The following is a 72,089-nucleotide window of genomic DNA, read 5'->3' on the forward strand; positions in this document are numbered from 1 at the left end:
AGACCGTAGGATCCTACGCAGTGCCGTAGGGGACCGCACCGCCACTTCCCAGCAAATTAGGGACACTGTTGCTCCTGGGGTATCGGCGAGGACCATTCACAACCGTCTCCATGAAGCTGGGCTACGGTCCCGCACACCGTTAGGCCGTCTTCCGCTCACGCCCCAACATCGTGCAGCCCGCCTCCAGTGGTGTCGCGACAGGCGTGAATGGAGAGACGAATGGAGACGTGTCGTCTTCAGCGATGAGAGTCGCTTCTGCCTTGGTGCCAATGATGGTCGTATGCGTGTTTGGCGCCGTGCAGGTGAGCGCCACAATCAGGACTGCATACGACCGAGGCACACAGGGCCAACACCCGGGATCATGGTGTGGGGAGCAATCTCCTACACTGGCCGTACACCACTGGTGATCGTCGATGGGACACTGAATAGTGCACGGTACATCCAAACCGTCATCGAACCCATCGTTCTACCACCGGCAAGGGAACTTGCTGTTCCAACAGGACAATGCACGTCCGCATGTATCCCGTGCCACCCAACGTGCTCTAGAAGGTGTAAGTCAACTACCCTGGCCAGCAATATCTCCGGATCTGTCCCCCATTGAGCATGTTTGGGACTGGATGAAGCGTCGTCTCACGCGGTCTGCACGTCCAGCACGAACGCTGGTCCAACTGAGGCACCAGGTGGAAATGGCATGGCAAGCCGTTCCACAGACTACATCCAGCATCTCTACGATCGTCTCCATGGGAGAATAGCAGCCTGCATTGCTGCGAAAGGTGGATATACACTGTACTAGTGCCGACATTGTGCATGCTCTGTTGCCTGTGTCTATGTGCCTGTGGTTCTGTCAGTGTGATCATGTGATGTATCTGACCCCCGGAATGTGTCAATAAAGTTTCCCCTTCCTGGGACAATGAATTCACGGTGTTCTTATTTCAATTTCCAGGAGTGTATTTCGGAAATTAGGAAACTTCATTCATTCAAGTATACTTTTAAAATAGACTCAAATACTCAGTACTTTTTTAAACAAACATGTGTTAAATTTGTGCTTCAATTTGCTCTTGTTGCGTCTCATATACGTCAAATCACAACCCCAGTACTAGGATTCATCCCTGCAAATGGCGGCGATCAGCTGCTTCAACTGGGGGACAGTTGCCTCGCTTCCCCGCTACGGCGTGGTAGAGGCTTGGGTGAACCAGGCCGCTGCTATGGGGGCCCAAACGCACCAACGTTCTCTGAACAGTCGTTGAGGAGACGCCGTTGGTAGCCCCCTGGTTCATCTGGGCAGCTGCTCGACAGTTGCACATCTGTTCGCGTGTACACATCCCCACAGCCGTCGTTCACCCCTGTGTCTGTGGCCCACGTTACACAGCATTTTGCTATGCACGGTATACTTTAACGACGGGGACAAACGAACTGTTCACAGACTTGGCCGTTTCGGAAATGCTTCCACTACTGACCCGCAAGCCAATGATCGTGCCCTTTTGGGCGTAAGTTAAAACACTCCGCGTGCGCATTACGAAAATGACTGCACTGTTTTGCGCGTCCCCCCGACACGCTTTATATTCCCTCTACTGTTACTACAGCCACCTGCCGTCTGTGAGTGATTTTTACATGATGACGTCGAACATAGGCGGTCGTCACGTGAGTGGTACTGGACGGCATATAAGCTTATTTTTATCAAAGCGTGTATACATTTTTTGATCATTTTGTATGTCCATTCTTGTGACTGGAGGTCTGGAGACTTTGGTCGTTCACTTATGTAGGAAAATAAAACAGCTACAGCCGTCCTTATGATGTCATTTATTGTAAGGCTACCAGTTTCGGTGCTTCAGTACACCATCTATAGGCCTTACCTTATACTTAAGGGGTTAACACCATCCATATACACGATGCATCAGTGGCCAACATCCTTAACTGGTTTTCGCAGACTACCTGTAACCGCGACGTTCTCTCTCCAACAATCCACTATCACCCGACTGGGTTTCTCCCGTCAGTTGATAGCTGATGGTACAAGACTGTGCTTAAACTGACACACAATATTTTTAGCGCAACGCAATCTGACTATCAAAGATCCCTGCAAAAGAATGGCCCTGAGTAACATTAAACTATACCTTTCAGAAATCACTTACCTCACAAAAATCTTCGTTACTCGAACTACTGCAACACAGCGAGCGCCACTACTGCCAGCTAAATAAAAGATTCAAACTACGGAAGGCACTAACTAGTGATAGGCATAGCTAGCAAATAAAAGATTTTTGTAGAGAACAAACAATGTATTTACCTTAATAGTCATAATATATATAGCTTGGAAATCCACTACTTCTGTGTGCAATTTTTTTTTACTAATGAGACTTTGTGAAAAAAAACTGTGACTACTATTATGATGAATGACCAGGACTGTCTTTATGGACTGTGAGAAAATTTTAGCTTTTGACCAACATTGTATCAATAAGTGTGTGCATTGGATATCTTTGTCAGTGTAATTATGAAAAAATTTATCAAATCATTATTGGCCACTGGCCAAAACAATTTGTAAAATTTTTTGTGGGGAGCGTGGGGACTATGTAAGTAGGCTGTTTAGGTTCTTATATTGGTAACGCCACGTAGACTGTTTAGGTTCTTATATTGGTAACGCCACGTAGCGCTCTGAAAATCACTGGCTGTGCTGTGTGCAGTCTGTGGCTAGTTAGCATTGTTGTCTGCCATTGTAGTGTTGGGCAGCGGCAGCTGGATGTGAACGGCGCGTGGCGTTGCGCAGTTGGAGGTGAGCCGCCAGCAGTGGTGGATGTGGGGAGAGAGATGGCGGAGTTTTGAAATTTGTCATGAACTGCTATATATATTATGACTATTAAGGTAAATACATTGTTTGTTCTCTATTAATATCTTTCATTTGCTAACTATCCCTATCAGTAGTTAGTGCCTTCCGTAGTTTGAATCTTTTATTTAGCTGGCAGTAGTGGCGCTCGCTGTATTGCAGTAGTTCGAGTAACGAAGATTTTTGTGAGGTAAGTGATTTCTGAAAGGTATAGTTTAATGTTACTCAGGGCCATTCTTTTGCAGGGATCTTTGATAGTCAGATTGCGTTGCGCTAAAAATATTGTGTGTCAGTTTAAGCACAGTCTTGTATAAATTGTTCTAAGGGGACGTTTCAGTGGTTGGAGAGACAACATCGCGGTTACTGGTAGTCGGCGTAAACCAGTCATAGATGTTAGCCACTGATGCATCATGTGTACGGATGGTGTTACCTTCAGCATCAGCTAACGCCTGAAGATGGTGCAATGAAGCACCGAAACAGGTATCCGTACAATAAATGGCGTCTTAAGGACGGCTGTAGCTGTTTCATTTCTTTTTTTATCTACCTCGTATATTTCAGTCCGTGGATATCAAAAATCCAGAATGATTGCCATCTGTTGCAGTAGCAAAACAGCGAAGCCGTAACCTACTAGCATGTGGCGCACTGGTACTTTCACTAAGGTAGTTAGCTCGGTATCTTCCAGCGGTCTCTCTCTAATGGATTGCCTGAGGGGTTGGCGGCCGGGAGGTTACCCGAGGACAACTTCCGGAGGCGGCGAGACTTTCGGCGCGGCCCGGACCGCCCCCAGTCCCAGGAGGCGGAAACTCCGCCGAGAACTGGTCCGGCCTGTCAGCCTCTCCGGCGTCTCACTTGCCGGCCGCCGCTCTGGGAAAACAGTCCACTTCCAGATGATTACTCACACGTGTGACTTTGCTCTGAAAGAGGGTTGCCTTCTTCAGCAAAATTTGCATGCCCTACACCAAAATTTTGTTTGTTTTTTCGAGTGGTGAAAGGAGTCACCAGTCTTCTGAGCAGCTTAACCTGGCCTGCCACGTATTTCTCTTTCGTGCAGAGCCTCACTGAGGTGATACTGCTTCCCTGGCGGAACTACATAACCTGCATCCCCCCGCCACCGTTATACTACCTTCCTGCTATTCTTTCTACACTGATGAAGCATATTTAATAATTTAGTAAGTAGCTTTAATCAAAATGATGCTTTGTTGAATAATATTGCTTAAATGAAATACACAACATGACAAAAAAATGAAGCTCCCAGAAGAGGAGGAAACGAAATACACTCCTGGAAATGGAAAAAAGAACACATTGACACCGGTGTTTCAGACCCACCATACTTGCTCCGGACACTGCGAGAGGGCTGTACAAGCAATGATCACACGCACGGCACGGCGGACGCACCAGGAACCGCGGTGTTGGCCGTCGAATAGCGCTAGCTGCGCAGCATTTGTGCACCGCCGCCGTCAGTGTCAGCCAGTTTGCCGTGGCATACGGAGCTCCATCGCAGTCTTTAACACTGGTAGCATGCCGCGACAGCGTGGACGTGATCCGTATGTGCAGTTGACGGACTTTGAGCGAGGGCGTATAGTGCGCATGCGGGAGGCCGGGTGGACGTACCGCCGAATTGCTCAACACGTGGGGCGTGAGGTCTCCACAGTACATCGATGTTGTCGCCAGTGGTCGGCGGAAGGTGCACGTGCCCGTCGACCTGGGACCGGACCGCAGCGACGCACGGATGCACGCCAAGACCGTAGGATCCTACGCAGTGCCGTAGGGGACCGCACCGCCACTTCCCAGCAAATTAGGGACACTGTTGCTCCTGGGGTATCGGCGAGGACCATTCGCAACCGTCTCCATGAAGCTGGGCTACGGTCCCGCACACCGTTAGGCCGTCTTCCGCTCACGCCCCATCATCGTGTAGCCCGCCTCCAGTGGTGTCGCGACAGGCGTGAATGGAGGGACGAATGGAGACGTGTCGTCTTCAGCGATGAGAGTCGCTTCTGCCTTGGTGCCAATGATGGTCGTATGCGTGTTTGGCGCCGTGCAGGTGAGCGCCACAATCAGGACTGCATACGACCGAGGCACACAGGGCCAACACCCGGCATCATGGTGTGGGGAGCGATCTCCTACACTGGCCGTACACCACTGGTGATCGTCGAGGGGACACTGAATAGTGCACGGTACATCCAAACCGTCATCGAACCCATCGTTCTACCATTCCTAGACCGGCAAGGGAACTTGCTGTTCCAACAGGACAATGCACGTCCGCATGTATCCCGTGCCACCCAACGTGCTCTAGAAGGTGTAAGTCAACTACCCTGGCCAGCAAGATCTCCGGATCTGTCCCCCATTGAGCATGTTTGGGACTGGATGAAGCGTCGTCTCACGCGGTCTGCACGTCCAGCACGAACGCTGGTCCAACTGAGGCGCCAGGTGGAAATGGCATGGCAAGCCGTTCCACAGGACTACATCCAGCATCTCTACGACCGTCTCCATGGGAGAATAGCAGCCTGCATTGCTGCGAAAGGTGGATATACACTGCACTAGTGCCGACATTGTGCATGTTCTGTTGCCTGTGTCTATGTGCCTGTGGTTCTGTCAGTGTGATCATGTGATGTATCTGACCCCAGGAATGTGTCAATAAAGTTTCCCCTTCCTGGGACAATGAATTTACGGTGTTCTTATTTCAATTTCCAGGAGTGTAAAACTTAACAGGTTGAGAGAACATGTGATGTTATTTAAGTGATTACAAAATCGAGTCAGATTTTTTAAAAAAACTTAGCAGCATTAGTTCACTTATGAGTATGACGTTGGACAGCCTCTGACCTGGATGCATACACTGATTCGATAGAGAAGGGCGTCCTGAGGCAAGCTGGCCCACAAACTGTCGTTAACTGGTGCTTGACATCTCGGATCCTGGCATCAGGACGGAGTTGACGTACGAACTGGTCCCACACACGTTCTATCAGGCACAGATCTGGGCAGCTGAATATTGCACGAGTCGACCAATCGGCCAAATGGAGGCCGACAATGAGACCCCTCTCAAATTCTGTCAGGAGCTGATGACGCTGTCTCGTAGGAGAGGCATCATCTATGTGTCCTTCTGATCGATCACTCAACGTCTGACGCTGTTCACGTCCCTTATTATACTCTACCAGGCCTGATAACAATGCTAACTACGAACAACACTAATGCACTGTGGTGTCCGTCTTACGTGCCCCAGAGAATTGCGACTCTATAATCATTTACGTACTCTCCGGAGATGTGTGCGTGCACGAAGTAATACTGACAATGGACGATGTCTTCTTGGTACTCCACTTTTCTTGCCAGGAAGTGTGTACTGATAAGAAATATTGCTCACAAAAGATTACATGTATCGTTGTAGAAAATAAATTACGATCTGTACAAATTTCCTTAAAAAAAGCATTAAAACAAGGTATACATCGTAGGGACATTGTTTATGGATGTAACTGTGCATTTGTTTTAGTATGATGTATAAAAAAGAGGCGTTCTTCATTACATATTGTTAATAGTACGTAAACTTTTACTTAGCAATAAAAGAAAGAGAGCAATAATTAAAAGCTGACAAAATAAATATTTCCAGGAACTGTGATTTTATTATAATTTTACTGTACATCTGAGTGATGCACACCCACTGATTGTGTCAGTGAAGTCAAACTGAGCAGCTATGACACATTCTAAAGCTGACCGTCTGCTTGCACCTGTATTCGACCTTAAGTAGCTTTTTTATTGTCCTGAATACGGTGAAACTGCGTTTACGAGATACTGCAGTCACCAGTATTGTCATTAACATCCTCGAAGTTATTTCTATCTTTGGACAAGCATCTCCGTATACTTTGAAAAAACCTTTAGAATATCCAAATGAGGGAACCGAGCCAATGCTCTTCATCAGTTGTTTTAATTTAAACTTGAAAACAGCTATTCCGTTAAGTAGTTCCACTATGGCCAAACTATATTCGTATATATGCGAGATGAATTTTGCGTTGCAGTTATTGCCATGTTAAATACGTTGAAGCACTGTAGCTCAAACAGTCTCGCTCTAGTCCTCAGTCGAAATAAATCGGCACGCATCGAAAGTCTTCGGTACAACAGCACATTTGCTGGCAGACGCTCGAATTCGCAGCGAAGGATTGCATTGTTGATCATGAGCGTGTTGTGTAGGCGACGGCTGTGAGAGCCAGCGCACTGTTGCCACATAAATCATGTTAGCACTTGATTTCTGTCGGGTAGTGGTCGTTTCTTTATACTACTTGCACCAAATGACGCTGTGACAACAGCGTGTGTTCCTAGATCTGGGTCGAGGGAAAGACTACTTTGCGTACGCAGACGACTGGAACATGACGGTTATATAACTCGCATACTTTTCCCAGTTATTTCTTGAACCGTCATTTTTGTGCTTTAGCGTCCCTTCTGTGCCTGCGCCTTTGGAGGGAGCCTATCAAATCTCTTCATTCAGAGCAGTACATCCATCTAGCACCCTCTATTATTTGTTACAAATATTCCAACCTTTGTGTCCCTCTACAATTTTTTCACCTGTGCAGATCGCTCTAAGGTCCGGTTGAAGTTAGTTGGCAATTGACGGCTACCGTGTTGGACTCCTCCCGCCGGCAATAAAAAAATGACAATAGTACTGGAACTGTCGGCTTACACTTTGTTGGCACTTCAGGAAAGCACGTTGCGCATACCTGTGTAATTTCAGATATTTTGCGAGATTTTTGAACGACTTAACCCTTTCGGGGGCGCTCTTTATATAGCAACTCACCGATGATAAATTTTTTGCTATTCTATTGAATTGCGATCAACTCACTATATTTATTTTTCGATGAAATGAAATGATCGTATGGCATTTATTGGCCGTTGATAATTTTATTTTTGTGATTTATGACTAAAAACTTTCGTGGTACATACTGTATGTGGTGATGGTCTCTACGACTGACTCGTACCGCAAGCTCTTCGTTCTCTTTGCAACATTGTCACTCCATAGCAAGGAATTAAGTTGGACAATTACTCTTTTTCCTTGTCCAGTATGGTTTGTAATACCTTGTGTGTTTCTTCCATTTGTTGTAAAAGCGAAGATCAAGTTTTTAAATGTACAGATATTGCCTGCCAAGTCTCTGATGCACAACATGAACACCAGGGGTCCCAACTCACGTCTGTGGGCCACGGCTACAGTTACTAATAATCTCTCGATGACTCTCCATCCAAGATAACATGCTATGTCCTCCCTACAAAGAAAACTTCTGTACAATCACAGACTTTGACCAACACCTCACAGCACCGTACTGTATTACTGACTCAAACGATTTGTAGAAGGCAATAAATATATCATGTAGCCCATTGCCTTGATACATGGCTTTCAAAATGTCACATGAGAAAAGCCGCGAGTGGAGTTTGCATGACAGTATGTTCGAGGCACGTAATTACGTTTGAATTGAGAATATAATTTAAGTTTGTAATGCAGATGGGTGTCAGTTAGATTGGACGATGGTTTCGTGGAGCACTTCTGCTACCACTATTGTAAAGGGGTTGCTTGAACGGAGTCAGCACCGACTGCACTGGGGGCTCGCAAAACAAGCCATATTAGTTACGCAACTTAAGTTGAAGACAGGCAGAAAAGTAGGCTTCGATTCATCAAGTAGTGGACAGCACATTTTTTTACATTGTGTTGTCAGTAATTGCGACTCGCCACCAAGTTTCCAAGGCTAGTCTATTACACTATTCAAGTGTTTGATGATGAGCATAATTGTTTAGTCGCTACAGCTCTCTCAAACGCACTTATATTGGCAATCGCTACGTTGTGTGCACATTTAGTACAATCCGCGAAAGGAAACCCCTGACGGTCGCCGTAGGCGTGACGAGCGTCATTAGCGCTTCTGTCTCAACCAGTCTCATAACGCGGCGATTTTCTAATGTCACTCTACCAGCACAGAGTTGTACAGCTCTGTAGACGACTTTTGTTTTCGCATGCAGCCCTTTGCACTGAAAACCAGCAACAGTGCTCCAAGGGATCAGGGATATTCTTTCGCCGATTTCTTTTGCCACGTGGGGCGAACTGGGTCTTTCACACTATTTCATTAATAGCATTGGTAAAGAAATTCTATGTTTTGATATAATAACAGCAAAATGTCAAAAAAAATGGCTCTGAGCACTATGGGACTTAACATCTGAGGTCATCAGTCCCCTAGAACTTAGAACTACTTAAACCTAACTAACCTAAAGACATTACACACATCCATGCCTGAGGCAGGATTCGAACCTGCGACGGTAGCGGTCGCGCGGTTCATGACTGAAGCGCCTAGAACCGTTCGGCCACATCGGCCGGCGCAAAATGTCATTATCATAGAACGAAGGCTTTCACGACCGGATGACATAGCTAATCATAAGCCTTTCGGGTTGTGAGGTCATAGTCCAAGAAACGTTTCGTCCGTATTATATATATATATATATATATATATATATATATATATATATATATATATATATATATAGACGACCGGTCAGTCGGCAAGACTAAGCGCTCAGCGGAGGAGCGCCTCTGAGGAGGCTCAGCGCAGTCCTGGACGATACGTCAGGAACAGAAAAATTTCTTGGATTACGACCTCACATAACGAGAGGTAAAATGTCTTTACAATTACCTCCTGAAATCCCGCCACCTAAAGAAAGACAGGAGAGGGAAGAAGGATAGCAAGGAAGACAGAAAGTAAACATTCAGTACAGTATATTCCTTGGCAAGTGCAGTCGGCAATTCAGAGACGCTACGAAGCAGTGCGAAAGGATGCTGGTATTTTCCAAAGACTCTGGCGTTACTCAAGCCTGGTTGCCCTCTCCACGCCATTAACCACAAACTCACGTGTACTTATTACATTACAATCTGAGTAACTGAATTCTGACCATTTGTTAAGGGGGTGTTTGGCTACATTAGTTTACACAAAACTGGATAGCCGCCACATCTTCGCATTTTCTGAAAATATACATTTACGGAACAACAGGATTCGTGAAACATACAAATAACTATATAAGACGAGTCAGAATCGAACAGTGTTGCAGGAGATGCATCTTCTCTGTCCTTGGACTTGTTCTTACAGATGGACGGTCGGTGTCTATACGACGGTGGAAAACCATGAAATATTACTGTATCTCATTGCTACCTATCAGAACCCCTCGGAGAGCATTAAAGATAAACACCAGTCCTAATTTCCCAATTGTAAAGTGACCGTTTCCAAATTACATACAAAAATAACCACTGTTTCAGTATACATATAATTCGAAAACGATGCTTTGCTGATTAACATTGTTCTTATGTGAGAAACATAATATAAATGTGAAATTAATACTGTAACTAATCGAACGAAATGTAGCACACGGTCAGGTTGTACCAGTAAACTTATCAGTATAAAATTACTACAGCAAATTAAATAGAACATATAAATAAGCATGTCAATTGAATCTCCGATATATGTTAGCACTAAAATTCAGGCACTAGATGATTTTTTATAAACAAATTTAGAAATGTAATTGTTACCTGTAACATAATTAGTCAGAAAATGTTATATTAACTCGTAACTAAGTTGAAAATAGGTTCACCTTGTTCAGCACTGTGATTGTAAATTTTTAGCGATGTGTATCTCATATTCAGTTTAACTTTTAATTGTGATTTTACATAAAATTGTAATTTTCATTGTAGGTAATTGTTAACAAAAGTATAAATAGAGGTCACGCAGGCGCCTTGGAGCACTCGTTTTTTGGCTAGGGTTGCGAGCAAATGTATTGGAGGCCCACTCGTTTGTTGATTGTTGTGAACTGTTGTGTCGTTTGATGTCAACTTTGGGTACATCTGATGTAACCGGTACAGTTCACCAGGCTCGGACACCAGAGTCCTGGAAATATATTGGTGTTAAAACTGCACTGTACTTTGGAATTTATTTGGGAGTCTTTCGCAAACCTTTTCATAGGCTGCACAGCGACGAGATGAATCCAGGAATTTTACAAAACCCCGAGAACCAAAAAACTCAATGTTGGTAGAATTGACGTGAAAACAACAGCGCATCGACTGGGCATTTCACTCACAACATTTGCAACGCGGAGGTGGGAAAATATAAACATCTCAAACCATAGTTCGCCATCGAAAAGATTGCTTTTGAAAACCTGTATGTGAATATTGTTGTATTGCGCAGTAGTCGTGTTCTGTTGGGGGTTGGGTTGTTTGGGCGAGGAGACCAAACAGCGAGGTTATCGGTCTCATCGGATTATGGAAGTATGGGGAAGGAATTCGGCCGTGCCCTTTCAAAGGAACCATCCCAGCATTCGCCTGGAGCGATTTAGGGAAATCACGGAAAACCTAAATCAGGATGGCCGGACGCGGGATTGAACCGTCGTCCTCCAGAATGCAAGTCCAGTGTGCTGACAATAGGCGCCACCTCTCGCGGTTGTCATGTTCTGTGTCACATTTCAGCGTTGAGCTTATTACCGTCCTTGCTGAAATACGCCAAGATGCGTGTAGATAAAACGCCTCAAACTAAAAAGTTCCTTAAAGTGGCACTCACTAACGGGAATGGCCAGATGATTCTTTGACTGATGGAGGTATCTCATCACTAAAAATATGAACTGGAAGAGATTTGAAGAACGATACCTAATAACTGACGAAAATCTACACTTTAGTGATCCCGTTTTAAGAAAAAAAATTAAATATGCTTTTCTCCCCTTGCCCTTTTTCTTCGCGGACTGCTACAGCAGAGATGGCAAAGATAAAATTAGACTAATAACACCAACGTAGTTGAAATAAAGAATAACTCCATGGAATAAACACAACACAGCGGCATGGACACAGTCTTTTCTTTTCTTTGGAACGTCGGTAAATGATAATGTTTTAAACCATGATACACGTCACAATGAAATATGCTATCCGTAACAAGCTCTTCCGTGACTAGTAAGTAGAACATTTTCATTTTTATAAATGAAAATACCAATTATGAATCTTTCACAGTACTTCATTCATCTTATTAGAAGGTTATCGCCTTGGAAAGACATCGTCAGCCATTAACTGAATATGGCCCTCGAAGATGATATTTCCTGACGAATATGACACAAATCACAGTCTAATCAACACAGTCACGACACTCCCTGGTGCGAAAGTTGTTGCCGTTTGACAACTGGAGCCACACTAGCGCTCCAAGCGGTGAGAAAGCAGGCAGTCACAAGTATCGTAAGGATGTTTGTTTTTAATTATTTTCTACGTCATTAACGGAATAGCTCTTATATTTTTTTGCGTTTCATGCGTTAGTAAGCTACCAAGAGACGAGTTATCGTGAAATACATGTAAAACAGCCAAATCACACACATTCCATGACATAAGTTACAACTCATTCGTGCAGAAATACTGTCGAATATGTCTGTATTTGCAGCTAACTCCGCTGAAAGTAAGAGAATATTAGCGCATTTCTAGCATGAGAAGCATATATTTCTGTTGGTGTCTATTATTATTATCATAGGCACTTCCCGTGACAGTTAAAAATTTTTTTATGGAGTCCAATGAGTCGCTCTTTCTTACACTTCACTCGACTTTATAATAAACTAATATCTTTCAAATTAATTACTTTTGCTTCAGAAGCGAATGTGCTGAAGATTCTTGCCGTTTGTGACTCAGATTTAGCAACAGTTAAAGAATTGGTTTCTCCTGTGTTGGGGAAACAGTTATTGCTTTAGACGCTTTGTTATCACGTGTGTGGTTTTCGCTTAAGCAGCAGCTGTGGTGGTTTATTTGACACGTTAAACATTGTAGTTATTACATTACATACATTTTCCCACGTTCCACGTTCACTGATTTGGATGAAGTGCAGCGAAAAAAACTTTGTTTCGTTGGATAGATATACGATTTCTGTAGGAGGTCAGGTCTTTTGGTGTTTACTAGCAATATTTCTGTCATTAAAGGAAAAGATTTTATTCACTAAATGTCTGTGCGTTACAAGAGAATCGTAAATAAACTGTTACGTAACGCATCGTTTCGTACCTCTCAGGGTCCTTAGGTGTAGTTTTTCAGTTATGTTGATTTTTATGGCACTACAAACACTCCCTATTGTAAAAATTATGTTACCAATCAGTATAAACGTTAGTATTCCCCCTCAGCCGATATTGTATTCAAAAGCGTCGCTTGCTGGCCACTTGGGGCGCGGCTGTCACTGTGGGTAATAAAAACAAAACGAGACCGTGGAACAAATTCAAAATTGACCTTCCTGGCAAAAAGACTTGCTACAAAAATTCACAGAGTAGCTGTTATCGTTAATAATATAAAAAAGTTGAACTAAGAAACAAGTAATTGTGTAAAGAGAAGAAGAGACAGGGGAGGGAGGGGGGGCGTCTAAAATTGGATTTTAAGCTATAAATGTGAAATCATTCAATCGAAAATGAGAGGACAGATTTATATCAAAATTCGAAGATAAAATACAGCTACGGAGCAAGCACAGATATAGTAAAAAGGCAGACTACTTCGTAGTTTTTGGATGAAGTGAGCAATCAAAATTAAACAATTACGTAACTAATGAGATCACTAAGATCAGATATTGCATCATGAGATATTGTAGAATAGTGGCTGAGGTAACCAGGTTAACTTTGAAGACCGAATAAGTATCAAGCTTAGTTTGCACACTTAGGACCACGTGGCGATAACCTGGCAGGTAGTTATTGATTCAAAGCGGTTCCGGCTAGCAATCAGTATGAAATGTACCTCCGTTCTTTATTCGCCGAATAGATGGGAAGAGACTGTACTTGGTAACTGTATCTCTGTCGAAGCCATCGTGTTTTACTTGCTTGACACACTGCGTTCAGAGTAGTGGAAAATGACCGGAGTAGAATTCTGACACGTGACGCTTCCATTTTAATCGCTTGTCCTCTTCACTGAGAGAGTGTTTCTTTTATCACATTCTAACAGCGGTACAAACTGTTTGCAGCGGTTATTCACGATATTTCGCAAGATCGCGCCTCGTATCTGGCTTGATAAATGTTATTTTCAATAAAATGTTTACCGTAATCCTAGTAACATCTCATAGTAACTCTATGGGGTCTGAAGCCGCCTTACTACCAACTAACCTTCAGTCTGTGCAAATAAATCCACTGGCAAGGCAAAACGAAGTTAAGTTATAATTTGTGTATCATGCAATCTGTCGCAAGAACAACAGAATATTGCAGTTTTAAATGCACGTTTCATACATAATTTGTCATCAAACATAAAAAATAATATCCCTGCATCTGTCTAAACGAGATCATTTCTTAAATAAAAATTCATAGTTCCATTAAAACAAATTTATCTATTTGCCTCGAGTGTTTAATAAGCTTACGAAAACATATTGGTCACTTAATTTACGATACGATTGTGATCGTTCGTCTTGTTATTGAGGCCTAATCAATATTTTTAAGCCAAAGGATACGGTATTTAATATGGAAGACTACACCGTACACTGACTTAGATGTTCTTCCGCTGTTGTCGAAAGAATTTATTAAACGTTTGTTGTGAAACAATTAATTGCCCTAACAATCCGTGACAGAAGATCCATTTATGAACAATACAACAGGACATATACATCCAACTGTCCTCATACATCACATTGGTAGAATTCCGAAATTTTGTTAAGTATAAAAATGATATCCTTTCTTCGAGCTCTCGAATTTCCAAAAAATCAAGAAAGTTTAATTATATCACCTGGAAATCGTGTTATTGTGAAAGAACGAAATAACCAAAATATCTTTAACCAAGGAACTGCTTAACACTGTAAGACTACCTTCAACACGAGGGCAAGATCACATTCGTCCTTTATAACGGCTGCAGCACGAAGTTTTGGAAGTGTGGTAATCAGTTCTTTTTTTTTTCTTTCATTAATGTTGTCTCCAACCAGCAACCACGTCTTAGAATGTAAATTTTTGTCCGCAATAATGAGGCAGAACAAACTTAACTACAGCTGTCTGAAACACTCCGTCATAGAAATAAAAATGCTGTTGTTTCTATCAGACGTGAATCTCTGATCATAGAAGAAAAATGCGCTTGAACATGAGACGACGTGTATTTAATATCGACGTCACAGTTTGTTATGCGTCTTGACACACAAGCTCTACACGCAACGGTGTTTCAAAAATGCAATTAATAGTGTGTGAAAAATATTGTTTCTTCCTCCCTTCAACGCTCATATTTGTAACTCAGTGCTGACCGCAAATGTCTATACAAATGTCCACTGATTAGTCTCTGAATCGCGGAAGGCAGTAACAGTTGACGGTACGCTTATACGACTTGAAGCGACACGAGGCCACGAATCCAGCATAGTGCAGTTTGGTGTCATGGCGGCGCTAGATTTGAAGTGGCAGCGGGTGCAGAACACATCGGGGCCGAAACCTCGACCCCGGCATGGACACAGGGCAGTGGCAATTCAAGATATGATGGTAGTTTTCGGAGGTGGCAACGAAGGCATTGTAGATGAACTAAATGTCTTCAACATGTCTACAAATACGTGGTTCGCACCGGCAACGAAGGGTCGAATTCCTCCTGGGTGCGCTGCGTACGGAATAGCAGTGTACGGAACCGCGATTCTTATATTTGGTGGAATGGTCGAGTGTGGAAAGTACAGCGACGATCTTTACGAGTTAGATGTCAGCAAATGGGAGTGGCGAAGACTGCGACCCAGACCTCCCATAAATGGAAAACCCCCGTGTGCTCGACTCGGGCACAGCTTTACGCTCGTTGATAACGACGTGTATCTCTTTGGCGGTCTTGCGAATGTAGGACACGATTCCAGAAACAACATTCCGCTTTATCTGAACGATCTTTACGCTCTGGACTTGCAAACGAAAATGACGGCGTGGAATATTCCGGAAACGAGAGGCTGCAGGCCAACACCTAGGGAATCTCACACAGCTGTAGCGTACGAGAATAAATTTACCGGCTCCTCTCGTATCATCATCTACGGCGGCATGAACGGGCGTCGCCTCGGTGATTTGTGGTTTCTCGACTGCGAAACATTTTCGTGGTTAAAACCTGTGCTGCGAGGAGTTCCCCCGCAACCACGTTCGCTTCATACTGCAACGGTAGTGGGAGAGCGAATGTTCATTTTTGGAGGCTGGGTGCCTGTGAGTGCGAACGACGGTAAAGCAGAAACACCTGAAACGGAGTGGAAATGCTCCAACTCGTTGGTTTCTCTGAACCTCGAAAAGCTTACCTGGGAAGAGCACGCAGTCGATGAAAGTTCTGGAAGCACACCTCGCGCCAGAGCTGGTCATTGTACAGTTGGAGTGCACACCAGGATGTACGTCTGGTCAGGCAGGGACGGATATCGCAGGGCGTGGAACAACCAGATATGTTTCAACGACATGTGGTACATTGACGTCTCGCCCCCCTTGCAGCCCCATAAGGTACAGCTAGCTAAGGCACAGACAGATGAACTTGAACTCTGCTGGACCTCAGTGCCAGCTGCAGATGGGTATCGTATACAACTCCACAGGTATGAAATGCCATCTGCTGTGAATACCACAGTCAACCCACCCGCACCAGCAACACCACCTCCCCAGCCAGCCTCTTCCCAGGAAAGCAGTACTGGTAGTGCGTACGATGTCAAAGTAAGTTCTCCAGACCTGTTACCTCTGGAAGATAATACTTGTAAACTACAGCCCATAACCTCCACCAGCCCACTTAATTCCAGACCTGTAAGCCCTTTATTGGATTCATTTGTGAGTGAAAACGACTTTAGGCAGCAAGCAGTACAGTGTCCTCCTGAAACCTTGGCCCCTGTGATGTCATCTGTAGGAATGCCTTCATCAATAACATCTCCAACTCCCATGCCCAGTGTATTTACAGGCAGTCATGTAAAGGAAGACATAGCGTCAGTGTCAGTTCTTTCCTCTAAACCGTCTCTTCTGTCAGTGTTGTCAGGAGCTAAACTGCCTCCACATTCTCAGAATTTCCCAGATTTAATACCAGAGTCTAGTTTAGGTTCGAATACAGTGACATCATTTTCATCCTTAAAAGTGACGGCTCCTCAGACACCTTTGACAGTGGGTGAGAAGATTGTTCCATCAGTATCTGTCAGTCTGCCAACAACACATCCAGTGAACAGTCCCAGAAACTCGGTATTTTCTGTATCGGGACTAGCAAGTCACTGTACCACCCCTCACCGACAGCATAATTTGTCAGGAATTATGTCACCTACAACTTTGCTTAAAAACAACTCTTTCCCACAAAGCAAGCCTGTTGTGATGCAGAAGCCAGTGCATACTTCAAATTCACCTCTCGTCACATTTGTGAAAACAAGTCAGGGTGTTACTGTCGGTGTGCCGAGATCATCTATAGTGCAAACTAAGCCTGAGATATCACAATTATCTACTGTTCAAAGTACCAGGCAGAGGCAGATATCTTCTGCAGGTGTCAAAATATTTAAAACACATCAAAAACCAGGACTGGATATTAAGGAGGACTGGAATTTAATGCTAAAGCAGTCACAGAATCCATACAGGAAACAGACTGTCCATGTCATGAAACCTACTGTCCCTGCAATTGAAGGCACTACTGCAAAATTCTCTTCAAATGGTGGCCACTATCCTTTTACAGCATCACCTACTCTGTGTCCTACACAGAATGTTTTGCCATCACAGGTTCTTCATTCTTCTAATAGTGCTCTAACATCTAATATTTTCCAGCAGGCAGTCTCAAAACCAAGCTCTGTGAAAATAATTGTCGTTTCCTCGGCTACCACATCCGGTGGTATTGTCGGCAAGCCGATTACGATCATGATTCCTGGAGGAAGTGTTACTCCAAAGACTGTTCACGTAGGAGCAAATCCGATTACTCATGCAGGTGTAAGAGCTGATGTTAGCCAGTATCTAGCTACTTCTCTGCCATCTTCACTGCAGTTTCCTGCAGGGGCCCCACATATTGCTGTAACACCTAATGAAAAACAGCAGAGGGTGCAATGCACTGCTGCAACAGTAGCACCAAGGACTGTGTCATCATTTTCAAATTGTGGGCCTCTGCTGACACCCAAAAGTGATAACATGAGTACTCGCTTCAGTACTGCTTATGATGAACATGTAGTCTCTCCGCCCGGTCCTGTATCATCATCACCTGCCATCAGTTGCCAACAACAGACAATTGGAACTGCAACTTTCAACTGTCAGCAGACAACTGTAGACAGTGAACTGTTATGAACAGTGATTCAAGTTCAGAGTTTCATCTAGGATAAATACTTTCATGAGTCTGTGAAGCAGATGTGTGAAGCTCCATCTGTTATTTATAGGAAGGTCAACAGTAAAAATCAGGAATGTTACTTATAGAGAAGCAGAGCAATATAAAATAACTGTTAAGTACATTGTAGAAACTGTACACATAGCTCATGTGTTGTCAGCGGTGTCTCGTCACACTATAAAGTGTTTATAGTTATGAGTCTTACCCTCTGACTTCCTATAATGTATGTTAAAATGAAGATGAGCTATTGCAGGCAGTCAAGCTCATTGATTTGTAGATGCATTTGTGTTGATAGCTGTGTGATATTAGTAGCTCTTTCATTACTGTACATTCAGCATACAAAGGATCCCTGCTTTTATTGTTATATTCCTCAATTAATTGTCAGACTTCAGTTCTGAATAAGATTGATCAGTGTTTTAGAAGTTCTGCTTTATTAATAGTAAAGTATCTGTATAGTTATTACTTTTAATGCTTTTATCTTTGTAGAGAAATGTTTATCTTACTATGCGACTGTCTTAACTACACTGGTGTAAGAACTAACAACTGTGCCATCTGTTCGAAGCTTTTATTTGTATAAAATCAATTACTTCAGTTACACAATGAAATTAAATACTGGCATCTAGAAATGTATTAACCTCAGCAATTTTGATTCAGCTAATTCGAAAACAATCCTTAAAACATTAAGTGATGCAAGATTTATTTGTAGGAATGGCCCCTTCAATACCTTTGTTCCAGTTGTTTAATGTGTACTAAGACAATAAAAGATACGAAGTTCTGGTTATGTTATCAGTTTCACTATTCTATGCATTGTCACTATATATATGAACTGAAGCCTAATGTTAACAGTAAATCATACATAGAATTAAATATTCATATCTAAAGGCTTGTGGCTTAGTAGTGAGCGTCAAGCTGCAAATACAATGGTCTGGTGTTCAATTACTGGTCAGTTCTAAGATTTCTTCAGTCGTTCTAAATCCATATACATTTTTTCTGCCTCAGTGTTTTCTCTGTTCCTATTGCATTTACACTTTGTTACAACACTTTTATTTATATGAACTCAGTCTGCTCTATACAGTGTTCCTAAGCCATACTGTTTTCTGAGAAGCTGCCTAGCCAAAAATGTCAGTCATACTGTGGAAAAAAGAACAATTTGTGTGTGCTTCCACTTTTAGTATGTAGTGCTTGAAAGGCAAAAAGTAAGTGTATTATTTATTTCTAACAAATGGGGATAGAGAACTTCAAATGAAAGTATCAAGTAAGGGCACGAGCTTAAAGAGTAATGCATACAAAGAAATTTTATTTTTAGTCATAGATTATTCATAATACTGATCCACAACAACCAAAAGTCAGCTCCACAGCACTATATATGCCAAACAATATCTATACTTTTAGATATACCAGCATTTGAAGCAGCATCACATGGCTTCAAGAATGTTGATGTTAATTTCGGAATGAAGGCTGTTTTATATTGAATACCTAATCTTTCCTCATATTCATAGACTTTCGTGTTATCCACATTCCACATTTAATGACCAAAATGTTGGCAGATCATTAAATTCTAACCATATTGTATTCAGTCTTGCATAAATATTTAGTCTAGGAGCACTGGTTTGAGCCATTTCATCTGTGTAACATTTTACAAGAGGATAAAAATTATTTGATTTATTATGCCTTCACCCCATTGCCACACTTCAGTGTGCATGATTCATTGGCAGCAAATTTTATTATGAGTGAAACATTTCAGACAGTTCCCTTCAGTCTACATTTACAGTGCATGTTACAATACCAGGTAAGTGTGTAAGTATTGATCACTTTCCGATTACTGAAAATTCTTATACACACATCACTTTTGTAGGAGTGTTCAGCAAATCTTGTGTTTTGGAAATTTGCAGAGCTATTTCCTAGAGGTATTGAGGACTTAGTACTTAGCATTAGAGTCAGCTATGTAACTGACCATTCTGTTGTAAAAAGATGTTATGTTTATTCCAAACTGCATAGATTTTCTGGGTATATATGCCTACTTAAATAATGGTGCAATGCATATTTCCATCATTTGTGAACTGTGCAGCTCTTTGGCTTCTAGCAGTAGTCAAAATTAAAGAAAAGCCTCAACTTGACATCTGGCGACAGGTTCTGACACTCAGTACGTTCGTTCACTCAGTCGTTATGCTCCATCAATCCCACAATAGAAAAAAAACTCTTCAGAGATGCAGAATAAGTCATATTATATATTAATGGATAGAAACAACCGGAGTGCAGGGAACTTCTGTCAGGTATACTAACAACAGTTTATGACCAATACTAATCTACTCATATTACTAATCATGAGAATTACTTATGGTTTACTTGGTACATACACATGTATATTGAAAGAAAAGCAGTTATTTTGGGAAAAACTACTACTGTACATTTTACACTACTCGCCAGCTGTTTTTATCTAGTACTTAATACTGGACATTTATGTAAATTATGTAACATCATCAGCTGTCTAGGTATTGTGGCAATGTGAAGACTGAAGATGAATTATTATCCCTCAGTCCACATATTTAGATAAATTAAGGAAGGAGAAGAGTGGGTGATAATCTAGCCCCATCATTCTCCCTGTTTTTTATTATCTGGTGTTTTTCAATTACCTGTGTGATGTCTACTGGCAACCTGTTACAGGTTCTATTTTGAATCCTAGACAAGAATGCTTATTCTACATGGTCATGAATTTCACACTTTATCCTATGTATACTTTTATTATGATTAACAAACACCACTTCAGTGCCCCTGAAGTGGCTTCTACAAAATGTTCCATTGTCAAGTTTACACAACATTATTGCTGCAAGCTTCTGTGAGAAAATAGTTATTTGATTTTAGCTGCATTACTCCAGAAATTTATGCCATAGAACTGCATTGCATGAAAGTACACTAACAATGTCAGCAGCATTCCAAAATGATGAGAGAGATTACTTACTACATGCAGAGCAGACATAAGTAAACTTTTTGTTGTACATATCCAAAGATATAGGTTTGTGCCTAGGTGACAAAAATTTAAGAACTTGTATTGGAATTTATTATTAACCTTAATATTAAAATAAATCTGATGAGAGTTTCAGCAAGTTCAGAAGTAACTATCGAAGCCAAACTACACCAATAAGAACTGAATTTTGGATATCTTCCATGTATTGTAGAGCAAAGCAGCAGTGTATGAAAAGGTGTCTGTAACTGAGAAGTATAATGTCACCAGCAGTTGACTGGAGAGGCAGTTATTGCTCAACATCACCCATGGACAGTAATTTGTGCAAGACAATTAATATGAAATTGGCTGATGGTTTCAGTTGTGATCAAAGCAGTGATTCTAAAAAGAATCATAGACATTGCTTCCTATCAGAAGCAACTATCTACTTCATTAATTCATTGCCAAATTTCAGTGACACCACATGTGCAACAATGGCATCTCCAGAATAGCAAAAATCTATCTTGGCAGGCGGAGCACCTGTCACATCCTCACGAACTTATCCACCACCTACAAACTAAGCACAGCACCCTTCGACATTACCTGAGGTGCTGTGGCCAATAAGTCAAGCTATGGCAAAGATGTTACAGTTGTGACTAATTTTTGATAGGTGTCTTATCAAAAGTGTGATAAAGTATAGCAATGTTGCTGAACAACTTGGCATTTAATTTATTTGCAATGATAGTGTTGTATTTATTTTACAAATACAAATTCCACTGCTACAGTTTGTTTTTATTCTATTGAATTTCTTTTCTTAATTAGTTTTGCAGCTCCAGCTCCATTCTCAAGCACTCATTCATGTATATGACAATCTGATGAGCTAGTTACGAAAAAAAAACTGAATACAAATAAATAAAATAACAAATTGTATATGTCTGAAATTTCTGTTTCCAAAACGAATACCTGGTGCCAATGATGGTTACAATGTCTGTGATTTTACATTGTCTGTATTTTCACAATGCATTGTCCTTCAGACAGGGATGCATGTCAACTGTTCATGACCCAAGAAAATTTGTGCAAGAGCAGAACTTAAAACTGGATTTCTCGTTTATCGCAAGTGATCATCTTAACCACTTTCGTTATCGAAGCATGCCTCCAGAACCGATCCAAACTTCCATATGAGACGTAGTCACAACCCTTATGATCTCACAGTTTATGATTCCCACACGGGGAGGCAAATATTATATTTTCATTTTAGTGCTTTCACTATACAGCTGACACAGCCACTGTGCAGTTTTGTAAACATCTAACAGCTAAGAACCCACAAATAGAATTCAAAATAAATGACAAGATCATGAAGAAAGCAATATAATGCATTTTTCTGAGAATCAGTACTGCAGTTGTCATTAGGTCAAAATTTCCTGCTGCATATGCATGTTGATGAGTAGCTGAAGGAAACTTGATTTAAGATGATACTAGTATAATATTAAGTAAGCACTCAGACAAAAATGCTAACCTTCTCTCCTAAAAGTTAACTGAACTCATACTGAGATTGGAGATAGCAGTCTTGTAGGCTATAGGCTATATTTCTTATGAAGAATACAAATTCAGTCACACAGTTTATGGTCAGGTATAAGGGCATACATAATGTCTGCAGGAAGATGGTGTAACTGTTGTAAAGCTACAACCAATCAGTAATTACAGTAACAATTGTGATTTAATCTATGTGATTACTAGTTTCAGGTATTATTGGCCATTTTAAGATCTTTGGAGCTTAGTTGCTGTACAATATGTATTGCAATGTTAAGACAAGCATACACAGCAATGAAGTTGATGTGTCACACAAAAACCAAGCCAAAAACATCTGAAACTGGCCCATATCAGCCGAAAACAGTAATGTCCTAGATCAAATTGCAGCTTTGACTAAAATGAATGGTTTAAAAAAGGAGTTCATCACCTATTCATCCTGGAATGGTGTCTACAGCATAGCATTTTACTTTATAATGCTTTGATTCTTTGGTCTTCGTGATGAACACACTTGATGTGATTCAGAATCTCAGAAGTCACTACTTCCTTACATCATTGTTCCAATGACATTCTTGCATAAGAAGGAGCTGTCACATTGTAAGTGGAACCTTTGGATTAAAAGAGTCAACAGGTATGTGATCCCAGAGAATCTATCTTAGCTTGCAATATTCACCTGCAATTTGATGTTCACCTTTTATTCAGGGTGTACCAAACAAGATATCACATTGTGCAGACAGCGGACTCATGTTCCAAAGGATGGGAGACAAATCCCCATTTGGCCATGCAGATTTTGATTTTCTGTGGTTTCCCTATATTAGTTTAGGCAAAAGATGGGAGGGTTCCATTGGAAAAGGCACGACTGAATTTTAAACCTGTTTCTCCAGTGTGAGGTTGTGCTTTGTCCCTAATGATTTCGATGTTGATTTTGAATTTGACTGGACATAGAATACTAATTTTCCTTCCATCTTCTCAGAACTTCAGAGCACTGAGCTCCTGCTATTACCTAGATTTTCAGTGCACAAACTGTCATTATCATATCCTTACCCATTCTAACACCGGCTGCCTGTGAATTTTATGCTAGTTCATAGAGATTATGCAAGTATATGCCATTCCCAACAAACACTGAAATAAGCTTTAACAATGAGTTGTGTATGATTGTGAATCTTATTTGAATGGGTACACTCCATCACAGAAGTGATGCGCAGTCTCTTTCAGAATATGAGGTAAAAATTAATGAGTACATCAGTAGATGAAATGTGAGTGTCACAAACAAAAAGGCATCCATGACTGAAGGTGTGGATGGATACATACATCAGCTCTGTTTCATACTTAATATTCTGTGGACCTCATTATGGAAAAGAACAAGTAGTAATGTAGATTTAATAGTATGTAAATATACAGTATAATAGTATGTAGATATGATAGTGAATTATACATTTATTATCAAATGCATACAGTGCAACACTATCACCTTTATTGCGTTTTGTCTCAGATGTGTTATAAACCTATGTTTTCCTTACTGCTCCTTGTACGCTAAATCTGTCAGCAGATTCAAGTGCAAAATTGGAACCTGTTTTGTACCTCTTTAAGAAATGGTTTGTCTGCTGTTAGTTTTATTTGCTGTGGTGGGCACAGTACATAGTTAAATTGACAGTAGTAATTTTTATAGGTACAGCAATCTTCGCATATACCTCTGTGGCCATGAGTGTTTAAAAATCAGTTTGTATTTTATTTCTACATGATAAAGCTATTCTAGTAAATTAGTGTACATAAAAATTCAAGTAATGACCATGTATGTGCCTTAGGAAATGTATATGGTAAGAAAAGTGAGTACAATGTCCTCATCTAAACTGACATTACCTGTCTAACTTTATATCTCTGTCGATTCAGTGGTGGGGAATAATTAAATTTGTGAAAATTAGGACAGTGAGAAATAATGTTTGTGCTTTCTTTGAAATAAAACAAGCAATGCTTTGTCCCAACCCTATATGTTGCTAAAGAAATGTGTGGTATATGGTGGTAGACTTTGATTCAAAGAAATGTTACTAGGTAAAGTTTCACTCACACTGGAATTTATTTTAGTTATTTATTTATCTTTATTCACCCAAGGATCATTTCATAATTATATAGCATCTGTCAAGGTAATACAGTGCAAACATATAGCAAAAAAAACATATGATACACAGCATACATAACATAATTTATGAGAATACAATAGGTAGTGAATGGGGATAGCCTCAAATGTGCTCAAATGTTTGAGAGCCATGTCACATAAGAGTAACAGGTGATACTGAATGTTTACAACTAAGTGCAGCATGAACTGTGGTTAGTGTGTTTAATGCCTACTTACAGACTTTCAAAAACCTATATACCGGGTGACAATTATTGAACTATATGAAATAAAATTATCATAACTTCTGAGTGGTTTGTGTTAGGATGTTCAAACTGTATGGTTGGCTGCGTGGCATGATGGGAGTTAATATGTGCATGCATGGTTTGGTTTAGTAGTGAAGCCCACTTTCATTTGGAAGAGCTTGTCAGCAAAATTCGTGGATTTGGGGGAATGGGAATCCATATTTCATGATCAAGAAGTCTCTTTACCCTCAACAGGTGACTGGAGGTGTGCAATGTCCAGTCATGGAATAATCGGTGCAATATTCCTTGATGGCACAGTGACTACTGAATGGTACGGGAAGTTTTTGGAAGATGATTTCATCCTCATTATTCAAGGTGATCCTGATTTTGACAAGATGTGGTTCATGTAAGATGAAGCTCAACCCCAATGAAGCAGGAGAATGTATAAAGTCCTGGAGGAGCACTTTGGGGACATCATTCTGGCTCTGGGGTACCCAGAGGCCACTGGCATGGGCCTCGATTGGCTGCCATATTCTCCGGATCCAAACACATGCGACTCCTTTTTGCAAGGTTGTATTAATGACAAGGTGTACAGCAATAACCCCAAAACCAATGCTGAGCTGAAAACAGCCACTCAGGAGATCATCGGCAGCTTTGATGTTCTGACACTTCAGTGGGTCATGCAGAATTTTGCTATTCGGCTGTGCCACATCATCACCAATGATGGCACATATATCAAGCATGTCAAAACCTAAATCTGAATATCTGTAGTGACATTTACATGTTCAATAAAGTGTGTGCACACTGCAATTAATAACTAATTTATGTTTTTTTCACAAAGTTCAATAATTGTCACCCTGTACATGAAGCATCTAAAAATACACTGCAGACCCTTTCAATGCTCTCATAGGAACCACAAACACAAGATTAATTACAGCTCACACATAGGCATTTCATTTGCCACATTTTCTCCACTCCATGTGAAAATAGAACAGGGAGAAACCCTACTGTGTGGAACAGTGAGAAGTACCCTCAACCATGCAGTTCATAGTGCATTTGCAGAATAAGAACAATGTTGTAGATGGTTGTCTAACAATTTGTGTATCTCACTGCTCCAACATTCATGGGAGGTTCCCAAGAATATACCTGGGTTCTATTAGATTCAATTCCGTTTCATTTAGAGGCAAAATAATGCAGTCCCAGAGATTATGTATAGTTTTGTAATACTAATTAATACTGTACTGGTATTGTAATTCACCTAATCTGAGGTATCATACATATCCTTTGTATTGCAATTTTCAGAAATATTAGTGTATTTTATGTAGTACTTACATCTATGGTTAGTAAATGAACTGAGGGTGTCTATCATTACTTATGATACACCAGAAGAAACATAGATGGTGAGTAAACTTACATTTATATTTGCTTACATACTCTGCAAGCCACCATCGAGTGCATTGTGGAGGTTACCTCATTCCATTATTGGCCATTCCCTTGGAGATTCTACTTGCAAATGGAGTGAGGGAAAAAATGACTGTCTCTTTATGAAGCCAGATTTCTCTCATTTTTTCTTCATGACCCTTACATGAAATCTACATTGATGACACTGGAATCATACTACAGTCAGCCCCAAATACAAGTTCTCTTAATTTTCTCAACAGTGTTTCACAAAGAGAATGCTATCTTCCATCCAGGGACTCCCACTTTTCATTAAGCATCTCTGCAATACTCGCGTGCTGAGCAAACATACTGGTAAAAAGTCTAGCAGCATGCCTCTGAATTTGTTTTACTGGGATAAGTGACCAAGAGTCTGTATCTTTCTCTGCATTTATAGCAGCACTTGCATCCCCAGCATAGCCCTATGATTTTTCATACGTTAGAATTAGTTTCATACAAAACTTCAATAAGTTGTTCAGATTCAGATTCTTTATTATTCATTCAGCATTATTACATGCAAGTAATCATCCTTATCCTTCAGCTTGTCTACCACTGGGGTAGCAGTGTTTATAAAACTTAAATTGAAGATATGTTTTGAAATCCAAAATCACAGGCCCCTACATGATGTAACTGATTTCATAAAAAAAAGAGAAAAATGAGAAACAGCAATGGGGTGGATGAAACAGTAACCCATAACAAGTACCAAATCACAAACACTTGAGCAGTTCTCAAAAATGAGTTGCACTGGTGTTCGATATGTGGTCTCCCTCATAGATGAGTTACACTTTTCTAAAATACTGTCAATAAACCAAAGTTGACAGTTTGCTGCTAACATGATAGCCACATTTAATGTGTGGGATTAAGAATTGTGAGTAACAAGTGCTTTGTAAATAGGGTCAGATTATTTTTTTCTGAAGAGTTAGTTTCTTCCATGGAATGGTAATGCATAATCCATTAGCATATACTGATTTTGACAGGAAATGCGATTTCTGAATACATTGTAACAGTCAAAGAAACGTGTGGTTTTTTTTTTTTGTGATAAAATGAATATGTGCTATTATAGAGCTTCATGAACCACATGTATTAACATGTATGACAGACTGATAGTATTTTCTTGTGAGTGAGCATATGATAACATTTTATTAAATATTGTTTTTTGGCAAAGTTTCAGAATGCAGTGTTGCACACAGCAAATGTAATTGAAATTATGTATGTCCTTACTACATCTATACAATGGGAATTGTCTGCAGATGGATTGATGAATAAATAAAATAATACTGCTATCTCTTAAAACTGTTATTGGATGAGAACTACATCAGAATGCTTTCAAAGAATGTAAACAGAGTGTATGAGCACCTTATTACAGCCAATATCTTCTTTAAAGTAAGGATGTTCATTACCTTATTAAGTTGTGGCATGAGAATTAGTGTTATGTCAGTAATTCAGGTGGTCACACAGCTACTTTCTTTCAATGCTCTTGCCAGCATCTGTAGGGAAAGTTCAGCTGACCCTTGAGGTTAATTGAACTGCCACATTAACTAACAATTCAAGAGGGAAAATTATTTTCTTTCATACCATCAGTTTGTTTCCTTACATTGGAAGTGTAATTTAAATTATGTGGCTGCTGGATTTTAGCTAAATTTTCAGATATGTATAAATGTGAAATCCAGAAGTAAGAGTAATTATTCCTATCGTCTAACAAATTCTCATAAAATTTTAACATCCAGTAGAACACAATTGTGTTTCTTTGAGTTTAATTCAGAGTTCATTGCTTTATGGTATTCCATGAAATAACACCTGTGCATGGAATCATTTTCCTGCTATTTTGAAGATTTTTGATAAAGTGAAGATGGGGTTAACTGGACCAGTTAAGTTTGGGGTTATGTCAACTGGATCAATTAACCCCAGAAGGTTTCTGACAAATGATTATAATGGGTAACTTCACAGGTACACTTCGTAGTGCCCCAAGAATTACCACATAAGACATAGCAGCATTGTGGGGGTAGCATATCCTTTGACTTTCACTGTCTCTTATATCTTGAAAGGTGTTAGTGTCAGTGGTACTGAACTTCTCAGTACAAACACATTTACTGATGAAGATTTTTTTGTCACAAAAAGCAACAGACAAATCTCTACCAGTTCAGCAATAAACAACCAATGACTCTCTGGCAGAAGATGCTAGCAAACTTAGAAAGAAACAAAAATCAACTGCCCTTACCAGAACACCAGTTAGATGCAACAGCAAAAACAGAAGATCAAATAATTGGCCAAAACAGCATTCAGAGAAGTAAAGCCTTCAGTCAGATACCAAACATGGAAGAGAGCAATAGCTGTATGCTAATTACATCAAGCACATTGATTCCTCTGATACTTACTCGTCCACTGTTCAAACAGTGTAGAAGGAGACTTCAGTGTAGCCAAAGTAGAAGGGAAAACTGCCACAAGTGATCACTATCATGTTGCTCAAGTCTTTAAAATGTACAATGATTGCTGTGAAGTAAAATGTTTTACTAGAGCTGTTTCTACTACAAAATTTGAAGCAGCAGAAGAAGATGATACCTTTGTTGCTTCAAATTAAACAATTGCCGAAGTACCTAATCAAATACATGGCACTAGGCTCGCTATGAAAACATGATTTTATTCTAGATTGATGTTGCTTCATTCATTGTGTGTAAGTTTTGTTATTGCCATGATTTTTTTCATTAATATACTTATGAAGGTATATTTAGCATTGTTATTAATGTTGTCCCAATAAATTTTTGTATTTATGGTGCTGTAATTCATTTTTTTAACCGAGAGGTCCAGTTAACCCTTACATATACTGAACTTAACCCAACCACTGGAGTTAAATGGCCCAAAAGTAGGGTTGAAGTTGTTCTCCAGTTGTGTAAAATCTGTTTGGAGTAATTCAAAAATGAAAACGCCTGAAGCTATCATACATATTTTCCTCCAGATTTGTGAATAAAAGTTGTAGAAAAATGAATTCCTTAAGTAAGATTTCAAGAAAATAAAAAAAACAGGTCCAGTGAACTCCAACTTCCTCTATACCTTGCTTATTTTAACTGTATCCATATGGTATTTCTCCTAAAGTAATTTTGTTATGTGATTTGTGGATGCCTGCAACAGTGCATCTCAAGATTTTCTTTCATTTGCCGTATTTTCAACTAGTAACAGTGGCTGTGAACTCTTTTATTTTGTAACAGTTTTTTATGATTTATTTTCGTTTTTAGAGTATGAAATACACTTAGATCACATGACTATATGACTAATTTTACTTTTTGGTAACAGATTTATTGCTGCTATATTTCTTGCTATTTTCAGGAATTTCTGCACTGTGGAACAACACTGCATAATCATATACTCCTGTAATGAAGTATCTGCCTGTTTTTTTTTTTTGTCAGTTAATGTTTAACATCACTCACTCATGCTCCTGCTTCATGAACAGGATTTATGGAACATGACGTGTGAATGATGAGTGGCTGGATGGTAGAATATTACATTTTCTGTACTGATTACATTTAAAGAAAGGTTTCTTTTCTTTTCATATGTTATGTGTGATTTGAATGTTTTCATCATAACAGGGGATTAAAGACATCTTCTTATTCATATAACTGTGTTATCACATACATTTTTTACAGTAATGTAAATTTTTGCCTCTTTATTTCATATTTTTCCTTTTATTTGCAATAAATCTTCCAAAAAGTCCAGAATTTCATCATTATTCATACTAAACTACATTATATGCCTCCACATTTATTGTTTTTCCCCTAGCAGTACTCTGTCAATATATTCCTTTACCTGTAGATTTGTAGCATCAGTATCAAATGTCATGGGTTCCATTTTCTATTTTAGTGTCTCAAAATTAAAACTTTATTAGTCATAATGTGCCCATCTTTCCATTTCATGTAATTTACAATAATGTGCAACCCGTAATCACAATTATGCTGTTCTTATGGGTATTTTCCAACATGTTTGGTACTACACCATATGTATGGAAACAATGTTGCATACCTGTCTCCAACATAAAAAAATGAAATTTCCGGTGAACAGTTAGTCAAGCATTGCAGCCAGAGTTTCCTCTATTTATCCCTTACAAAGTTCTCCAATATAATACTTCCTAAGGCACAAATCAGTTTAAATGACAGTGACTACAGTATGCTACACTTATGTGCAATTATATTTTTTAAATAATTGTACATTATACCTAAAAATCCAGGATGGGATAATGACAATATTATGGTTAATAGCAACCTATTTTCATAATAATGTGCATTACACATAGTATATTGCTATACTATATTAGATAGTTGCTGCTTATCTTCTATTGGTAGCTTAAGATTTTCTTTAATACTTTGGCATTTTAATGTAATTTCACTTATTTCACATCGCAAAAGCTTTTTTATTTTATCCTGGATCTCATCACACAGCTTACTATGCAGTGCTGGTAATGCATATTTACATCAGAAAAATTGAAAGTATGAACACATAATTTACAGACATTTGCCACACACAGTGTTTCTTCCTTATGGCAACTGAGATCTGCAGTGACAGGAAAGGAATTCATCAACAGAGCTAAAACAAGAAAGCTACAGAAACACTTCATATGCAATTCTAGAGGAATAAAAGTGATTTAAAGGTATCTTCCATGTGTGAAAGTCTGTAGCATGCAGATGGATACAACAATGATGTGACATCAGCATATTGATTCATTAACCAAATTGCCCAAGTCTTCCTGCTTTATACTTAGAAAGCTGTGGCTCTATGTTGACTGGAATTGCTAGCATATTTTCATTCATTAGTGTGGTACAGCATAATCTGGAGCAACGAAGCTGCAGAAGCATGAATTAAGAATATTATGCACAGTTAATAACTGAATATTTTGCATACGCCCCTTCAAGGGCTTTGGGAGTCTTACACTCCCATGCCAATGCATCCTAATGGAAATACGAAATCCATAATCACAAAAATAGAAACAAATATAATTCCGAAATAGACTGAATATCCCAGTTGTGAGCTCTGAAGGGAGTTTTATTTTTTGGTGCAGAAGTCTGTAACAGGTTGTCAGTGGCTGTCAAAGAGAAAACGAAAAATTCACAGATACTAAGAGATACAGTAAAACTGAACTTATTTGACACTCCGTTATTTACCAGACTATCTGGACTGAGGTATGTATGTTCATATGAAACAGAACATTAGCTGAGTACCAGAAGATGAAGAACAGTGTCTTTTTTTCCAAAGTTATCATTTACTACTAATATTCATAATATTTTTATTTGCATTGCATAAAATAAAAAAAGTAATCTAGAACTAATTCTCACAATTAACAATGTAAGTAGATTAAATTTGTGGCAAATGGTTAGTATACTCTGCCGATGTACCCAAAAATGGCCACTACTGCCAATTACTTCATTCCTTCTTTCCTATCAAAAAGAATAATTGTCAGAGATGTGGAACGTGTCAGAGCATACATTACAAATTCTTTGAAATTGAATCTGTACTCTGCATTAATAATATAATATCACCATGCTGCTTAGCACTATTTGTCCTTATAGTAGGTAAATGTAACCCTGGAAATTAACGGCAAAGCTGCTGCTTTGAATGAAAGCAGCCACTTGCTATACTTTATTAGATAGTTGCTGCTTATCTTCTATTGGTAGCTTAAGATTTTCTTTAATACTTTGGCATTTTAATGTAATTTCACTTATTTCACATCCCAAAAGCTTTTCTTCATGAGGGGCTTTAAGGCAAACAGTGTCGGAATGAATTAATGGCATGTCATGAATAACATACTGCCTACTCTGTGTAGTGATTGACTTTACTCCTTCTTTACCTTGTATTAAACTCAGAATTTTAAATTATTATTTTATGTATAAATAATTTCTCACAATACAACTCTTTGAAGTTAGTGGTTTCCATGGTGTACCCAAGTAAATTTTTCAAGTTGAGTGTCAGTGACTCAGTCCACTGAGAACAGGTGACATACCCTTCTTAGCTGCTTTGGGTAGTATCAGAGAAGGTGTGGTTTATTGTAGATATGGGATTTCCCTTCCCCTGACATACAATGAACTTTCAGTGTTAGGTTAATATGGCTATGATGAGTGCTTGTCCAGCGTAGCACTGAGTCTGTGGTTTGACAAAGAAATATGAAAGAAGCAGAGTAGATGAAGCCAATTGCCAGTACAGAATATACTCTTCTTGATTAGTAGCAAAAAAGCAATCAATATTAACGTGTTGCCTCAAGAGAATGTAATGAAATGTGGACACAGATGAGATTGCGTGTGGTAGGGGTGGGTGTGTGAAAAACTGTGAGAAAAATTTGTTTCTGTTCTTTCTAGCTTTTAGTCTTCCTTTTTTCACTTAATGCTGGTTTGCCATCTGAGCTCTTGATGTTCATACAATGGCTACCCTTTTGTGTATAAGCAGCTTTAAGTCCACCATGCATGACATCAGTCTTTCTCATAGTCAAGCAGGCTTCTGCAGCTTTGCATTGCTTTTGTATCTATTTCTGCTTTTTCATTTTGCAGCTTTTTGCAATCTCATTTGATAGATATCTATGATCCATTGTGGCTGCTGTATTTTTATATTTTATCCTGTCACTGACTGAATTTAAGATCTAGTGTGTTATCCATGGATATGTCCAGATTTAATCCCACTGTACTGCTGAAGGTAACTGTCTAACATGGCAGACATAAAACTCACTACAGGATTGCAAAGTGCTTTACTCACATCTCACTTCTGTGCAGGTTTCAAATCTCATCTTTCTCTTATGAATACAGTTATTATGTTCTTCATGCTTCTCTTCTACTTTTATTTTCTTGTTAACAACGGGTGCTGTTGGATGTTTGGGTCTCCAAGTGCAAGGCAAATGATTGCTCAACAGTTTGGTTTATCTTCTCCAAATGTGATTTATACATGGCATTCTATTTTTATTTTCTTGTAAACAAGTGCACGGCCATAGATGGCTCTACAGTTTGGTTTATCTTCTCCAAATGTGATTTATACATGGCAGAGTATGTAAGTTTAAAATAATTTGTTGGTTTTTCCTGATTTATGACCTAACAGCATGATCAGAACCTTTAGTGAGAGAGCCATCACTTAGTGATCTCTATGATACTGAACTGCAAATGGTTGACATGTTCGAAAGGTCCCCGATGGCCTTTTGGTTTGCCCTTTCTTGTTGAAAACATGTGAAAACACAATTTATGAAAGGTTTATCTGAAGGATAGCATACATGTTTCTCATAAAAAAGTTACGAATTTTTTGATATTTAAGCTTTTCTGAGAACCAATGCCAACCTGACATACTGGGTGAACCTAAACCGTGCCAACACAATTTTGGAGGGTATTCAGGCATATTTTCTGAGTATATTCATGTAAGAGATCAATAATCTATAGTGGCTTTGTTCAGGATGATTCACCCATGTGTTCTGAATTACGATAGCATTGCTGGGATGGCTGGGTGAGAGTGACGGTTCTCTGTAAAAGATGGACGCAGGCACAGTAGGAGAAGACATTTCATAGATACCAGGACTTATTTATTACTATTTATTTACAATCATTGAACTGCAAACTGTTGACACATTCAGGAGGTTCTCTCCTGTCACTTTGGTTTTGGTGCTAGCTGCTAGCATCAATGGTGAGCGAGGCTAGTCCACGTCATGCTGTCTTTGGCACGGTGTCCGGTGTTGGTAGATGATAGCCCTGAGTGTGCTCCTCTGCTGTGGCTGCTGCATGAAGTGGAAGCTTGCATTGCTCTGCTATTCATACATTCGGCTTCACCACACTCTGTGGAGCAGGGACAGCCAAATTCCCAGTGCTGTAAGTATTTCTTTAGTTCCTGAAGGTGGCAAACTGCTGAACTGCTCATTCACTCAGATTCTCAGGTGGTGGATGGAGGCCTGAAGCCCAGTGATGGTAGAAACAGCTGCACCATTGATATGGTATTGAACAGTACAGTATTGATGTCACATCACTGCTAGTTGTTTGACGATGACTGGCTGACTATGAGTGGTTTTAAATGCAGCTTGGGTTTAAATGCAGCTTCTCCATGCTGACATTGTGGAAGTGTGGCGTTTTTGCATCACAAGGAATTGTTCTGAAACAGATGTAATGCCCACAGCAGCTGTTGGCCCGCAGCTGTCTTTTAAACAGCAGAGGCTTCTTGAAGGCTGGTCCCATTACACTGATACACAGAATGGTGTCATGGAACTGTCTTGCTGATACTGGGGTGCTGACCAAGCAGGTCAGTGACTGGCAGTGGATGTTGCAATGTGTCCTAGTGCTCTGTCTTTTGGTTTGAGAACTGCTACAGTTTATCCCGCTAGAAAATGTAGTGTGATGTGGCTGCTGTCCCTGTGGGAACTGAACGTCTTAGATTGTTGTAGTACCCTTCCATTGTATTTAGCGAAACCATACACAAGGTGCATATCGGCCAGATGTTCATCTGTTCATCAGTAAACCTGTCCATGTGGATGTGAATCACTGTTGTGAGGCATCTAACTCTGCCAGAAAAACAAATAAGGACAGAACCAAGCAGTACTGAATGAAAGCTTTAGGGCTAAGAGTCAAGTGTGCATTAATATTGCCAAAAGCAAGTACTGTGAGTGACTGAGACAAGTTTGTTTCCAAACAATACACACAGTGCATACCATTGACATCTGCACTTTTGTGCAGAAATTTTCAGTGCAATATGGATACAAAGGTAACGAAGTTACTATGTAAAGAGCCAGCAGAGAACGAGGACTGTTTATACCTAAGCACTCAGAAAATATTCCAGAACAATCCCTGAGGTTTGGTCAGTGGAGTTCGGGTTCACCCTGAATAACTTCCATGACAGACACTCTATTGCTTGAGAATCCTTAACTTTATTGCATGTGTCTCAATGTATGTGGCACTTGTTAATGTAGTTGGCATTTGTGGTTGCAAACTAACCCAAAAGTAAGTACCGGACACAAAAGAACAGCATAGGTTCCATTGTGGCTCTGTGAGTCCATGATAAACTAGTTTTTGCTGAAACTGGCTGGGTTAGTCAGATAAATGCTTTTAATATCTACCATGTGCCCACTGTTAATCTGTCTAATATACTGTATTTTTCTGACTCTAGTTTTATATGCATCAGCATGTGGCAAATCAGAAGTAAATGTAGTATTTTAGATTTTCTCCTTTAATTGTCTGAATGTAAGTAGAAATTCACTTAGAAAACTGTTCCTGTATTTTATGCTTTTCTTTATTTAACTACTAAAACTTTCATTAACTCAACAGTTTGGTTTGAACACACGGTGCTTTACTAGGCATAGTCATATTGTAGGCAGTACATTCTCAGCTTCCACCAGTCACTGCACTGATTTTCCCAACCAATTACAGCATGACCTACAGTTTAACTTGAACTCCAAGCCACAGTGCAAATTACACTGTTATTTTTGTTAAATAGATTTTTTGGCTATCTGTAACTCTCAATGTCAACTACATTTCTCAAGGTCAAATAAGGAAAGGACATGTGCTTTATTCCAGTTTCTATAATAATGAATAACATCACCAACAACTTGATTCTTAGCACAGTTCAGTGCACCTTTAACCCATACGGACACAGACTCTGATTCATTCACTTTATGACGCTTCCTAGTCCTAAGAACAAACGGAATTGTAGACATATAATAAGATATACCATGATCTCTGTTATACACTTCACATATCTGAAATGTATGATAAGCAATAACTTCTCAGCTGTTAAAAGTCTCCAGCCCTGATACAGTCTCCATTTTACCACCACATACTAGAGCCACAGTAACCCAACCATTACCATGTGCACTAGAGTTGACATTAGTAAGTGTGAAATTCAGTACACATCCACAAAACATTGAACGGCCGTGCAGAATAACTTGCGCACCTACTCCACTCTTCATAGTAATATATTATCAATAGCTTTATACACTGTAAGTGGGGATGCCTTCTCCTCATCCAACTAATTACACTGAATAATCATCAAATAATGTTACTCTTAATAATATTTTGATTGTATAGAACATGCCAGTAAAGCAAAATATTTAAGTTAGAAATAAAGAAAACAACCCACTGACTAATGGGGGCACAAGTCACCTGCAGCATCTACAGACAACAAGCACATAAACAAAACTGAAAGCTTTGCTACCTTTCAGACAAATCCTTCTTTTCAAGCTAGAGTATACAAACACACACACACACACACGGATTCCTACCACCAGAATGATGGCACGAACAGAGGTGATGACCCAGTGCCCAGTGACAGCACGTGAACATGCTGCTGAGTATAGCAAGACTAATTTCAATGACTGCTTCATAACCAATACCATCTGGGTTGTTCTTCCAATACCAGTTTCTATGAAAATGTACATGGAATTTGTCCATGCAACACATCCTTCATTCCTGTCATCCTCGTGGCCTCAATCTCCCATAGCCACCAGACCCACACCCACCACCAACCACCCAAGAACCCTAACTTCAACCTCCTGCACTGAAACATTTTTCCCCGTTATCTCTCCTTTTTCTGTTCTGATTTTTATTGTTTGCACCTACACTCCTGGAAAATGAGTAAAGAACACACTAACTCAGGGGAATAAGACTCACCGTACTTGCACTCGACACTACGAAGGAGCGGTGCATGCAATGATCAAACACGAAATGTGTTGTGGGTTGGCAAGAGAGCCAACCCGGTACACTAGAGGAAGCCAAAAGGCACGCGTTTTAGCTCACGCAGACTGGCGTGAGGTCTGGAACAGGACAAGGAAATTAGACTTTAGCAAAAAACGTACGGAGCTGCTGGAATACTTAACTTTAATCCATAAATGGTGAACATCGCTCTTGATGGTACATTATTCATAATCTCAATAGTAACTGGTAATGGCGCCTTGCTAGGTTGTAGCAAATGATGTAGCTGAAGGCTGTGCTAACTATCGTCTCAGCATATGAGAGTGTATTTTGTCAGTGAACCATCACTAGCAAAGTCGGTTGTACCACTGGGGCGAGTACTAAGAAGTCTCTCTAGACCTGCTGTGTGGCGGCGCTCGGTCTGCAATCACTGATAGTGGCGCCACGCGGGTCCAACGTATACTAACGGACTGTGGCCGATTTAAAGGCTACCACCTAGCAAGTGTGGTGTCTGGTGGCGACACCACAAAATGCTGTGGACACTCTGGGAACTGTGTTATTGGCCGTGGAATGTTGCTAGCTGCACAGCAGTTGCTCACTGCTGGAGCCAGTGGCAGCCAGTTTGCTGTGGCATGCAATGCTCCATCTATGTCTGCAACATTGTTAGCATGCCACGACAGTGTATATGTGAACTGTTTGTGCAACTGATGGAGATTGAGCGACAGTGTATAGTGAGCCTGCGGGAGGCCACATGGACGAACTGCAGAATTGCGTGACACATGGGGTGTGAGGTCTCCACAGTGCATCGATGTTGTCGCCAGTGCTCAGCAGAAGGTGCACATGACTGTCCACCTGGGTCTGGGTGTGGACAGTGGCAATGCACAGATGCACACCAAAACTGTCGCATCCTAAGAAGTGTTGTACTGGACTGCACCGTCACTTCACAAAAACTTAGGGACACCTTTGCTCCAGGGGTATCAGCGAGAACCATTCGCAACTGTCTCCATAAAGCAGGGCTATGGTCCAGCATATGGTTAGGGCATCTTCCATTCACACAACATCGTTCAGCCCATCTCCAGTGGTGTCACAATAGGCATGTATGGAAGGACAAATGGAGACATGTCATCTTCAGTGATGAGAATTGCTTCTGCCTTTGTGCCAGTGATGGCCGTACATGTGTGTGGCATCATGCAGGTGAGTGCCAAAATCAGGAGTGTGTATGACAGAGACACAAAGGGCCCAGCATCATGGTGTGGAGAGCAATATTGTACACTGGCTGTACTCCTCTGGTGATCCTTGAGGGAACATCAAACAGTGCGTGGTACATTCAAACCATCATCCAACCCATCATGCTACCGTTGATGGACCAGTAAGGTGATATGCTTTTACAACAGTACAGTGCACATCCACATGTATCTCATGCCACACAATGTGCTCTTGAGGGTGTACATCAACTACCCTGGCCAGCACGATCCTTGGATCTATCCCTCTTTGAGCACGTTTGAGACTAGATGAAACATTATCTTGCAAGGTCTGCACATCCGGTACAAACTATGGCCCAACCAAGGCATCAGGTGGAAATTACATGGCAGGACATTCTGTAAGACTACATTCAGTACCTCTACAATCATCTCCATGGGAGAACTGAAGCCTGCATTGCTGTGGAAGGAGGGTATACACGGTACTAGTGCTGATGTGCATTCTCTGTTGACTGTACTCACGTACAAATCACTCTGATTGTGAGATCGTGTGTTGTATATGTCCTCAAGAATGTGTTAATAAAATTTCCACCTGCAGGGGTGACAAATTCATGGTGTTCGTTTTTTGTCTTCCAGTAGTGTAGCAGCTGCTTCCCATCATTTAGTTATGACCTCAATAAACCAAGAGCATTCCCTCGTATCCCACTATGGTGCAATTTACTAATTAGAACTGAGTGGGGCTAATTTCTATATGAAAACTTGAAGGAAATCATTTTCATGAATCAACCAGTTTGTTTTGTGTCAAAAGATAATAACAGTAAAGTGAACAAATTATCAAAACTCATACATGATTTAAAACAATCAGTTAGATAACTAATGAAGCAAGAAGTTTACAATTAGACCTAGGTTATGTTGTAAATACTAATGAAGATTGCATGTTTGTTAAAAGGCCAGGTGAGTCTTGCAGTTGTTGTTGTTTGTGTACTGATGATTTTTATGTAGTATGCAATAACAGTGTGATGAAAGACAAGTTGTACAAGTATCATTTGAACGTTTTGAAGTTAGAGATATAGAAGAAGGGAGGTCCTGTCCAGGCATGAGTGCAACCAGAAATTGGGAGGAAGTTAATTTAAAACTTGAGTGGAAGAACTATTCTACAAATGTGGGGACATGCTTTAATATGTTTGATTGTATTAGCACATGAACATCAGTTGAGTTTGAATTCATACTTTGGGATTTTCAAGGTCATAATATTGAAGTGCCATATCAGGAACTTGAAACATGTTTGCCGCATATCAGTACTAATACAAGACCTGACGTATCATATGCAGCAAATATTTTAAGCTGATATAATTGTAAGTTTATTAATGTGTGCAATCCAAAGCAGCAAGAAGAGTCCTTCATTATCTCAAGGGTTACTATGAACTGTGGCAGGATGTGTAACTGGTTTTGTTGATTCAAAATATTGTAGATGATTTAACTACTGGGCTCTCAGAGTATGGGAGTACTCTTATGTTGGAGAGAAATGTAATTTCCTGGAACAGAAAGAAACTGAAGTTGAATATGCAACTTTAAATTCTGCAGCCAAAGAGGCAGTGGATTTGAGATTGGTGACAGGAGAATTTTTAGATAAGCCTCAGAATCCAGTAATAATTTTTCATGACCATCAAATTTTCAATTAGACTGTCACAAAATCTGCAATGGAGTCTAGGTTGAAACATGTTTGTGCTAAAGGGCATTTTATTAGACAATGTGTGATGAGACTTTTTAAGTATGTGACTTTTAAGTATTTGCAGTCAAAGGAAATGCCTGCTCAACAATTAACTAAACCACTAGATGGGAGTAACACTTATATCTCACTCAAAACTGAAATTGTCACCAGATTAAGTGGTAGCACTGTTATGTTGATTATATAGCAACTTATTTCATGTTGGTTGTAGCTGTCTATGTGGTGATCGACTATTTCTGTTTTGTTATTCCTTTCTCGTCTATGTGTCTGATGTATTGCTAATGTGTGAATACTAGTATTATGAACAATGTAACTGTCATAAACACTAGCATATTCCTCACAGTATTGCTTTATGAAACAGTCCTATACGTAGACTGCAATACATGAATTGTGCAAGATACAGACCACAAAGAATTACAACTTAATCTAGCAACAGCATCGGACAATTTTTCTGCAATATCCTTTCTTCAAGGAGTACTCATCCCAAAAGTTATCCAGGGGAACGTCTGTGGAGTCTGAAAGGTAGGATCAGAGGTACTGGCAGAAGTAAAGCTGTGGGAATGCGTGACGAGTCATGCTAGGGTAGCTCAGTCAGTAGAGCACTTGCTTGTGAAAGGCAGTCGCCCCAAGTTTGAGCCTCAGTCCAGCACACAATGCCAGGACGCTTCAGAAGAAACCTACTGCACATGGTTTTAGGTAAATGACCAAGTGAGGTGGCACAGTGGTTTGCACACTGGACTTGCATTTGGAAGGACAATGATTCAAACCAGCATCTGGTCATCCAGATTTAGGTTTTCCGTGATTTTCCTAACTTGCTCCTGGCAGACACTGGGACGGACGGTTCCTTTCAAAAGTCACGGCCAATTTTGTTCCCCATCTTTGACACAATCTGAGCTTCCACTCTGTCTCTAACGACCTCAATGTTTATGGGCCATAAAACCCAGTATTCCCTCATTTTTCGTTTTAGGTAAATGCATTGTGTGTAAACAATGAAAAAAAAAACTCAACTTTGAAAAAGGGTAAGAAGAGGTCTTAGTGTGTCATTGTGGATGAGAGAGGAAAGAAATGTCTGAATCTACATATGTCTATTAAACATACTTGGCAAATCACTGTGAAGTGTATGGCAGAGGGTACTTAGCATGGTATAATACGTCAGGGTTTACAATGTTGCCATTAGAGATGGAGCACAGTAATTGAAATGGGTGGATAGAGGGAATAAAATGAGACACAATGGAAAACCTTTAATGTTAATGGAATGGCAAGTTTTCAAATTCAGATTTTCTTTCTTCTCATCCCTAGCATTTATCCAATCTACTACAGGGCTGTTTCTTCAGGATTTGGCAATTTTATTTTTTTCAGGATTAGGCAAATTGTATTTCATCACTAGCTGTTTCTGGCCACGCATTACTTTGGCCCAGTCTGGCTAATTGGAAAAGAGAGAAACAGAAAGCACACACCTCTAACATGTGTAGGAATTATATATATATATATCCTAATACCCTTCTTCTACCTATTTCATCCTCTCCTCTTTTTTTCCATCTCTTTCTCCTCCATTTTCTCTCTATCTGTCACTTCCTCCTCCATTTCTCTGTCCGTCTTCTTCTCCCTCCTCCTCCTCCTCCTCCATCTCATTCAGCACCCTCTCTCTTCCTGCGCTCTGTCCATCACCTCCTTGCCCTTTTCTATGTCCGATTCTTTTTGATACACCCTGTATTTCTTCTTCCTCTTCGTGCTGGCCTTACCCCTGTTCTCCACGGGTCAGCGTGTTATCTCGGATTTGGCATTGCTAGTGGTGATGGGAGGCGGGATGCCCTCTCTGACGCCCCCGCTTCTCCCCGGAACGCAATTTGTGACGTCGTTATAGTGTTATCCCACGTTTGCTAATCGTGGAACTGACGCAGGACTTGGGTACCAGCCCGGGATAAAACTAATCGGATGTGAGAAACCCTCTAACGACGACTTCCAAGCTGTAGGGCAAGACAGCGAGGAAAGAAATATTCTTGATTTCGTAACGATTAGATTAAAACCATTTCTGCGTACGTCCATGTGATTGTAGCGTTGTACATTCAGCATGTTGAATATACCACATGTTTATGTATACAAGTAGCAAACTGTGTTATCGTAAATAATAGCGCCGATCGTATGTAAAACTGCTGTTCAAATATAAAAGAACACTGCAGCGGATTCCCGTCACACAGCACGCGCGACTGCCTTCGCTAGTTCATACCCGTAGTGTAAACTACTTTGCACAGAGTGATCTCTTGACCAAGTAAATAGGTGCAATAACTGCAGTTGCTAATCTCGCCACGGTGGCAGCAGTGTCGTGTTTACGCACGAGAAACGGGGAGGTGCAAGAAGAGCATTACGTGCTAGATAATAATCCACTTACTTCAGTGTTCGTAAAAGTGGCCAAGTGTCACTCGCCGGCCGTGTGTCACCACGTTTACACACGACACAGTTTGCGGAAGACGAAAATCTTATTTCGAAATCCGAACGCGATGACCGCTGTCGAATTTTCATGCTACGCTTGTATCTATTTTGCTAACACGATCAAAAAAATGGCTCTGAGCACTATGGGACTGAACATCTGTGGTCATCAGTCCCCTAGAACTTAGAACTAATTAAACCTAAGTAACCTAAGGACATCACAAACATCCATGCCCGAGGCAGGATTCGAACTTGCGTCCGTAGCGGTCACGCGATTCCAAACTGGAGCGACTAGAACCGCACGGCCACACCAGCCGGCTAACGCGATCAAATATCCGTTTCAGAGTATCACTTGTCTATCATGAATGGATTACGTGAAAGTAATGTTTCGTTTTAGTCAGCTCTATGAAGTGAGATTATCAGCGCATCTGTATTATTTTTCTTAAAAGCGAGAGAGAGAGAGAGAGAGAAAGTTGTTCAAGAAGAAATGTTTAAAAATCTTATTTGTGCAAAACTTGTATAACTTCTACCAATCACGCTCATTATTGAAAGTAAGTCAAAAGTGATCACTGTTTGAACATTACTGCGATCAAACATTTAGGACACTTACAGTGGCTAAAAATAAACCGAATGGGTAAAGACGCTGTTAATAATCAACAGAAATAATTTGCGTCATGCTCTAGTCTCTAGGGTTTGCCTGTAATAGAAATTCAGTAGCCTATAATAGTTTACAAATTAGCCTGCTACTAAGGATAATACGGTTGTCGACAGTCAGTTTCTTTTTGTTAATCTAGAAAATATTTCAGCATAGCATGCACGTATCTTGTTTCGTCAAAGAAAGATAAAATAAATGAAGAAAAGACGCAATGATCCATTTCTGAGTGATCGTCCGACCTTCTGATTTTTGAGTCATGTTTGAGAAGTGAACAGTTAGTAATCAATCCATGTCACCGCCACCATGCTCAACAATCAAACGCTCACCAGTACTTCTATTCGACAATACTCCCTGCACACTGTCCGTTTGCCAACGTTTATTTACGTTGTATTATGTGAGAATCCATGTTTCATTCAAGCAAACCAGGGGCCGCTTCTTTCGTAAAAACGTAATGTGGCATGCCATTTTTGCAACTGTGTCCTCTCGCAGCTTCTGCAACTAAATCCCGTAGCCAGAACAATGTTTCTAATATTTAACTTGTTAGACTTCAAGTTTGGTTGCGTGCGACAAAAGTTGTGTAGATTTCCCGAAGTTGGTATTTCCACTCTGCTCCAGAACATCCATGATGCCCTACTCCACCTGCAACGGCAGGGGAAGGAGGTTTCTTTCTGCTGGGTGCCGGGGCACGTGGGAATTAGGGGAAACGAACTGGCGGATGTGGCTGCCAAAGATGCATGTTCCCTCCCTCACGTTGTTGAATGTGCCGTCCCCCTCCATGCTGTTATCTCCCTTTTGCGTTTTCGTGTTATGCGTCAATGGGAAGAGGAGTGGCTGGCAGTCGGTGAAAATAAGCTGCGTCTGGTCAAGGCCACCACGCGGCCATGGCGTACGTCCTACCAGTCATGCAGGCGGGATGAGGTTCTCCTCACTCGCCTCCGCATCGGGCACAGTCCCTTAACGCACGCTTTTTAATCCGGCGGTACGACCCCCCAATCTGCAGTGCTTGTGGCGTCCAGATTACGGTCCGCCACATTTTACTTGACTGTCCTTTATTCTCTGACCAGAGGGCGGTGGTTTCCTTGCCACCGGATTTGCCCTCTATTTTGCAAGACGACGCAACGACTGTGGTTAAGGTCTTACGGTTTTGTGTTCTGTCCAATTTGTTGCCTCGGATTTTAGGGAGAGGATTTCAATGTGCTGCTGGGTGACTGGCTCACGCAGGCTTTAGGTAAGAGGTCCGCCAGTCACGATTACCTACTTGTTCCACTTCGATTTCTGTTCTCTTTTTCCTTGTGTGTCCTTTCCTCTTTTAGTGCGTTTCTTCTCCTCTTGTTTTGCCTCTGTATGTGAGGATTTGGAACTGCGTCAGGTCTGTGTCTTTTAGCCGTTCTCCTTGTTCGGTGTCCGTCTTCGTCCGTTCACTGCATGTGTTCCTGTTTCTATGCGTTTGGGCGCTGATGACCACGCTGTTTAGCGCCCGAAAACCTCAAACCACACACACACACACACACACACACACACACACACACTCGGCTTCGTGGGCCTCCTTCCGTAATTTGCAATCCGTCTTGTCCCTCAACATTTTGGCTTTATGTTCCGTTGCCTACACCGCCGGCACCATAAATCGCTGCCGGCCCCGGTAACCGAGAGGTTGAAGGCGCTTCATTCTGGAAGCGCACTGCTGCTACGGCCGCAGGTTCGAATCCTGCCTCGGGCATGGATGTGTGTGGTGTCCTTAGGTTAGTTAGGTTTAAGTAGTTCTAAGGCTAGGGGACTGATGACCTCAGATGTTAAGTGCTTAGAGCGATTTGGACCTCTCTCTCTCTCTTTTTCTTTAATAAATCGCTTCTGTTTCTCATCGTCGTCAACAAATTGAATTACGTTAACTGTAAGCAGTTGCAGCTTACCGCGAACACATTTCCCGTGCCCACCACCCATGCTGACATAGCAAAGCGCACTACTTTAATCGGTGTGTGACTGTACGTAGCACGTAACTGGGTTGGTGCCTCCTATTGCGATATTACCACTTCGCCTTGCCGGGTAATACTTCTCTGGCTCTCCACGTGCTCCAAATAAAACACCGTACGACACAAACATTTCACTTTCCATTCTCCTCTCGCTTTCTTCTCAGCTGCACATCCAAAGTAGTTTGCCACTGCTGTAGCGCTCGCGGGTTCTGACATTCGTCAGGAGCGCTTTCAGTGGCGTTCAAAGCAAGAGGAAAAAAGCAAGGTTTTCATCGGAAACGACTGTGTGCCTTCCGGCCCTGAGGCTTCTGTCGATCTTCCTCGCGAAAATGCTCGGTGTGAATAGGCGAACATGCATCAAAAAGCTTCCGAACATCACGAAACTCCTCACAGAAGACAAAAGAAGATCATTCTGAATGTAGACTGGAGAAAGTCAGAAATAGGAAACCGACGACGTTTCCACAACTTTCGATATTTCAAATCAAACCATAGGAAACTTGAATTCAAAAATTACTGGCGATGTGCAACGAGGTAGGAAGATGAAGTGGTATTGTACAACAATCAGAAATCATATTCTTTGATACTTTGGAACAACAACTGCCGTAAACGTAAAAAAAAAAAAAAAAAATCTGTCAGTCACTCTTTTCACAACGCATTTTGAGGAATTGACCTTTACCTTCAGGTAAGTCACCGGATTACGTTAGAATTTCTTTTACGTAGATGTTCCAGCAAAAGGAACATCGAGGTTCTTTATAAATACACGTGTGTACCATCATTAAATACAGAGGAAACAAAACAGAAGCACTCCAAAGATCATACGCCTGCCATCTTCATTACATACCTCCGGGCCGTGCCCTGCTCAAATACGACAAATGAGGTTACCTGATGGAAAGGCAACAGAGGCGGTTAACAGCTCCGATTAAGTGGAGAGTGACTCGGCAGTTTCGGAGTAGTAATCTAGTTTTCATTTGGCATCCACCATCCTTTCATCGTACAGTTGAATCAGTTTCAGTTTCCGCTGTTATTTGTTGTAAATACTTTACAAATATTGGTTGCCCCTAGTGCCCCATCCAGCTTGGCGTGCGTTCATAGTGCTCAGAGCCATTTCAGAGCTCCACCTTGGCGTGCCAAATAGCCGCTACTATAACTGGAGACTGGAGAGGAATAATGCATCATGCAAGACACCTTTGTAGTTTGTTTTCACCCATACGTGTTTCAGTACTTTTTGTGGTATCTTCAGGGGGCTTATTTGTTTCTTTGTCTCCTGAAAAACTGTTGTTACGTGTCATCTTTGGAGAAACTTTCAGTAAAATTATTTAAATTTGTAAAATGAGCGATTATTGTTGAATATTTTACACTGATTAACATGCATTACAGAGCTGAGACCTATATCATGGCGTTGAACCATTCTTTGTCGTCTATGTACGATTTGTTTAAAGGTTCTAGTTTGGTAGTACACTTGGAACTAAAGTGGATGTATGCATTTGTTTATATACCTCACATTAAGTCTACTTCGCAGTCCACAGCTTGTTATCTGTAAACAGCAGGCCGGCCGAAGTGGCCGCGCGGTTCTGGCGCTGCAGTCTGGAACCGCGAGACCGCTACGGTCGCAGGTTCGAATCCTGCCTCGGGCATGGATGTGTGTGATGTCCTTTGGTTAGTAAGGTTTAACTAGTTCTAAGTTCTAGGGGACTAATGACCTCAGCAGTTGAGTCCCATAGTGCTCAGAGCCATTTGAACCTTTTTTTTTTTGTAAACAGCAAACAGTTATTTTATTTTTCCTGTTTATTATGCACTTCGACGAGGATTCGACCGTGTGGCCTTTGGTTACTGCTAAACTGCCATGTTCAGCCCTTATCAGTGACATAACACAAGTTAACAAGTTACACAATGGCATATTAGAAACGTTAATTTCCTTAAAAATTTATCCATTGCTTAAAAGATGATAAAGAGACCTGAAGAATTTTTATCCTTATGTTGGATAGGATATTTAATAATCGATACACTCATTGGAGTATCCTGAAAATGTTTGTAATGCATGCAACATGAAACCTTTGAGTTGTATGTATAGGAGTGATTGCCCACCCACCACGGTTCTATCAGCAGTTGAATCCTGCTCTGCGTTTCTTCTTACAAATTCCTCAGTAACGTCACCGAAGACTGAGCTTCGAACTTTCGTCTGCACCAACAGATCATTTTCAGTGGAGGTGGACACGACGGATGGTGCAGACAGATAACTGTCCTTTTGCATTCCCAATGAAGGTCTTTATCCCGTCCAGCGCGGACAGCGATCATTCGACTGCTGAAGATGTAGTTCACAGAGTTTATAGAGTTCTGGAAGTCCAGTGTAAGGTTAACTATTTTACAGGAAACCTTGTATTTCCTGTATAGACATGGCTGCAAGATGTTGTGACGTAAACATAGCCTACACTTCAAACTTTAACCTAACAATATAAAAACTTCCCATATGTTGTCCTTAATTTTTCAAACGCCGGCACGGGATACACATCTGCAAATCTCGAGAATTTTTTTAAGCTCAACATTTCAATAAACTTTAAGTTAGGCAGCGAATCAAATTCTGAATTAAGTGCGTGATTATAGTACTTAATATTCAAGGCACATTCTTCTATAGTCATCCTTTGCAAATGCTTCCGAGCAGTTTTTTTTACTTCTGTTCCTTGAAGTCTCACATATGTTTTAAGAATTAAGCCACATTTTCTCAAAGACATTGAATCTCGTAATGTCCAGCTTGCAGGTCGTCCACATTTTTGCTGAAAAATATATTTCTAAGGATACTGGCTGCACCATGTTACTTATACACCCTTTTGAACCAAAACAGTTCCTTAAACGGACACTAAAGGAAGTTAAGTTGCAAATCTCTTGCGATAATGAGAAATCAACGTAACTCGGTGATAGCAGTTGTGTCCCAATTTTGTGGATTTTCCAAAGAAACTGCCTCGGCCGCCGGCGTCACAGTTTTCCCAGTATCCCCGAAATGTTATCCCTAGCAGGTGCCTGCTGTCAATCTCTTTCAGTATTTACCGGTCCCATTTCACTGATTCTTTTTGCTTTTAAAATGCTTGTACATTGCTGTGCACCTAATTGAAAATCAGTTCTTCACTTTTCCAAATATGCCCACAGCTGTTCATGCATTGATATGAGATTCTGGTTTTTCATACAGCGAAATTGCAGTTTGCAGGTTATTAACGTCAGAACAACCACAATATTTACTTTTCCAAGATTTGCCCTTTCTGTGGAGGAAACATGGCCAACAGAAGAGTTTATAAATGTTTCACGGCCACATAACCAAAGTGTTTTGTTGTAATTATCAGGATTAAATGTTCGTATGAAATTCCTGGGTTTGTTCTCTGTCTTTAAATTGCTGAGACAGGAGATTGTTTGACCATTCTTAACAAGTGCTAACTTTTCACTGAATGACTGTAAGTGGAAAGGCCAAATAAACACTTGCTGTAACATCACTCTCTACAATTAGTCATTTTGCGAAACATTCAGACACATTAGACACAATGCAATCACCCGTCACTAATGCACGTTGAATTCAGCGTAGCAGAAGAGAAAACGTTCTGATTGCCATCTTTATATTGTCTGCCTCTATCCAAGTTTCACGCGAGCTTGGTCTGACATCACAAATGACCAAATGGGAGTCGCTACTACCACAGCACCTTCGCTTTATGTATCGAGAACTGTTGCAAAGAAGCACCCATGCTGGTTCACCATTTCGTGTGCAGCACACGAACTAACTTTTGGTTCAGGGAAAGAAAATATGGACTGTGAAATAAGTATTATATTGTTTTCTAATTATACGACTGGACTTCTACATTTGTCACTTAACGACTCATATATTTAATATAGCATGCTATGTATGTATTGAATTAGTGGACAATACTCTCCTGGGTACACTGTATGGTATATACCAGATTTAAATATGCGTGTTCAGAATGTGTTATCTCAGCAGTTGAAGCATGCTTTGGCGTGTATAAAACTCTACAAGAAAGTGGCAAGTAATTGTGATGGGTACATTCCTGTGTTCTGCGCCAGATAAAGTCAATTTTCGACAACATGGACTAGCTGCAATGGCTAGAGACTGAGACCACGTCACCCAGCTATGGGATGAAGCTGAGTGAGACGTGCACTGCAACCAGTATACATGCTTGATGGAGATAGTGTTGCAGAAACTTAGAACTAGACAACGAATGGTGAGGCCTTTTTATAATGTCATTAATATCGATATAACTGAGCATAAAATTTTCATTATATTAACATGATTATATATACAGGGTTATTACAAATGATTGAAGCGATTTCACAGCTCTACAATAACTTTATTATTTGAGATGTTTTCACAATGCTTTGCACACACATAAAAAAGCTCAAAAAGTTTTTTTGGGCATTTACAAATGTTCGATATGTGCCCCTTTACTGATTCGGCAGACATCAAGCTGATGATCAAGTTCCTCCCACACTCGGCGCAGCATGTCCCCATCAATGAGTTCAAAAGCATCGTTGATGCGAGCTCGCAGTTCTGGCACGTATCTTGGTAGAGGAGGTTTAAACACTGAATCTTTCACATAACCCCACAGAAATAAATCGCATGGGGTTAAATCGGGAGAGCGTGGAGGCCATGACATGAATTGCTGATCATGAACTCCACCACGACCGATCCATCGGTTTTCGAATCTCCTGTTTAAGAAATGCCGAACATCATGATGGAAGTGTGGTGGAGCACCATCCTGTTGAAAGATGAAGTCGGCGCTGTCGGTCTCCAGTTGTGGCATGAGCCAATTTTCCAGCATGTCCAGATACACGTGTCCTGTGACGTTTTTTTCGCAGAAGAAAAAGGGGCCGTAAACTTTAAACCGTGAGATTGCACAAAACACGTTAATTTTTGGTGAATTGCGAATTTGCTGCACAAATGCGTGAGGATTCTCTACCGCCCAGATTCGCACATTGTGTCTGTTCGCTTCACCATTAACAAAAAATGTTGCTTCATCACTGAAAACAAGTCTCACACTGAACGCATCCTCTTCCATGAGCTGTTGCAACCGCGCCGAAGATTCAAAGCGTTTGACTTTGTCATCGGGTGTCAGGGCTAGTACCAATTGTAAACGGTAAGGCTTCTGCTTTAGCCTTTTCCGTAAGATTTTCCAAACCGTCGGCGGTGGTACGTTTAGCTCCCTGCTTGATTTATTCGTCGACTTCCGCGGGCTACGCGTGAAACTTGCCCGCGCGCGTTCAACCGTTTCTTCGCTCACTGCAGGCCGACCCGTTGATTTCCCCTTACAGATGCATCCAGAAGCTTTAAACTACGCATACCATCGCCGAATGGAGTTAGCAGTTGGTGGATCTTTGTTGAACTTCGTCCTGAAGTGTCGTTGCACTGTTATGACTGACTGATGTGAGTGCATTTCAAGCACGACATACGCTTTCTCGGCTCCTGTCGCCATTTTGTCTCACTGCGCTATCGAGCGCTCTGGCGGCAGAAACCTGAAGTGCGGCTTCAGCCGAACAAAACTTTATGAGTTTTCCTACGTATCTGTAGTGTGTCGTGACCATATATCAATGAATGGAGCTACAGTGAATTTATGAAATCGCTTCAATCATTTGTAATAGCCCTGTATATTCAGAGTGATTATAATTAAAGTTAAACTTTCAGAACGCTGTAGAAACAACACCACTGGTCATCATGACGTCAAATTGCAACGGAATATTATCGGAAAAGGGGGAAAAAGTAGTGTGAAAATTGATAAACAGACGGCGCTGTATGTGTCAGAATATGTAAATGAACACACCTGTCATGCGCACGACACACTGAAGTTAGTATGAACACGCCGGGTACACGGCCTTCCCTCCTTTCGCGTCTCCGACGTTCGCCATGACTGTCTCAATGCAGGATCACGCTCTGCTTGAAAAAAGCTGTATTCAAGAATGGTGACTGAGCACACGTCGCTCTGCAGAAGTTCCGGACAGCGAAGGGTTTGAAAAAAGGCGTCGGTCCGATGATTGCCGTGGCTGTGCAGAAAGTGATTCGGAAATACGAAAAGACAGGTTCTTTTGGTGTGCAACCTGGTAGAGGGAGGAAACAAACTGACCCGACGTCAGTGGAAGCAGTGGCCACAGCAGTGCAGGAGGAGACGAGTGGTCGTGTGCAAGCGTGTAGTGCACGGAGAACTGCCCGAACACTGGACAGACCCGGGAGCTCGGTGTGTAAAATCCTATGATATATCCTTCTTTTCTATCCATTCAAAACTACCCGTGTGTACGAGTTGCTTCCTGTTTACCTGCCAGCAAGAGAGGCCTTTGCTTTAGAATTTCTTGCTCGCATGGTAGTGGACAATGATTGGCCGTGGAAGATTCTGTGGACAGGTGAAGCACACTTCCATCTGAAAGGATATGTCAATACACAGAATTGTCGAATATGGCCAACGGAAAATCCACATGCAGATTAACCAGTACCACTTCATCCTAAATGGCTCTGAGCACTATGGGACTTAACATCTAAGGTCATCAGTCCCCTAGAACTGAGAACTACTTAAACCTAACTAACCTAAGGACAGCACACAACACCCAGCCATCACGAGGCAGAGAAAATCGCTGACCCCGCCGGGAATCGAACCCGGGAACCCGGGCACCACTTCATCCTGTAAAGGTCACTGTGTGGTGCGGGTTTACGACATCATAAATCAAAGGGCCATATTTTTTGGAAGAGACAGGTGCTTCCGGTCCTGTTACCTGTACCGTCACTGGTAAGCGCTGTGAGTGTCTTTTGCGCAACCACGTCATTCCAGCTCTCCAACAGCGTGGATGTGATCATTTTTATGCCAGATGGTGCACCTCCGCACATTGCAACTCCCGTTAAGCAGCTGCTGAAGCACCATTTCGGAAATGCTAGAATTATCTGCCGCCATTTCCCTACAGCCTGGCCGTCCCGATCATCTGACCTTAATCCGTGTGACTTCTGGCTGTGGAGCGATCTGAAAGATGTTGTGTTCTGTGTTCCGATTGCAAACTTAGCTGCATTGAAGGCACGCATTACGCAACACATCCTGAACGTGACCCCAAAAACACTTCGATCAGTTGTGGAACATGCTGTTTCTCGATTTCAACTCGTTGCAGAAGACAGTGGACACCACATTGAACATGTTTTGAGCCAGTCACACGAAATTAATAATCCGATTTGATTTTGATTTATGCTTTTATGTGATTTTTGGTCTCAGGACAATTAAAAGCCGATGTGATTGATGCTTTTTATGCGGGTTTTTGGCCTCAGGACAATTACAAACCGATGTGATTGATGCTCTTTATGCGGTGTTTGGCCTCAGGACAACTAAACCCGATGTGAGTAATGCTTTTTATGCGATTTTTGGCAGAACAAATAAAAACCGATTTTTCCCATCCGATCCGATTAGACCTAGCCGTGGTGGATGGGCTTACGTAACTGTACATCCATGCATACTGAGTAGTGCAGTTTGTTTAACCTCAAACATACACCTTAGGCATTGTTGTATGATTATTTTGTCATTTGTAGCCGACCACTATTAAATTATAATTATGACAGCGCCATCTATTGCTTACATTTTGTAACTATTTAGTTTTATTCTGCCATGCGTTTTTCCCCGTTTCCGATAGTATTCCGTTGCAATTTGACGTCATCCTGACCAGTGGTGTTATTTCTACAGCGGTTTGAAATTTTATCTTTAATTATAATCACCCTGCATGTGTAGAATATTTTGTATTTCTAACTTAGTTATACACTGAGGTGACAAAAGTCGTGGTGTAGCGAGATGCACGTATACAGATGGCGGAAGTATCGTATACGTAAGGTATAAAATGGCTGTGCATTGGTGGAACTATCATTTCTACTCAGGCGATTCATGTGAAATGGTTTCCGACGTGTTTATGGCCCCACGGCGGGAATTAACACAGACTTTGAATGCGGAGGGATAATTGGAGCTAGACACAGGACATTCCATTTCCGAAATCGTTAGGGAAACCAATATTCCGGGATCCATACAGTCAAGAGTGTATCGAGAATACCAAATTTCAGGCTTTACCTGTCACTACGGACAACACAGTTGCCGACGGCCTTTACTTAATAACCGATAGCAACGGCGTTGGTGTAGAGTTGTCAGTGTGAACAGACAAGCAACAATGCGTGAAATAACAGCAGTAATCAATGAAGGACGTACCACGAACGTATGTCAGGACAGTGCTGCGAAATTGGCGTTAATGGGCTGTGGCAGCAGACGATCGACGCAAGTGTTTCTGCTAACAGCACATCGCATGCAGCGCCTTTTCCTAGCTCGTGGCCATATCGGTTGGACCCTTCTTGTTTTCTTCTGACTTGTTTGAAGAAGCCTGCTATGAATTCCTCTCCTGTGCCAACCTCTTCATCTCAGCGTGTACTAGAGTCCCTCGGTGTGGAGCCTGTACAACCCCAAATCCAAGGTTTTAACCGCCTGCCACCCTGGTTACTGAAGAGGCCCAGAGTGATTTTAGATTTATTGCAGTACAAGAGAGATTGCACTCCTGCCACCATTTTTAATGCAGCATTTTCTGCCATTTTATCTGAGCACCACGACTATGTAGCTCTTTTTACGGATGCGTCGAAACAAGGGGATTCTGTTGGTTGCTCAGTTGTTTTTCCGGGTCGTGTCCTCAAGGTCCGACTGCCTTAGACTTTTACTGCCTTTGATGCAGAATTGTCTGCGATCTTGCGGGCACTGGAGCACATGAGACATTCTTCCTCTCCTAAATTTCTTGTCTGTTCCGATTCACTCAGTGCCCTTCACTCATTGCAACGTTTGTATCCGGCAGACAAAATTGTCCAGACCATCCAGGATGCCCTCCTCCGACTACAGCGACTGGGGAAGGTTGTAGCTTTTTGCTGGGTTCCGGGGCATGTCGGCATTGCTGGGAATGAAAGGGCAGATCTCGCAGCCAAGGAGGCGGGTCTCGATCCGCAAGTATCTCAGTGTGCTATCCCCTTGCACGCACTCACCTCGCTGTTGAGCTCACGGGTCATGCGTCGGTGGGAGGATGAGTGGCTGGAAGTGACTGACAATAAGCTCCGTATAGTCAAGCCCACAACGCGTGTGTGGTGTACTTCCTTTCAGCCCCATAGACGGGACGAGGTTCTCCTCACTCGGCTTCGAATAGGCCACAGCCCTATGACGCATGGCTTCCTTCTCCGGCGAGAGGACCCTCCAATGTGTGGTGCTTGTGGCGTCCAGGTCACTGTGCGCCACGTTTTATTGGATTGCGTTTTATTTTCTGACCAGCGGGTCACGGCTGACTTGCCAGCGGACCTGCCATCTCTTTTAGGCAACACTCGGACGAATGTGGTTAAAGTCTTAAAGTTCTGTGCCCTGTCAAATGTTTTTACAAAGATTTTAGGGAGAGGATTTTAATTTGCTCACTGTGTGACAAGCTCGCCCATATTTTATGTAAGTGGCCGGCCAATAACAATTTCCTGTGACATTTTTGTTGCTATGTTTCCCCTTTCCTTAGGTTTTACTTTCTTATGTAGCATTTTCCTTCTTTTCATGCTTTCTTTGAGTGTGTGCTTTAGTTTTCTTAGGTCTGTCCACATTCGTTCCTTTTAATGTGTGTCAGGGCGCTGATGACCTCGATGTTGAGCGCCCATAAGCCCCAACACACCACCACCACCATCAGCGTTGCATTTGCAGCCTACGTCCTCAATTATTTGCTGGATGTATTCCAAATCTCTGTCTTACACTACAGTTCTTACCCTCTGCATCTCCCTCTAGTACCATTGAAGTTATTCCAGATTTCTTAACTGCTGTCCCATCATGTCCCTTCTTCGTATCAGTGTTTTCCAAATATTCCTTTCCTCGCCGATTCTGTGCAGAAGCTCCTCATTCCTTACCTTATCATTCCACTTAATTTTCAACATTTGTCTTTTAATGGGCTGTAACAACCTGGCAAGTCTAATATCATTGTAAAACGATCATGTCTGAGTGAACAACGAACTAAGATGAGCGTTGACCAAAAGCGTGTAGTATTGCTTAAATTCAGTTCCACCGACGATTCATGTAGCAGAAGAAACATCGATTGATGAATACACGATGGAAATGAAGAGACAGTGGATGGTAAAAGTGAAGAATGTCTATCTGCTAGAAAATTTGTGGCTGCCGTTTTGTGGGATTCTCTCCGTACTCACAGACTTCATTCACCGGGGCAGCGCCATCGTCAGAAAGCGCCTCGCTTCATTACTGGAGCAGCTCAAGCACGCTCTTGACTTGAGACGGCAACATTTTGTAAAAAAGAAAGTTATCTTCCATCGCGATAGCACGCCCTCATTCACATATCGGATCGTTGCTGCAGAGCTGAATGCCTTTTGCCTCCAAGTGCTTCCACACTCACCTTATTCGCTGAATGTGGCTTACAGCGATTACTTTCTTTTTTTTTTCGTTCCCAAACCGTAAATAGCTCTCGAAGGAGGAATATTTACATTAAATGAAGACTTTGAATCAAGGCGCTTTGTATGAATCTTATTTTTCGGGGTGTGTTAAAAAGCTAAAAGGCATACTTTTTTCATCTATTTGCTAGTATTAAATTTTGATCAGCTGCCTAGGAACTATAGCACGTCGTGTTACAATTATTATTACAAATTTTTAACTGCCTGCACGTGTATTCTGCCAATCAAAATAAGGATATCACGTTAATTTGTTAGTACACTACAACTACGTTTCCTATGGTCATATTTTAGATAGTTAGTATATGATTAGTAACCCTGCCCCCCATCCCCCACTTCTTTAAAGAACAGAGTACCTATGTATAAATCAGCTTCAAACATCTAATTACTTTACAAATGAGCTAACGTGTTAAATATTAGGCGTTAGGCATGGAAGCGAGAAGAAGTTAAGAAAAGGTTTGATATTATGGCTTCAAATGGCTCTGAGCACTATGGGACTTAACTGCTGAGGTCATCAGTCCCCCAGAATTTAGATCTACTTAAACCTAACTAACCTAAGGACATCACACACATCCATGCCCGAGGCAGGATTCGAACCTGCGACTGCAGCGGTCGCATGGTTCCAGAGTGTAGCACCTAGAACCGCTCGGCCACTCCGGCCGGCGTTTGATATTATGTTTAAAGTTTGTTAGTAGTCGGTAAATGCTCTCATTCTCGAATATTGGACGAAAATACTGTAGGTAATTCGTGCGCCTTGAGTTAGGCTACCACTAGACATGTCACTATACGCCGTTTCTAACTGTAATACTTGACTAATTGTGTTGAACTTTTATCATAAGATTATACCTCTTAATGAGTAATTATGACAGCATGTTAAATTTTTAAAGCCGGTCAGTAGTGATGTACATAGTTTCTCAAATCAACATCGCTTTCTCTTAACTCATAGTCTAATAGCACAGGGATGAATGAGATATTACTAGAAAGGTTTTTTAACCGACGTCTCCATACTAATTTTGCGATAAAACTTACTAATTTGAGGGGCATTTTAACATAAAGAAGACCTTTAACTATCATAGGCAAAAGGGCATCATGGATTCCCAGCAAATACCTACATTTTAGGAAGACTCCTTTTTCATATTATCTTATTAAAAATGCCATTTTGTTTGTTTTAAAGTCCTCATTAACTGGATTATTTGTTTACTGTATTGTCATAGATAATAGCCGTGACCACTGCGGTAGTCCATCATCTCTGTCCGTTGTAAAAGTGAACTTTTCTAAACGAATATACAATCCGAAACGACACACATATTTGTCATTGTCGCCTTGAATTGTGATTTACCTGTTGCTTCTATGGCTCGACATGCTTGATGTAACGGAAAATGTTTGTCGACTTGAAAGTTATAGGTTATGTGGCCCTACTGACAATTACTGATCTCTGCCCGTCGTACAATCTGCAACAAACATTCGAACGCAAAACACATTTTTGGACACATTGCAATGTATATACAAGGATGTCTCATAAATTCAAGGATACTATTTCACGTCGTTTGGTTTATTTTCATAGAAGTTTTTGCATTATTCCCGCAACTACCCTTATCCCAACGATTACATTTATTTCAAACAATGTCATTATTTAAAACCATAAAACTAAGAAAGTTGCGCTAGGATCTCCTAGTTCTTTGAAATACTGAAAATCAAATTTTTGTTGCCTCTGTAAGCCGTTAGGTAGGCAACCTGCAACTGGCACTCAGCACCACGGAAACAGTTAGCGGTTTCGTAATACACTGAGGTGGTAAAAGTCATGGAATACCTTCTAATATCGTTTCGGACCTCCTTTTGCCAGGCGTAGTCCAACAGTATGACATGATATGGACTCAACAAGTCGTTGGAAGTTCCCTGCAGAGACACTAAACCATTCTGTTTCTATAACTGTCCATAAATGCGAAAGTCTTATCGGTGTAGGAATTTGTGGAGGAACTGACCTCTCAGTTATGTCCCATAAATGTTCGATGGGATTTACCTCGGGCGATTTGTGTGGAAAATCATTCGCTCAACTTGTCCAGAATGCTCTTCAAACCAATCGCGAACAATTGTGGCTCGCTAACATCGTTGTTTGGCAACATAAAGTGAGTGAATGCAAATGGTCTTCAAGTAGCCGAACGTAACCATTTCCAGTCAATGATCGGTTCACTTGTACCAGAAGACCCAGTTCGTTCCATGTAAACATAGTCCACACCATTATGTTATGGAGCCACAACCAGCTTACACATGCTCTGTTGACAACATGGGCCAATGGCTTCGTGGAATCTGCGCCACACCCGAATCTTATCGTCAGCTCTTACGAACTGAAACCAGGACTCATCCGACCAGGCCTCCGTTTTCTAGCCGTCTAGGGTACAAGAAGAAGAGGAAACATGAGTCGATATAGAAGAGGTAGGTGATCCACTATTAGAACAGAATTTTAAAGAGCTTTCGAAGACTTAAGACCAAATAAAAGAAAAGAAACGACATATAAAATTCCACCAGAATATCTAAAATCATATGGGGAAGTGGCAACAAAACGAGTATTTACGTTGGTGTGTAGAATGTATGAGTCTGGCGATATGCTATTGACTTTCGGAAAAATATCCACACAATTGCGAAGAATGCAAGAGCTGATAAGTGCGAAAATTATCGTTCAATCAGCTTAACATTTCATGCATCCAAGCTGCCGGCAAGAATAACACACAGAAGAAAGAAAAACAAAATAGAGGATGTGTTAGGTGACTCTCATTTTGGCTTTAGGAAAAGTAAAGGCACGAGAGAAGCAGTTCTGATGTTCGAAGCAAAACTAAAGAAAAATGAAGACAATTTCATGGGATTTGTCGGCCTGACAAAAGCGTTTGACAGTGTCAAATGGTGTAAATTCTGAGGGAATTGGGATAGGCTGTAGCGAGAGACGGGTAATATACAACACGTACAAGGGCCAAGAAAGAATAATAAGCGTGAAAGACCAAGAACGAAGTTCTCGTATTAAAAAGCATGTAAGACTGGCATGGAACCTTTAGGCCCTATTGTACAATCTATACATCAAAGAAGCAATGACGCAAGTAAAAGACATGTTCAAGAGTGGAATTAAAATTTAAGCTGAAAGGATATCAGTGTTAACATTCGCTAATGACATTGCTATCCTCAATGAAGGTGAAGAAGAATTACATGATCTGCTGACTGGAATGAACAGTCTAATGAGTACAGAATATGGATTGACAGTAAATCGAAGATAGACGAAAGTAATGGGAAGAAGCAGAAATGGAAACCGACAGGAACTTACCATTAGGGCTGATGGTCACAAAGTAGATGAAATTAAGGAATTCTGCTACCTAAACAGTAAAATAATCCATGACAGACAGAGCAAGAAGTACATCAAAAGAAGACTAGAACTGACAGAAGGGGCATTCGTAGGCAACAGAAGTGTACTAGTATACATAGTAAACGTAAGCCCTAATCTGAGGAAGAAATTTCTGAGAATGTACGTTTGGCGTAAAACATTGTATGGTAGTGAAACATGGTCTGCGGGAAAACCGAAGCACACACAAGAGAATCGATGCATTTGATACGTGTTGCATAAAGCTCTTACGAATGGTTTGTCAACAGTTGTACGAGTATTTCTTAGGCGACTAGTTTCGAACCTTACAGGTTCATTTTCAAGTCTGGTCTACTGAGGCTACACAGGCAGTGCCTGATCTTAATAACAAACATCAAAGTGGCAACACATGCCGTATAAATACAGGATGTACAGTAAGTCCGATAACACATTCAATTATTTATTGCGCAAGAACCAAACATTGTACAGATATCATACATACGTAATTGTCAAGAGAAACCCTGAAAGTTTTTTTTTTTTTCATGTTCGGCGTAGTTTGGTAATTTGCTGATAGTCAGCGGTAGTCGCAAACATGGCGAGTTCAGGTGCGGAGCGAGTTTTCTGTGTGTTGGAGCTCGACAAAAACAAGTGTGCTACAGCTGTTCAACGGATGTTTAGAACCAAGTACAGTAAGAAGCCAACAACAAGGAAGGCCATTTACCGCTGGCACAACAAATTCGTTACTACGGGTTATGTGGAAACGCAACACACAGAAAGCTCGCTCCGCACCTGAAATCGCCATGTTTGCGACTACCGCTGACTATCGGCAAATTATCAAACTACGCTTTTTAAAATGCGGTACCACCACTCACTCAAAGGTGGCATTTACCGTATGTCACTCACACTCCTCCATTTTCCTGCATTTATTCCTTCCAGTTTATCTTACTGAAATTGCTTAAGTTCCTCACATATTCTGTAGTTACACTGATAATTGTTTCTTATTTCTGTTGGTTTATGTATCACTCTCCATATTTTATATCTCCTCAAGTAGAATTATGAAGTAATAATTTTATTTTATTTTATTGCTTTTGTTTATTAAGATAAACTGTTATGTAGGCTTGCTGTTCCAGTTTTGTGTGAAAGTTTTTCCTGTTTACTCCGTTTATATGTATTTACTGCTATACTTTTACTTTTTAAATTGCATTATCACCATACTGTCAAAGATGTTACGTACTGTCCCTTTCTGATTCTGTTTAGATGTGTAACTTCTTTCTCGCGTCGTTTAGAAATGTTGTAACATCTTTGGGTGGTCAGTAAACGTCTGAAGATGACCTTTTAAGCTGAAAAACGGTTAACACAATAAAAGTAATACTATAGAACAAAAGCTGGAAGAACCGACGGAAGATTCGGTTAACATGATAAATCCAGGTTTTATTCAATGGGCGCGAAACGAGATGGTAGCTTAATAATTACTAATGTTTTTCATAATGTGCAAAATGGATTGGCTTGTGTACTGCGATCGAAATTGTTTCCTTTTTTCGGTCATGTTCTGACGGAGAATCCAGTTGACATTACCCGCACGAACGTCTTCTGTAGCATAAATACTGAGACCATATTTTGTGCACCCTGATCTCCAAAAAATGATATCATAGCTGAGGACTGAGTGTACATAAGAACAGTCTGTAACTACGAGGCAGCTGCTGTTACGAACTGACGACAGGAGCCGTCCTGGGTGGCCTAGTGGTTCTAGGCGCTACAGCGTGGAACCGCGCGACCGCTGCGGTCGCAGGTTCGAATCCTGCCTCTGGCATGGATGTGTGTGATGTCCTTAGGTTAGTAGGGTTTAAATTGTTCTAAGTTCTAGGGGACTGATGACCTTAGAAGTTAAGCCCATAGTGTTCAGAGCCATTTGAACCATTTTTTTGACGACAGGACTCTTTGGACAAGTAACGTACTGATGGCATTCTCTTGTTGCCAGTATCGTTGTGTTCTCATTCCATTTCAGCTGACTGTCAATATTAAACAGTAGAAATTTTTCTATGCAATTGTCATCTACACTTAACTTAACAGTATTATTTTTCCCCTACTGAAACTGAAATTCATGCAATTTGTTGTTATTTATGTTCAGCGTTAGTTTATTGTTTACTGATTAGTTGTAAAAAGCCTTGAAGGTTTCGTTCCAGTACAGTTTTGTTCGGCGGTTACCTGGGGCGGCTTCCATTGAACGGAAAGTCTTATCGTACGCAAAATGTTTTGGAAACGGAATATGGAGGTCTTCTCATATCTCACCAACGTCGCATACATTCAGTTGGCGAGCAATGACTGCGGAATTCATGCTGCGTCAACCACTCGACGTCTAATGCCGACGATGTAATAAATCAGAACACTAAACTACATCAGGTGTAAAGTGTGTGGAATTTATGAAAAGTCGATTTTCGTTTCCGCGACTTCAAAGAATGCTTTTCTTCTTTTTTAGACTAGTTTCTTGTACAAAAAGAGTAGAGAAAATAAAAAAAACATATTGCACAAGTGCGAATAGCACTCGCACTATGAGGGTTCCATACAAACGTAGGAATAAGGAGCGTTCAAAAAGAAACGAACCGGAGTCTGGAATGCGCAAACCGGTGACAGGAGGGTAATATCGTGGCGTGTGTAACGAGGTGTGGTTCCGACCAGAGCGTGAAAATTCACAGCCCTTCGCTAGAGGGCACGTGACTATATAGAGGTAGCAGCTTGTAATGGTCGCCTGGTCGTAGATATTGCTAATTGCTATAATCGCACTATTTCACTCCCATTTACGGAGCTTGTTAGCACTTGATGTTAGGTTGGCGCCATTAAAATGCATTGTGTTGTAGTAATCGCTGCTACTTGCTGGATCGCTGCTGTCTCTCGATGCTGATGCTGGCTCTACATCTGGTTGTCTAGGGTTAAAAACATGAGGTCCCGTGTTTTTTATGTGCTTTTGATGATAAAGAACGAGCGAAACCAACAAATATGTAAACTTCAAATATTTATTATTCTGGTGGCCATCTTAATTCCACTGTCCACCAAAGACCATGACTCAACACAAAGTAGTACTTCAGTTACATGTTCTTTGCATTGTTTATCCACCTCAAACAATAACACACAAACACACTTTTCCAAAGTGACATTCCGACTGCCTCCCGAGCGTTCTTGCTGCTTGTATTTATAACATTGTCAAAGAACTACTAAAAAGAGATATAGTTTACAAGTCACATGTACATCTGTTATCATAATTTGTGCAGAAAAGTTATTAATTTGCATCGAGTGACATAATTTAACATGTTTTTAAAATGACAGACAGATTTGTTGACTTGACAGAATAATTCTTTGTTACAAAAAGGCCGTTTTTTATAAGTTTGTCAATTGACTTCTCTAATTTGCATAAATAAGTAAATAACATGAATTATTAAGAATTACATTGGTTTTCGTCTAAAACAGGATTGATTTCGTGAATACTGAGTGAAACCGCTCGTAGTGAACAAATAGGTTTCACTGGGTGATTTTTATTTAAGGAGATCCAAAATACCAAAGTTGGTCACTATTTTTCGTACTTCATATTAATTATTTAAGATGAACTTAGTGTTTCTACATGATGACATTTGCTGTATCAGTGATCAAGTGATATAAACTTTTGTGTGGGTCAGTTACTCAGTATAATTTAATGGGTTGACTGTTTATGCAGACATGTTATGCAATCATTGTTAACATACACAATAACTTTTCTATAATCATAAATACTCATTAAAATGGTTGAATTTGGAGGGTATCGCATACTTCGGTAAAGTAAAGCCTTTAATATGTTCCGTTACAAGCTGCATGCATCAACTATCCAACGCTGCCAGTCGCACTGCAAACAGTGACATGGAGAGCAAAGAGGTGTTGTTCGCTTTCTGACAGCGGAAGGAGCAGGAGGAACGGACATTCATCGACCAATATCACAAGTGTTCGGCGAGCACTGCATGTCCCTTGCAAGGGTCAAGGCGTGGCACAAGCGCTCCAGGGAAGGACGGGTGTCGTTAGCCGATGATGCGCGGTCTGGAGCGCCACACTGCATTACCGATGACATCGTCCAGCTGGCGGATGCACTCAGTACCCAGGACCGCCGAGTGACAGTGAAAAACCATAGCCACAGTAGTCGGTTTGAGCGTCGGAAGTGTTCACACTATCATGAAAGAACGAGTGTAAATGCGCAAAATGTGTGACCAATGGGTGCCCCACAGTCTTCAACCACACCAGGAATGGCCCACTGTGTTGCTTATCTGCAGCGCTACGCTCGGTAAGGGAATGCGTTCCTGGCGCGAGTGGTGGCTGGAGATTAGTCATGGTGTCATCACTTCGAATCAGAATCAAAACGATGAAGTCTCCAGTGGAAGCTTCAAGGGTCACCACCACCAAAAAAAAGCCAAGGTCATCCACACGAGCGCAGGAAAAGTTATGCTGACGTTCTTCTTTGACCAAGATGGCCCAGTTTATGACTCACTTCCTGCAGCACGGGACAACAGTGAATGCCCAGCGTTAGTCGCAAATCTTGACCATCAATCGCCAAGCGATCAAATCAAAACGGCCAGGCAATCTCACCTGTCGGGTCATTCTGCTCCACGACAGTGAAAAGCCTCATACGGCCAACACAGTCGCAGCACTCAAATGGTTCAAATGGCTCTGAGCACTATGGGACTTAACTGCTGTGGTCATCAGTCCCCTAGAACTTAGAACTGCTTAAATCTAACTAACCTAAGGACATCACACACATCCATGCCCGAGGCAGGATTCGAACCTGCGACCGTAGCGGTCGTGCGGTTCCAGACTGTAGCGCCTTTAACCGCTCGGCCACTCCGGCCGGCTCGCAGCACTCCGGCAGAAATTCAAATGGGAGGTTTTTTTGGTAAACATTTTTGGAAACAGTGATCAATAGGGTATTATATTTTAACTAAAGTTCAGTCTCAATAACATAGGCGACCGGTTTCGGTTATATTTATATAACCATCTTCAGACCAATGGCTTCCTTGGAGGATGGTAGGCGGAGCTCCCCTCAGCTGCTACGAAGTCAACTGATTGATCAGTTGACTTCGTAGCAGCTGAGGAGAGCTCCGCCTACCATCCTCCAAGGAAGCCATGGGTCTCAAGATGGCTATATAAATATAACCGAAACCGGTCACCTATGTTACTGAGACATAAGTGTTGTGATCCAGACTGAACTTCAGTTAAAATACAAATGGGAGGTTCTTGGCCACCCTCCATATAGTCCGGACCTCTCTCCGTATGATTACGCCATTTTTGGTCCCCTTAAAAAGGCTCTAAGGGGCAAACGATTCACCTCAGACGACGAAGTCCAGCTTTACGTGCGGAACTGGTTAACATCGCAGTCCCGGGATTTTACGAGACAACCATTCACCGCCTTGTGTCACAGTGGGAGAAATGTCTCAGCAGCCAGGGTCAATATTTCTAACCTAAAGATTCTGGTTTCTGTAATTATGCCTCCAGCTCGTTTCTTTTTGAACGCCCCTTATATGTCTACAAACGACAGTAATTTCGTGTGGTTAAATGGCTTGGTTCCAGTCTTTATATTGGACGCTGCTTCGCCGACTTGCGTGTCCCTTAAACCTACGCTAGTTATCCAAGTGGGGAAAGGGGACCTATGTTTAACGTGGAATTCGAACCACGAGTTGCTTCTGGCGAATTCTCACATCGTTAAGAGGTGAAGGCCAGCCTAAAATGGAGCGTGAAAAATCCGTGGGGCGGTCGAGACTCAGTCCTGCTATTTCTGTTCATCATGGAAGCGCCTTGCCGCTGGACCACCAGGCGCAACCCGTGTACAAGTAGTTCCTGTATAGGTTTTGACGTACGAGTTTGTGAGTATCGAAACATATGTTATAAATGTCCGTATCTTTTGATTTCATTGACTTAGAAACTTAAAGTTTTCCCACCGCTAAGAGACCGTAGACCTTCGTACGTGACATAAATTTCAACTTGATATCTTTACCCGTTCGCGAGAAAAAGGGGTCCTAACTGTCCGGGAGACAGACAGACAACAAAGTGACCGTATAGGGGTTAGGTTTTTGCGGAGTGAGGTATGGAAGCCTAAAGAGGACAGTATTATAAGATACTTGTTGATACATCAGGTAAAAGCTTCCACTGTACCAAAGGGACCAGTAGAGGACAAACGCTGTAGGGCAAGGCAGAGCTTTGAGTACATCCTTCAAATAGTTGAACTCATTTGGTGCGAATGCTACTCTGAGTTGAAAAAGTTGACACAAGAGAGGAAGACTTGGCGGTTCGCATCGTACCAGTCAAAGACTGATTACTCGTGAGCCCAGAAAAGCTGATAATAATGACGTATAAAAGCGATAATAGGACACAGATCAAGACGTAACAAAATTAAGACGCTGACGAGATGGCACATCGTGATTATAATGAAAGTAAATTTACATCGTTTGAGCGAAGCGAGAAATGCCTGTCCCCTCGACGAGGCGTAATTGCCGCACTTGGAAACGCTTCTCTATGGCTCGTCGCATAAATCCGATTCACGTTCGAGTGCCGTCGGCGACGGGCGTCTTTGTCGGCGTGGCTTGGGGAGGGGGCTGTGGCAAGCCCTTCTGTGTCGTTAATGCAGCCATTCTTCCCAGGCTTCCACACTTCAAAAAGAGCTGTGCTGGAGAGAAAGAATCTTCTCAGGCTCTCCAAAGTGCCAACAGAGATGAGATGCCACCGTATGCGAGGGCCACTATTCAAGTGTTTACAAAGACAATGAAAGACAGAAGAATAGTACAAATCGTGTTTCAAAGTACTCGGCTTTGAAATAATACAATTTTGCATGTGTTAAATAGTTACATGTTTCATTGATAATTTGAACGATTCTCTTATCGAAATGATGTAGAACGAGTAAGTTTACAGAATATGTGTATATAATTAGTGTTAAGTTAATGGACACGTTATTATTTTAGTCCCACTCATGCAGCTACAATTTAAAACAAGTTTCTTTTCTAAATTATCTTTATTGTCTACTACTTTTGCAACTAGAAATTCGTCAGTGAAGTAGAAGGGGTTGTCCAGGAGAAATGATTTTAAATTAGATGTAAAACTTGCTTAGCCATCTGTCAGACGTTTTATGTTATTAGGCAGATGACGAAAAATTTTTGCTGCTGCTTATTAAACTCCTTCCTAAGCTACTGACAGCTTTAATAATCATTAATAAAGGTGTTTTTCCCTCTAGTGTTGTAGGTATGGACATCACTGTTGTTCTCAAGTTTCGGTTGATTATTTATGATGAATTTCATAGGCGATTATGTATATTTCAGGGAGCTGTTAAAATGCCTAGCTCCTTGAAGAGGTACCTACATGACGTCTATGCGTGAACACATATTTTTCTTACTACTCATATTTCTGCAATCAGAATTTTCTTTCTAAGTGACGACTTACCCCACAAAACTACCCCAAAAGAAATTTTTGAGTGGAAATATGCAAAATAAGTTAGGGGAATGGTTTTCTTGTTTCCATGATTAGCAATTATACCGGGTGGTTCCCCTATTTAACAGGTTATAACACGGAAACTAATTACCGTACGAGTACCAAACTCGGTAGATTAATGTCCATAGTATGGCGTACATGATTTTTACACTTACCAGCGCCACCGTCCAGTTCCATCTACGGCCACCAGGTGCCGTGATCAGTCTTCGTGATTCATAGTCTCACACTCCTGACCAGTCTCAGTGCATTTGTTGACGTGTCAACATGAGCTTGAACAAAAGGAGCAGGGCATTGTTGGTGATACTCTATTATCAAAACAACAGTAATGCTGCAGCTGCACTTCGAGAACATCGCCGGCTGAAGAGATTACGGAAGGGTCCTCTTTCTCCACCTGCTGTGTGGAGCATGGTGAAGAAGTTCGAATCAGCTGGAGAACTGGGCATCGCTCCGGCCCTCCCGCCGGAGGTTCGATTCCTCCCTCGGCCTTGGGTGTGTGCGTTGTTCTTAGCGTAAGTTACTTTAAGTGCTTTGTAACTCTAGGGACCGATGACCTCAGCAGTTTGGTCCCTTAGGAATTCACAGACATTTTAACATTTGAACAGCATCACTCCGGGAAGAGACCGACGACCGGTTGCACCACAGGTGGTTGATGAAATCGCTGTTGCAATGACAGACAACGTCGCGCGCAGTTGCCGATCGTCAAACAGTACGCGTGCTGTTTCACGACAGTTGAACATCCCGTGGTCCATTGTTTGGAGGGTGCTTCGAACCATTCTCAAGTAGTATCCGCACAAGATCCATATCGTACAGCAGTTTGCACCACAGGACGCACAACGACGTGTTGACTTCGCTCTCCACTTTCTCGAAAGAACTAAAGTTGACGAGAGCTGGCCCTGGACCATCCTATGGAGAGACGAAGTACATTTCTCTCTGACGAGTGAGGTGAACATACAGAATGACAGAGTGTGGGATCTTCACCTCCTGTCACTGTGTATTAAATTCCTCTGTACGGTGCACGTGTCACCGTATGGTGTGGCTTCAGGGGTACGCTCATAATTGGCCCAGTCTTTTTGAACAGGTTGGCGCTCAAGGACCAAAGACGCGGAATGTGACTGGCCAGCGTCAATGCGATATGCGTCGCGGCATGTCATATCAACCGTACAGGAGAGAGACGCATTAAACTTAACAGTTTTCATGCAACATGGAGCCCCATAGCACATCTCTCGTGAATTTCACCTGCTTCTCAGAACCACATTTGGAAACGATCAAATTATCAGCTGATCGCTTCCAAATGCTTGGCCAGCATGATCACCTGACCTTACGCTCTGTGGTTGTGGGGCTACCTGAAGGACAGGGTTTACCAGGGGAACATTTACACAAGTGCTGATCTGAAGTGCAGCGTATCAAGATAGGTAGCCGCATACCTACGGACAAGCTTCGTTCTGATGTGCAGAATGCAATCCAGCGCTTTCAGACTCTTGTGGACACTGACTGGCGTCATTTTGAACCTCTTTTGAAACAGTAATGATACCGGTATGTAATGGTATGATGTACCTAGCAGCATGTTAGAAGTGTTTCAGTTGAATTGATTCTGCATTATTTCTCTACCCCATATCCTTGACATTAATGCTACCGAGTTTGGTCCTCGTAAGGCAATTAGTTTCCGTGTTATAACGTGTTAAATAGGGAAATTTTAATTATAATCGCCTGATACAAGAGCAAAAGTAATTGAACATAATTGTTTAAGAAGCTCAATAATATGCTTCTTGCTATTCAAGTTTCCATCAGTATGTACAAATAAAATTTGGAGCATCCCATCCTATTTACTGACTCCTGCTTTTGTGCTATATGAATTGTTGGTATGACTCTATATGTTCAACAGAACTGAATATAGTGAGTTTTTTCAAAATTTCGGGAAAGTCCTTATTCTGAGCACACTTTGTTATTCTCTGGAAAACATGATTTAACATACCTTCTGTTGCTTTCTCTCTAGTTGGATTTAGTATAACACTGATATCATCTCCAAAACGTACCAATGCTCCTTGTTGGATGTTAAGTGGAAGGAATAGGAGTGGATCCAAAACTGAACCCTGTGGGAATCCCCTTGTGATTTCTCCCCAACCACTAAAATTTTCTGTCCTTTCGACATTGTTTGAATTATTCAGCATAACCTTTTTCATTCTGTTTCTTAACCATGATACTAAGCAGCTGTGTAAAGCTATCAGTTCCATATAACTTGAGCTCTGTGTTTTTCTAAGAGAGCAACAAGTGTGGTCTAACCAACCGTAGAAACATTTTTCGATCCTACGTTAGATTCTCAAAACCAGATTTTTTGAAGGATTCAACAGCTAATTAAGGTTTGAACAACCGTTGTCGCATTTTTTATTTCACATAAGGGATTAAAAATATATCATTAGGCGACAGATCAGACTAATATCGGCAGTGGGACATTAATTCGAGGTTCTTCTCAGTAGAGTAGTCAAGTGTTTGATACGTGATGGGATGGTCACAGCGAATAACAAGCAGCCGTTTTCGGTCGCTTTTCCGGATTTTGTCGATGAATTGTGACAAACTAACTGTTGTAACAGCGTTAACTTCACTTCGTGCCTCCAATCTAAAACAATGGCTGCGGCACGTCCAGTGGATAAAATCTATCATTTTTTTGGAAAAGTGTTTCACGAACGAACTATTTTTGCTATTTTAGGTACTGCTTAGAATATACAAACATTTGACAGTTCTTTAGTTCCCGGTTCGTACTGATATTCACTATCTGATCGTAAGTGCCCGTGCACCTTTTAGTGGACATTGATATGCTATATGTCGCCGGCTGGAGTGGCCGAGCGGTTCTAGGCGCTACAGTCTGGAACCACTCGACCGCAACGGTCGCAGGTTCGAATCCTGCCTCGGGCATGGATGTTTATGATGTCCTTACGTTAGTTTGGTTTAAGTAGTTCTAAGTTCTAGGGGACTGATGACCTCAGCAGTTAAGTCCCATAGTGCTCAGAACCATTTGAACCATTTTTTTTGGCTATATGTCCATCCTCACCGTTATGAAGGCTTTACCTCTGCTGGGGATGCTTTCTGTGAAGAGCCTGAATGTCTGTTCAGGAATGTCAGCCCATCCTTCAACAAACGACGAAACCAGAGAAGGTAGTGATGTTGGACGGTGGGGACTGGGGCGTTCCATTGCGTTCCGATTGAGACTCTGCCAGGTCAGTCCATTTCATGAATATTATTGTCCACGAATCATTGCCTCACATATGAAAGGAAGCAGTGTCATGCTGACACAAATAATCATCTTATCCGAACAGGTACTTTACGTAAGCGGTGCTTAATCCTGTGAAATGTTTTCATGTGTTGTTGTTGTGGTCTTCAGTCCCGAGACTGGTTTGATGCAGCTCCCCATGCTACTCTATCCTGTGCAAGCTTCTTCATCTCCCAGTACTTACTGCAATCTACATCCTTCTGAAACTGTTTAGTGTATTCATCTCTTGGTCTCCCTCCACGATTTTTGCCCTCCACGCTGCCCTCCAATACTAAATTGGTGATCCCTTGATGCTCAGAATATGCCCCACCAACTGATCCTTTCTTCTAGTCAAGTTGTGCCACAATTTTCTCTTTATCCTGATAACAACGTCCTCCTGAGTAGTCCCCACCCGGAGATCCAAATGGGGGACTATTTTACCTCCGGAATATTTTACCCAAGAGGATGCCATCATCATTTTACCACAAAGTAAAGCTGCATGCCCTCGGGAAAAATTACGGCTGTATTTTCCCCTTGCTTTCAGCCGTTCGCAGTACCCGCATAGCAAGTCCGTTTTGGTTAGTGTTACAAGGCCAGATCAGTCAATCATCCAGACTGTTGCCCCTGCAGCTACTGAAAAGGCTGCTATCCCTCTTCAGGAACCACAAGTTCGTCTGGCCTCTCAACAGATACCCCTTCGTTATGGTTGCACCTACGGTACAGCTATCTGTATCGCTGAGGCACGCAAACCTCCCCATCAACGGCAAGGTCCATGGTTCATAGGGGGGGGGGGGAATGTTTTCATATCCTTCTGAAATCGAAATCAGTGTTTCTTAAGTGCAATAATGGGACTATCCTACAACATCGTGAAACACACCCCTACTGTAACACCACTCCTCTGTATGAAGGCAGGTCAATTTCTGCAGGCATTCTCCAAAACTCAAATATTTTCTAAAGACTGCCAAATGGCATAGAGTCATTTATCACTCCAGAAAAGTCGTTTCGAGTCACTCAGTGACCAGCTGGGTCGATCTTTACACCACCTCGGGAGTGTCGCACAGCACTGACAACGAAATGTGTGGCTTGTGAGGACCTGCTCGGCCATTGTGGCCCAGTCTCTATAACTCCCTGCGTACAATCACTGTGCTGGCTGGTCTGCTGGTAGCACTTTGGAGCTCACGAGTGACTCCTTCTGCAGATCTCATTCGATTTTTACAACCAGCCTCTGCAATGTTCGACGGTCCCTGGCCGTCAGTACATGACATCTGTTTGGTCTTGGTATAGCTGTTGTTGTTCTTTTGTGTTTCCACTTCACTTCAACAAGAATGGCTCATTATCAAAAGGAAGTACGTGGTCTGTTCATCAAATTCCTGAACATTCATAATTTCGCGGCAGTGTTGTGTTGGAGCGACATGCGGATGGCATCGCTGCAAACGCCTGTGTTTATCGTGTAAGTGCCGGAAGTTTCATTGCTGTTTGCCTGTTAGTTATTGTTCAGTGCCGTGTCGAGTAAAACGCTGTGTCACATACACTACTGGCCATTAAAATTGCTACACCAAGTAGAAATGCAGATGATAAACGGGTATTAATTGGACAAATATATTATACTAGAACTGACATGTGATTACATTTTCACGCAAGTTGGGTGCATACATCCTGAGAAATCAGTACCCACAACAACCACCTCTGGCCGTAATAACAGCCTTGATATGCCTGGGCATTGAGCCAAATAGAGCTTGGATGGCGTGTACAGCTACAGCTGCCCATGCAGCTTCAACACGATACTACAGTTCATCAAGAGTAGTGACTGGCGTATTGTGACGAGCCAGTTGCTCGGCCACCATTGACCAGACGTTTTAAGTTGGTGAGAGATCTGGAGAATGTGCAGGCCAGGGCAGCAGTCGAACATTTTCTGTATCCAGAAAGGCCCGTACAGGACCTGCAACATGCGGTCGTGCATTATCCTGCTGAAATGTAGTGTTTCGCAAGGATCGAATGAAGGGTAGAACCACGGGTCGTAACACATATGAAATGTAACGTCCACTGTTCAAAGTGCAGTCGTGCGAACATGAGGTGACTGAGACGTGTAACCAATGGCGCCCCATACCATCACGCCGGGTGATACGTCAGTATGGCGATGACTAAAACACGCTTCCAATGTGCGTTCACCGCAATGTCGCCAAACACGGATGCGATCATCATGATGCTGTAAACAGAACCTGGATTCATCCGAAAAAATGACATTTTGCCATTAGATTAGATTAGTTTAGTCTTTAGTTCCACAGATCAGCACTGAGGAGATCCTCGTGGATGTGGAACATGTCACATTTTTTTAAAGCTGACATAACAATACTAATAGTATGAGTATATACAATACATCATTTTTTAAGCTGAAATAACAATACCAATAGAATGAGTATATACAATACATAATTTGTTTCTATTAAAAAATTCGTCAATGGAGTAGAAGGAGTTGGCCACTAGTAAGTCTTTCAGGCTTCTTTTAAACTGATCTTTATTTGTAACTAAATTTTTTACGTTTGCTGGAAAATTATTGTAGATGAAAGTTCGTGAGTAGTGGACCCCTTTTTGAACTAAAGTAAGTGGTTTTAAGTCCTTGTGCTGATCATTTTTGCGTTGCTTTCTCTCGTACGG

The 72,089-nt window shown here is 41.4% G+C and overlaps 1 protein-coding gene across 1 annotated transcript; it reads left to right on the forward strand.

The window, feature by feature from the left end:
• The first annotated feature begins 15,151 nt into the window (after window positions 1-15,151).
• Window positions 15,152-34,523, forward strand: LOC126095677 (host cell factor 1-like). Its single transcript, XM_049910434.1, has 2 exons — window positions 15,152-17,911; window positions 34,344-34,523. The coding sequence occupies exons 1-2, from the start codon at window positions 15,152-15,154 to the stop codon at window positions 34,521-34,523; spliced, it is 2,940 nt and encodes a 979-aa protein (XP_049766391.1).
• The last annotated feature ends 37,566 nt before the right edge of the window (window positions 34,524-72,089 follow it).

Source organism: Schistocerca cancellata, chromosome 8 (assembly GCF_023864275.1).
Source record: "Schistocerca cancellata isolate TAMUIC-IGC-003103 chromosome 8, iqSchCanc2.1, whole genome shotgun sequence".
Classification (NCBI taxonomy): domain Eukaryota; kingdom Metazoa; phylum Arthropoda; class Insecta; order Orthoptera; family Acrididae; genus Schistocerca; species Schistocerca cancellata.

Excerpts from the sequence above, each read along its gene's own strand:
- LOC126095677 (XM_049910434.1), top strand. The coding sequence starts at position 15,152 with ATGGCGGCGCTAGATTTGAAGTGGCAGCGGGTGCAGAACACATCGGGG. Across the intron at positions 17,912-34,343 it reads TAGTCTCTCCGCCCGGTCCT|CTTCTCCATGCTGACATTGT; the intron begins GTATCATCATCA and ends GTTTAAATGCAG.